Source organism: Giraffa tippelskirchi, chromosome 8, assembly GCF_054371585.1.
Source record: "Giraffa tippelskirchi isolate mGirTip1 chromosome 8, T2T-mGirTip1v1.2.pri, whole genome shotgun sequence".
Classification (NCBI taxonomy): Eukaryota; Metazoa; Chordata; class Mammalia; order Artiodactyla; family Giraffidae; genus Giraffa; species Giraffa tippelskirchi.
Genome location: NC_137282.1, coordinates 89,501,688 through 89,566,520, shown reverse-complemented (window position 1 = coordinate 89,566,520; position 64,833 = coordinate 89,501,688). Strand labels below are relative to the sequence as shown.

The following is a 64,833-nucleotide window of genomic DNA, read 5'->3' as shown; positions in this document are numbered from 1 at the left end:
TACAGGGTAAATTATATACATATATATGTATGAATATATATACTTAGGTTAAGAAGAAAATTGACTCACATTCCTGTAACATAAAAGTTCATTACTAGTTGAGAAGTGACCACTTTTCTCTGTACATAGTTAAGCCCATAAGTATGGAGTTTTAAACTGTACAGAAAGAAATGTATTACTGAAAGGATTGATCTTTCTGCTGCTGGGAAAATAGTAGAATAGCTGATTCTTACAACAACTGTATGATCAGGGATGAATTAGAGAATTTCTTTTGTCTTTGCTCAAAGCCATACATATATAAATATATATATAAAGATTATTAATAAATTCAACAAAAAATAAACTAAAATCATGAATATTTTATTTTATCAATATACACTAGTCAAACATTTTATTTTAGAGTATAGATTTGCCTCTGTCTTTCTGTCTTTATATCACAAGATGTCCAAGAGGGCTTTTACTTGATAATCGTCATAAAATGAATTATAGGTATTCTCTAACTATCGAAAGAAAATAACTTAAATAGAACATGGATTTTCCAGCTATCCCTGTGTTTTTTTCCTCTTCTATAATGTACAAGTTGAGTTTTTTTCTTCTTCACGCTGTACTTTCTTAGCATGTGGTTTTATGCAATTTCAAAACACAAATATATCTGTGCTTTATTGGATATGCGGATGAGAAATAATTGCCCATAATTTACATATACAAACCTATTTTACCAAAGCCATCAGTCTTCTAAAGCTTTTGGATAGTGACAGAACCTCCATATGCTAATGAATTTTGAATCAGACCTAAAAGCTTGAGACAGAGTATATTACAGTGAGTGAAGGATTCTCAAAAGTGTTAAGCAAAAATAGCAGGAGTGGAAATAGATTATAGTCATCAAATAAATAGCCTGTCTCCCCATCTCTGTTACCTCTCCTTAAGTGAATGTTGCCTCACTTTCTGTAGGTGACTGTTTTTCCATTTACAAAAAAAGAACGTAACATCTGCAAGACACTACAAAGTACTCAGTCAAATTGCTAGAATAAACTAATGGACTTGGGTGATTTAAACAATGTGATGTGTTTTGAATTTTAGATGTATTATTTCAAATCCTGAATTATTTACACTTCAAAATGCAAACCATCTGTACTATCTTTCAAGCCTATTTTTAAGGACTCCACACCTCCTTTTTCGCCTTGTGTGTTTATATGTGTTAATTTCACTATGCTCCTTTGCCGCTGTGTATCTCACTATCATCATTTACAACATTAAGCTCTTTGAACAAGGTTTCTCTCCCTTCTACCTCTGTCCTTCTAGAATGCCATACATGCCAAGTCTCTTCAGTCGTGCCTGACTCTGTGCGACCCCATGGACAGCAGCCCACCAGGCTCCTCCATCCACAGGAGTCTCCAGGCAAGAATACTGGAGTGGGTTGCCATTTCCTTCCCCTCCTTCTAGAATATGTGCCATGAAACCCAGGTGTGGTTATTTTGTTTGTAACTACATGCTCTATTTGAAAAATTACTTATATTATACAAAATGAACGAAATGAGTGCTTACAGGATAATTGGATGCTGAGCATCAATAGCTGAAAAGAATGGTCAGAAATTTTTTAAAGTGTGACTGGCTGCAGGCACTGCATTGTTACTTCTATAACTTTGTTCACTCTGTCCTTTTTCCAGGAAAACAGGATGAAACAAAGATTTGCTGTATTCAGGGTTAGGTATACCTGCTACTGGCACTTGAAAGCAGTGACTTTCTTACATAATTTTGATTCCTTCCTTTTTATAAAAATAACATCTATGATCTATATACTGGCCAACAGTGAAGTTAATCATGATAAGAATCTCTGCTTTTAAAAGAGAACAAAGAAAGTATGAAGTACCTTGCCCAAATTCATGAAGGATTTAGAAGCAGACCGGCCCTATTGCTCCTCCTCCCATTTTGGAGTTTTTCACCAGAGGCCACATTCCTTCCTTCGCTGGGAACAATTTACATTTCCATTAATATGTTATTTTGTTCTTCATCATTTCCTTCATAGCTTTAGGGTATGAGAAGCATGATCTTTTCTCTACAGGAAAAATTTTATGGCATATTCACAAATCTGCCCCCAGAAAAAGATAATTTTATTACAGTTGTTTAGAAGAAAATCTTAGTGATTTTGTAATACTTGATTGCCTTTCAGACTTGATTACCCCCTCAATTGTATTGAGAAGGTACATATAGTTCTGAGTTGCTCAAAGTGTGATATTCAGGTATTTAACATAATGAAGTATTTCATTTGAGAAATATTAAATAGTATTAAATGGATGAAAAACGTACATACACTATATAGCATATAGTCTGCATATAACTCCATGCCAAAAATCAAGTCTTTATTAAAAATATTGGCTTGTAAACAAGCATATGGAAAGATTCAAGTGATTGTCCTCTTCACAGTAATTACCTTAAAACACTAAACATGTATCACAAAGCCAGTAGAATGAATCAAAATATGTTTGACCCCCAGTTCAGAACAATCTAAGGACTGGTGGCAAGTTGATGTGAATATCCCCAGCTGTGGTTTACCTCTACTTGGTATCATTAAATTCCATTTTGGAAAGCAGTCAAAACTCATTTGAAGTTCAATTTTCTTAATACAATAAATCACCGAGTTGGCATCACTTTTGCGATCAGAAACAACTGTGATTACTTTTATGTGTGTGGCTCATAAATGATCTTTAAAGGCCTCCTAGGCATGTTCCATGACCCTTTAAATATGTATAGCTTCCCAAATTCAGACTGTCTAGATTCTAAACGTTTGCTTCCCTGGTGGCTCAGTGATAAAGAATCCGCCTGCCAATGAAAAAGACATAAGAGACAAAGGTTCGATCCCTGGGTTGGAAAGATCCCCTGGAGAAGGAAATGAAAACCCACTTCAGTATTCTTGCCTGGAAAATCTCATGGACAGAGGAGCCTGGTCAGCTACAAGTCTGGGGTCTCAAAGCATTGGAATGACTTAACAACTAAACAACAACTATAGCTTTAAATCCAGCGTAAGCATCTGTTTTTACACTAATAGAAAAACAATGATCAAACCTATTGATTTGGGCTTGTTTTGCATGGTTCTTTTTGAAGGCATGATTATTTACCGTACATATGACATCATATATTTCTGTGAATAAACGGCATTGAATTTTAATTTCTCCATATTTGAAACTCTCAGATAATAGCTTCTTAAACTGAAACCTATAATGAAAGCTTAGTCTTTCCCAAGTTAGTTCATTATTCAGTTCAGTTCAGTCACTCAGTCGTGTCCGACTCTTTGCAACCCCATGAATCGCAGCATGCCAGGCCTCCCTGTCCATCACCAACTCCCGGAGTCTACCCAAACCCATGTCCATCGAGTGGGTGATGCCATCCAGCCATCTCATCCTCTGTCGTCCCCTTCTCCTCCTGCCTTCAATCTTTCCCAGCATCAGGGTCTTTTCCAATGAGTCAGCTCTTCGCATCAGGTAGCCAAAGTATTGGAGTTTCAGCTTCAACATCAGTCCTTCCAATGAACATCCAGGACTGATCTTCTTTAGTTCATTATTAGCCTTTACATAAACAACATAAACAGAAATCTACTATATGATTTTGCTAATTAATCCAAGATATGAATGTTGACAAGCTCTGAGACTTTATATTTTTATTAAAATAATTTGTCATATAAATGAATAACAAATATATGTCAAAAATTTAGCTCAAACTTGACAAGAGAGTTCTGAGTAAGCCTGTTCAAAGATTCCATCTAGATAGAGCTATTTTGTAAGTAAAAATTAAAATACCATTTCAACAATAATTGTTTTAGAAAATTATCTGGTTAAATAAAGAGTGTGTGTGTGTGTGTGTGTGTGTGTGTGTATGTGCACGCTAAGTCACTTCAGTCGTGTCTGACTCTTTGTGACCCTATGGACTGCAACACACCAGGCTCCCCTGTCCATGGGATTCTCCAAGCAAGAATTCTGGAATAGGTTGCCATGCTCTCCTCCAGGGGATCTTCCTGACCCAGGGATCAAACGTGAGTCTCATATGTCTCCTGCATTGGCAAGCAGATTCTTTACCACTGGCACCACCTAGGAAGCCCCTGGTTAAAGGTTATTAACCCCTCTATAAGTCTGAGTCTAGTGGGTGAGGGCATATTCCCAGTAAAAATCTTAATTTCTTGAAAGTCTGTCAGAAAATTTCTCATTTTACCATGAATATTAACTGCTTTCCAGAAGGACAGTGAAATACATCCCAGAAAAAGTTCTGGTCTTAAATGTTAGTCACTCAGTTCTGTCCAACTCTTTGTGACCTCATGGAGCCCACCAGGCTCCTCTGTCCATGGAATTCTCCAGGCAAAAATACTGGAGTGGGTTGCCATTTCCTTCTCCAGGGGGTCTTCCTGACCAGGGATTGAACCTGTGTCTCCTACATTGCAGGCAGGCTTTACCTAGTAGGTTTGAGAAATATCTTTTTCATTTAAGTTGTAAAATATATTGTATGACAATAAATGATAAACTTTTCTGCATACACTTTAAAGTGACTTCAGTCTATAATATCTACCTAAGGAATTAGTTTATAGCTGCAAAATATTAAGTATCTTCAATAATCCATAAGTAATTCCTATCTATTATCTCAGCTTATTTCTCAAAACATGTGTTTCTCTGATGACAAAAATAGCAAAATTTCTTACAAAAAAAAAAAGTTGTGACATTTCTAAAGATGCTTTATCTCTCCAGATTATGAAGTATTTGCCAGATTCAAAGGCTTATGTTATATAAGGAGATCATGACTGGGAATTTTGAATACTGACTATTCATTTATTTTAGATCTGGGAGCAAGGAAAATTAGAATTGATAATCAGCCAAAAACTAAGACATCTCAGTTCTCAAGCTATCTATCCTAATATAATCTTCTGTACATAAACACAAGTCAAGACTTCTACATCCCCACTTTATATTGTTTTAAGATTCAAAGGGGCTACAGGGCCTTGGATCCACAAGGAAACAAACTTTGCCATCAATATACATTGGAGAAGCAATTCAAATACAGAGCATGAAAAGAGGAAAAATGACACTGAAGGAGATCAAAAATATACATGAAAAGAGTTTTAAATATTCATTTTGATAGTGAAGAGTGTCACCTTATTCTAAATAACAAAAAGAATGTGACATTGAAGAACTTATGAAGATCTACTTTAGACTATGCGGCATAGAATTTGGGTCATTATGAGATTGTTGTCTTCATTTACTACCACATTTTTTCCTACTTTCCTTCCGTTATATTTTCATAGATTGCTCAGTCTCTTTAAAGATATTTTCTATGGACATTTTTAACAAAATACCTAGTAATCTTATTTTTTTTATGACAAGTTATCTCAAATAATCATGTGCTCTTGTTTATAATGTAGCTAAAAATGTATGCCTTAAATGAAGATATGCATTTCAAAGAAAGTCACAAAGCTTTTATAAGTAACAAATACAACTATGAAGCAGAACTAGTTAGCTTGTAATGGTGAAAGTGGAGGGAGGAGTCATAGATCATAGGAATTCTGTTTCAACATATTAAAAATCTAGGATACATTAGGAAAGAGGAAAGTTTTGGAAAACATTGAGTTATTTTTATGCCTATGTTTCAGAACTAATCTTACTTCTTATCTATGAGATATTAAGAATAGCATAAATATAAATACTGGGTACTTCAAAGAAAAAAGTCACTATTGGAAAGGAGAGAGTGTGGATTGAGCTATGAGGATGAAAAGGTCTGAAAATGCAGCCTATTCAGAAATAGTAAAGAACCAAAATGCAGCTTTCAACTAAAAGAGTAGCAAACCCACTGGCAGACAAAGAATGGCTCAGCAGAAAGGGAAATCTCTAGATTAGAGCAGGATGCACAGAAGGTTTCTGCTACTATTGGAGCACACTCAAGAGTGAAAGGTTGTCAGGAGATTACAGAATTTAAACCCAAGTAACCCACTAATCCTAGGTACACTCACACAAAACTGCAGATGTGTATCACCTGTACTTACAACAGCAGAATTCTTTTTGTAAAGAGTTCCAATCTAATGGGTATCAATCCTTAGAGTGTATGGGTTTATATAGGGAGAAAGAGAAATAAAATCTGCTCTATGTATTAGTATTTATACATTAATTTTAAAATTATTTTACTACAAACATCTTTTTATTAGGTCTGATTCACATTACACACAAAAAATAACGTGTGCATTTAATTTTTTTATTCTAGCAATAACACTCAGAAGAGTAATGGGGTTATTACAAAATATTAGTTATAAAAAGAAAGTATAGATAGGGTTAAGAATCATTGTCCTAAATACTGATGTGTATAGGGATTTGTGGAGCAGAGCATGGCAACTCACTCCAGTATTTTTGTCTGGAGAATCTTATGGACAGAGGAGCCTGGTGGGCTGCAGTCCATGGAGTCGCAGAGGGTTGGACACAACTGAAGTGATTAAGCAAGCACGCATGCATGCACAGGGATTTGTATTGCATTCTCTGTAATAGCCTCACTGCTAAATGGACTTCTAATTTTTATATAATTGTGCATTTCATAATAGAAAGTATTAATAAATATTTGGAATTAGGAAGAATAAATGTGAATAAACATAGGCAGCAGTAAAGGAAAAGTTGTCAGATTAATTTGAAAATATGACTTGGACTCTATCTCCTACAGGTTTCCTATTTTCAGCTTTATAAAATTTAAAATGCAGAATATAGTTATTAAAAATAACCAAAAATAGAAGGAACGACTGGATCAAGTAAACATGTTTACATTAAAAAAAGGAACATGGGTCTTATTTTTGCAATAATTAATGAAACAATTAACCACTCAACCTTGCAGACTGCCCTGTAGCAGCTGATTCTTTGAAGAGCCAGAGGACTTACCTGGATGGTGACACCTAAGGAAGGTCTGTTAGTCCTTTTATCCATAATATTTCCCCTGTGTTGCTCAGAATCCTTGCTGTTTAATCACTCCATTTGCTTGCATTTTTTGTATACATGTTGCCTTAGTGGTTCAATCACACTAAGCCGTAAGTTCTATGTATAATTTAGATGGTCTATGAGTTCACCAAAATCATTCCCTGAGCACCTATCCTGTGGTGAGAAGTATTCTGGATAATGTGGTATGGCTGTGAACAAGAAGGAGATAAATCTGTTGCTTTGTGAAGCTTATATCCTTCTGGAAGGAATACATCATAAATAAATAAGAAAATACATAATAATTCAGATGGTGAAAGAGCTTTAGTGAAAAACAGTGCAGGCAAGAGAGAAGGGAACATCAGGATGGAGCTTTGGGGAGGGTTTACAATTTTAAGCAGCATGATCAGCAAGATCATCATTGAGTTGAATATTAAACAGTGGCCAAAAGGGATTTATCAGTCAATATAATTAAGCATCCTCCTGTGCCTTGCTACTTAAAGTAGGTTCATTCATCTGTATCATGTGGGAGATTGAAAGACATACAGAATCCTAAGCCTACCCCGTATCTACAAGCAAGATTTAGGATTTTAACAAGATCCTCAGGTGGTCCATATGTGGATTAATATTTGGCAAGTACAGGGCAAATAAAGTTTTAGACGAGGTAAATAAATTATAAGGGCATTTTAGAGAACTGCCAAATAAGTCAGATTTCATTCAGACAAATAGAGTAGGAGAGAGAGACTCAGTGTAAACAGCTCACTCAAACTCCACCAGGGGGTAAAGGAAGAGGTGGGAGGCTTTTTAAATGCCAAGTGTGCTTCTAGGTGGCTCAGTGGTAAAGAGTTGGCCCACCAATGCAGAAGATGTAACAGACATGGACAGATTCGATCCCTGGGCTGGGAAGGTCACCTGGAGGAGGACATGACAACCCACTCTGGTTTTCTGGCTGGGATAATCCTGTGGACAGAGGACTACAGATCATGGTGGACTATAGATCTTGGTTTCCCAAAAAGTCAGACAAGATTAAGCAGCTGAGCCACAAACATATACACATACTTGCTAAAGAAAAACAGTAAGGATGTTAAGAGGGGTGGAGGTAGTCAATGTAGTTTGCTGATTGGTACTTATTTGATAGAGAAACAACTTTTATATCTTCAGGAGAGAAGTTAACTTTGCAATTGAAGCCAGGTGCACTGTAATTAAATTCTTACTCTCTCACAGGAACTGGGAGACAGGAGAGTGATGTCTCTAGATGCCTACATTTCAAAGAGATGACTTATAAGTCTTTGAGGAAATATTTCTGGTTTGGTAGAGCATTAATGTCTCGAAGGGGAGAGAAAGGATTTATAGTTGCAAGTTTTTTGAAATAGCTACTCTAAGAAAAGGGAAGAGAGAGGCCCATAGTCATGTTTTGGCTGGAACAAATAGTAAATTCCTTTGGCAATGCTGAATTTTCTCAGGCAGATATTTTGAAAGGACCTGGAATCCTTCTAGGGAGATGAACTTGGGCCAACAGAAGTCACGCTAGAGTGTAGTCGAATCTCAGTGTGAAGGGTTATGAGGTTGATGGACAGAGTCATCCATGCCAAGAATTTTGAACTTTTTAGGAAGATATTGAAACTGATGACAAACTCCCTATTTAACAATTTTACCCATGACTATCCCTGACCTGCCTCTTGAGAAATCTGTATGCAGGTCAGGAAGCAACAGTTAGAACTGGACATGGAACAACAGACTGGTTCCAAATCGGGAAAGGAGTACATCAAGGCTGTATATTGTCACCCTGCTTATTTAACTTATATGCAGAGCACATCATGAGAAATGCTGGACTGGAGGAAGCACAAGCTGGAATCAAGATTGCTGGGAGAAATATCAATAACCTCAGATATGCGGATGACACCACCCTTATGGCAGAAAGCAAAGAAGAACTAAAGAGCCTCTTGATGAAAGTGAAAGAGGAGAGTGAAAAAGTTGGCTTAAAACTCAACATTCAGAAAACTAAAATCATGGCATCCGGTTCCATCACTTCATGGCAAATAGATGGGAAACAGTGGCTGACTTTATTTTGGGAGCCTCCAAAATCACTGCAGATGGTGACTGCAGCCATGAAATTAAAAGACGCTCACTCCTTGGAAGGAAGTTATGACTAACCTAGATAGCATATTAAAAAGCAGAGACATTACTTTGCCAACAAAGGTCTGTCTAGTCAAGGCTATGGTTTTTCCAGTGGTCGTGTATGGATGTGAGAGTTGGACTGTGAAGAAAACTGAGCGCTGAAGAATTGATGCTTTTGAACTGTGGTGTTGGAGAAGACTCTTGAGAGTCCCTTAGACTGCACGGAGATCCAACCAGTCAATCCTAAAGGAGATAAGTCCTGGGTGTTCATCGGAAGGACTGAAGTTGGAGCTGAACTCCAATACTTTGGCCACCTGAAGCAAAGAGCTGTCTCATTTGAAAAGACCTGATGCTGGGAAAGATTGAAGGCAGGAGGAGAAGGGGACGACAGAGGATGAGATGGTTAGATGGCATCACCAACTCAATGGACATGAGTTTGGGTAAACTCTGGGAGCTGGTGATGGACAGGGAGTCCTGGTGTGCTGTGGTCCATGGGGTCACAAAGAATCAGACACAACTAAGCGACTGAACTGGACTGAACTGAACTTAACTGATCCATGGACTTACTGCTGGTCACGCTGACTTTCCTAACCTGCCTCCTGGCACTTCTAAATTAGAAATAGGAAGCAATTCATGCATGTTAGATATTACCATTTCCTTTTTTGGGATGAATTTTGGTGCCATAGCCAGCCATGTTTCTTAATCTCACATTAATCCAACATGTTTATTGCTTTTTGTAATATTTTTAATGCTAACAATACCATGTTAACACTGTGAAAATAAATGAATTTGGACAATGCTTTATAAATGAGGTTCTATTCATCCCATATCTGTATATCTTCAGTGCTTTTTCAGTTTTCAGGTACAAAAGCTGGCTCTCCGCACTGTGGAGCCATGGTAGATTTATATAAACTGTTATATTTCAGTTTCCATAATTGGACAAGTAAGAATTGAAATAGTTTCTGCTTCCCAGGATGATTAGGAGTATTAGATGAGATAAACTTTTCAAAAAGTTTATCCTAACTCTTGACTCACATCAAACATTCTAGTTGCAAAGAACAGAATTTTCTAAGTCACTCTGGGCTACTTGGAATATGAACTAGATGAATCTGATATCTCATGCCCAGCTTTCCCAGAGGAAGGAACTATGTATGCATGCAATCTTAATTTTCTATGGGAAGTCATGCTTCTAATTACTACACCATTCCTCATGACCAAGACTTACAGGCATTGTGTGTGTGTTCTTGGTTGCTTAGTTTTGTCCAACTCTCTGCGACCCCATGGACTGTAACCCACCAGTCTCCTCTGCCCATGGGGATTCTCCAGGCAAGAATACTGGAGTGGGTTTCTATGCCCTCCTCCAGGGGATCTTACAACCCAGGGATTGAACCCAGATCTCCCACATTGCAGGTGGATTTTTTACTGTCTGAGCCACCAGGGAAACACAGGTGTTAGGCAGCTGGTATTTTCAGATGCCCTCTGTAAACAGCTGACAACCATATTTCCAGTGTTTCCAACGTCAATCAATCCTACTACTGATTAGGTTTCTTTCTTATATCTGCCCTGCAATAGGTAATATAGCAGAAGGGCAGTGAACCTCCACTGTCACACTGGTCCCAGAGAGATCCTCCATGAGATATGAAACAGAGATGGTAGCATGAACCTGATCCTAACATAAACCTTGTGGCAGTAGAATTCATCCTACTGCCGGTAGGCATGGTGCCTGAGAGGAGAAGCTCCAGATGGGACAGCATGCATGATACATGGGATGTTTTCTACATTATTATAATCTTACCTCTTTACAGTAAGAACCTGTAATATGAAGCCACTAGTCACCATGTTGTTGTTAAAGTTGATGATGATTAGAATGTGAGAGTACATACACACACACACACACACACACACACACACACATACACACACAGGAGTTTGGTTACACATATAAAGCCTTGTCTTTTATGACGTATTTAGGAAGAGGAAGGTTTCTGAAAGACATCACACCCCAAGTACTCTCCTCTTTGAAATACAGATCCAATTAAAGCGTCTAGTGCCTATTTCTATTTGATGTTCTGAGAGAGATTACAACTGTACAACTGGAGCTCTGTAGGTGTCTAAGTGTAGTTCAATTCGTCTAGCATAAGGCAAGCATCCTGCCCCTAAGAATCTGACCTTTTGTCCCGCCCTTTCCTTTAAATTCAGGCTCTTGGCTGGGCAGCAAGATCATCAGGGTTAGTTATAAAACCATTTTTTAGAACTGATACTTTAAAATCTCCTACTGTAGTTACAAAACCATAACATCTTTTGAGCGAGTAAACTCGGCAGGAAATTATCTGGACTCAGTCCTTAAAACTTTGCTCCCAGCAGGAGCTGAGATCTAAACTTCTTACTATTATTTTGTGATATATATATACATACATATATATATATGTATGTATATATATATATATATATGAAAGTATCCATCTCATGTCAGAATGCTTTAGTGTTACTGGGTGAACATTGTGTTAGAGATCTGTAGATAGGTGATAAAAGTATAGAACTAAAATTATCAAAGAATTATGAAATTTGAAAATTGAAACTTTCAGGAATTTCAAGTTAGCTCCATTTATTGAGTCAAATACTTGACCTATTGGTAGAAGACCAGACCTGTTCACTTCATGGACTGTTTATTGCTAAAATACACATTACGGTTTAATAGATTAGGGTGGGGAAAATGAACCTTTGTTAGGACAAGAAGAGATTAGGGTGGGGAAAATGAACCTCTGTTAGGGCAAGAAGAAAGTAAATTTACCTTTACTTCTAAACATTGAATTTAGTTACTATGTAACTATGAACTATGAAAGAGACATGCTATTTCTAAGGGAGATAATTTACTACACACAGCAATCGCAGTATTGTGTGACTTTTTCCCCCCTTTTTTGTCTTAAAATAAGGTGCTTTGTACAGGCTAGCAGTTTAGCTTAACCTAAAACCTATAGGTGTGAATTTTTGACATTAAGCATGACATGAAAAGCTTAAATGTTTCCTGTGCTCTTAACATGTCTGATTCTTCTCGGCACTAGCCAATTATTACCACTTGAGTCATTTTTTTTAGCACATTTCTTACCTCAGTGATAAGTTCCTTCCTGTCAAAACCTACAATTTATGTTTAGTGTAGAAATGATAAAAGTGAATTCATCTCTGAATCATCAAACTACCCTGTTCTGTCGCGTTCTGCTGTTCTGCAGTCTTTCAGTACCTTTACCAGCATTAAAATAGATCTGCTATCACTAAAAACTTAACTGAGTTAATTAGCTCTTAATTCTTCCAGGTGTACTTGACTAGAGGGAAGAAATTTTATAGGGAAGAGGTATTAGACTAATAAGGAAAGACTTCATTATAACCCTGAAAACTTTCAATCTTGGTAGGCAAATGCCACTGATGGCCGTTGAGTAGAAAACCAAAACCTTTTAGAAGCAATGTCATTCCACAGTCAGCCCTCTATATCCATGGTTTCCAAATCTGTGGACTCCATAAATTCGAATTAAAATATTTTAAAAAATCCAGAAAGTTCTAAAAAGCAAAATGAATTTGCTACATGCTGGCAACTATGCACATAGCATTTACATTATATTAGGTGTTATGTTGAATTAAAGGTAATCTAGAAATGATTTAAAGTATACAGAAGGAAACTGTATAGGTTATATGCAAATACAACACTTTTATATCAGAGACTTGAGCATCTTCCAGTTTTGGTTTCTGCTGGGGATCCCTGGAACAAATCTCCCACAGATACTAATGGGTGACTGTAAAGGATGAATTAGGGGGCAGAGGCCTGAATATTATGGAAAAGTTAACAGATTTGTTCAGAGCTCCTGAATGTGCAGAGCTCCTGACATGATGTTCAATTTGTGATTTGAACTACAATGAAGTTGGTGATTTATACAAATGATATTGTGATTTGTATAACTCACAAATTTTAAAAACAGAAGTCTGTGTCAACTACATAGTAACCACTCTTTAAATAATGATTGATTGAATGAATGAAGGGTAACTATTCTAAATATCATATTAGAAGAAATGAAAAAATATTTGGTATCTGTATTAAAAATTTTTGCTTCGTTCTCTTAAAGAATAACTGGAAGAATATTGACATGTAAGATATTATCTATAAAACCAAAATTCTTTGAGATAGTTCACAATCCTTTATTGTTCAGCATTTTTGGCAACACAAGTTAGCTCCAAAAATTGTGTCTTGAATTTGAAATAATGGGTAAATCTGAAATTAAGTGCTTCAAAAAAAGCTATGTATAAAATAATAATAACTTTCTGTAACTTGAGAACTTCTACAATAATAACTGTTGAATCATCTCATGGAAGTATAGCTTATAAGTTTTTGTGCTGGAGAAAATTATCATTAATCAGACATCATCATGCAAAGTTAACTATAGAGTTATATTTTTCATCTTAAATAAAGCAAATCTACCTGTGGCTCCTAATTGACTAAGATATCCTCAATGTCCCTCTTAAGCTTAACTAAACTTTAATTAGCCTTCTTCCTAATGGTGGGCCCCTGACTTTCTTTTCTAAGAGCATCGTTTTGTTTTAGAAATCTTGCTTTGTAAATTGTTTGTCTCTTTTTTTGAGATGTAAATCTACAAACCTGGAATGTCTTTCTCAAGAAACTAGAGGTCATCTCTTTTGAAATATAATCATCAAGAAAATTAGAGCTCCTGCCTCCTAGTCTCTGAGGAAGGGTAGGAACCTAATTTCAATAAATGCCAGCTAACAAACACGGATGGCCTAATCACATTGACTAAACTTTCTGAAATATTACTTTTCCAGTAGGTTACCCTAGCATTTAAAAATGCTCCCACCTATTCTTTCAGCAAAGTTGTGTTCATTCTCTCCTCTACTACAATAGTATCAAAGTTTAACTTGACCAGTTCACTGGTAGGTGAAATTTTTCTTTTATACATTGTAGCTGCAATCCAGTCCTGTTCCTTTCTCTCTCATTTCATTTCAGACTTGTTTCCTTTGCATTTTCATCATCTTTCTTGCCTCATTTTCTAAAATTCTACTGCTACTGTGTTACAAAAGTTTCTTTGTTGCCTCATTTAGTTTTTTTCACAGTTTGCATTTTTATCAATCTCTCTCTTCTTTTGAAGCTATCTTCTATTCCACCAATAAAACAATGCACTTCTTTCTTGAAATTTCTCCCTTGACTTCCATGATTCAATTTTCTATACATTAGTTATAGCACCTATTCTGTTGTTGTTGTCTTTTATCTCCTTCTGTTTTAAAGTATTAAAGGTTGAATTATTTCACTCTCCTAAACCGCAAGAGTTTCCTATTCAATATTCCTACATTTTTTAGTGGTATGAGATTTTTACTGATACTCAAGCTAGAAACTAGGTCTACAATTACTCTTTTACTCTTCCTGGTTTTATGCCTCAATACAATTTGTCACATTTCCTTTTTTTACTCTTATCCTCCAGATTGTTTTATATTTAGTCAGCCAACTCCATTTTCACTATTGTTTTCCCAAATCAAAGCCCTTGTCTACAATGGAGAAAAGACAATCTCTTTAACAAGTGGTGCTGGGAAAACTGGTCAACCACTTGTAAAAGAATGAAACTAGAACACTTTCTAACACCATGCACAAAAATAAACTCAAAATGGATTAAAGATCTAAATGTAAGACCAGAAACTATAAAACTCCTAGAGAAAAACATAGACAAAACACTCTCCGACATAAATCACAGCAGGATCCTCCATGACCCACCTCCCAGAATATTGGAAATAAAAGCAAAAATAAACAAATGGGACCTAATTAAAATTAAAAGCTTTTGCACAACAAAGGAAACTATAAGCAAGGTGAAAAGACAGCCCTCGGAATGGGAGAAAATAATAGCAAATGAAGCAACAGACAAACAATTTAATCTCAAAAATATACAAGCAACTCCTGCAGCTGAATTCCAGAAAAATAAACGACCCAATCAAAAAATGGGCCAAAGAACTAAACAGACAGTTCTCCAAAGAAGACACACAGATGGCTAACAAACACATGAAAAGATGCTCAACATCACTCATTATTAGAGAAATGCAAATCAAAACCACAATGAGGTACCATTTCACGCCAGTCAGAATGGCTGCTATCCGAAAGTCGACAAGCAATAAATGCTGGAGAGGGTGTGGAGAAAAGGGAACCCTCTTACACTGTTGGTGGGAATGCAAACTAGTACAGCCACTATGGAGAACAGTGTGGAGATTCCTTAAAAAACTGTAAATAGAACTGCCATATGACCCAGCAATCCCACTGCTGGGCATACACACCGAGGAAACCAGAATTGAAAGAGACACGTGTACCCCATTGTTCACTGCAGCACTGTTTGCAATAGCCAGGACATGGAAGCAACCTAGATGTCCATCAACAGACAAATGGATAAGGAAGCTGTGGTACATATACACAATGGAATATTACTCAGCTATTAAAAAGAATACATTTGAATCAGTTCTATTGAGATGGATGAAACTGGAGCCCATTATACAGAGTGAAGTAAGCCAGAAAGAAAAACACCAATACAGTATACTAATGCATATATATGGAATTTGAAGGATGGTAACGATAACCCTATATGCGAGACAGAATAAGAGACACAGTTGCATAGAACAGTCTTATGGACTCTGAGGGAGAAGGTGAGGGTGGGATGTTCTGAGAGAATAGCATTGAAACATGTATATTATCATATGTGAAACAGAACACCATTCCAGGTTCGATGCATGAGACAAATGCTCAGGGCCGGGGCAATGGGATGACCCAGAGGGATGGGATGGGGAGGGAGGTGGGACGGTGGTCCAGGAAGGGCAACACATGTAAACCCATGGCCGATTCATGTAAATGTATGGCAAAAACCACTACAATATTGTAAAGTAGTTAACCCCCAACTAAAATAAATAAATTTATTAAAAAAAAATAAAAAAAATAAAGATCTAAAAATTACACCTTGAAAAAAAAAAAAAGCCCTTGTCTCTAACTCTGGTTTTTCATCTTCAGTTTCTGTAAAACTTTTCCTCCACCTACACCATCCTACCTCTTTACATTCCTCATAATCTTTCTCATATACTACTTGTGTCACTTTGATGCCCAGGTTGGAGGGGATCTCCAACTTCAACAATTTCCATCCCCATTGCCATGTCCTACCTCAATAATTTACAGCAAGTTACTCAACCTCTCGGAGCCTAAATTTGGTCATCTTTGAAATGGAGATGATGATAACAGTGATGCACCTTCTTCACAAGATTCCTGTACTGAAATGACAGGATCTCTGATGTGAATGTTACTACAGTACCTAAAACACAGCACACACTATTCAAGTGTTAGTTGTTACGATACTGAAGACTCCCAAGTCTCCAGCTCCAGTTAATCTTCTTTCTGACTTCAGACTCACCCATCCAACTGCTTTCTCCATATGCTTATTCTGCAATTATCCAAACACATCCAAAACTAAACTCTATATTTTATGCTCAAACCTACTGTTCTTCCTACATATTTCATTTTAATACTACTATACCGTGATAGCTTCCCAGGTAGCAATAGTGGTAAAGAACACGCTTGCCAATGTAGGAGACGTAAGAGACATGGGTTTGATCCCTGGGTTGAGAAGATCCTCTGGAGAAGGAAATGTCAATCCATTCCAGTATTCTTGCCCAGGAAATTGCATGGACAGAAGAGCCTGGCGGGCTACAGTCCATAGTGTTGCAAAGAGTCGGACACGCCTGAAGCAACTTAGCACACATACACACATACCGTAGGTGCCCAAACCATGAATCTGAAAATCATACCTACACTTCCTTTCCTTTGGCCTCATACAGTCAACAATTCCATTAGTATAGTAGTAGCAGTTCTACTCTATTACTGTTTTTTGGATTCCCTTTCTCTACTTCAAGACAACCTCTCTGAGCGAAAGCTCTTTCCAAATTGAAATCTGCTAATCTTTTGTATTTTCCTCCATCACCCACTAACTTGATTCTGTATTACAAAAACCTGAGTGATCAAGTACTAGCAGAAACTCTCTTCTATGAGAGAGGAAGGGGAGGGGATTATAAAAACTCATAATCTATATATTTATTTTCTCCCTCTCACAAAATAAGGAAAAACAGGGTTTTTTATAAAGCATTTAATTTTCCTGATATGTCTCCCACTAGTCTTCCCAAATCTACTCTTTCCATATTGATCACTAATTAGTTCAAAATACTGGGAAAGTCAAATGATATCAGCAAACAGCAAGTTAAATAGTTGTAAAGGTAACTGTGTCACTTTGCCTATCTCTTTCTGAGTCTAGGTGGGTGAGTCTAGGTAGAAGATCTTTTTCATTCTTGGTTATGAAATCTGAAAGTCTTGAGTCAAGTTTGACACATTTAAAGCTACTGCTTATATTTCATGCCCTTTGTGAGTAAGGACAATTTTTTCTTTTCGAGGACATCAGTCCTTCTCTGCCCTTTTGTTAGATATACCTAACTTGGTCTTTGTTGCTGCTTTTTACTTTTTTACTTTGAGGGAAGTTGAAACAGTACAATGTTTACTGAGTGATGAATTAATGTCTTTTTAAAGTGTAGGTCAAATATGTGTAAACACATACTCCACCTACAGACACTCCTATGTAAAGAAATCTTCTATTTGCCCTTCCGCTTTATTCTCTTATCCACCATTATACTCCAGCTACAGAAGACACGAGTACTCAGTGTAATAGGAGCAAGGTCTCTTTTCTTTAAGCAAATATATTCCAAAGAAATAAAGACAATTTTTCTTGTTCTCATTCCTCTGAGGGAGTTTAGATTGTATATATGTATGTAAATTTACTTTGACTGTATAGTGATTTCTTTTTCTTCCATGTATGTGGGAGGAATAGAAGAATATTCAGTGAGAACAATTTTGAAATATTTTACCCTGCTATCATTGTGTGAAATGACTTAGTAATTCAAGTCAATCATTTCTTCATCTACTTCTCCTGTTAAGGAACATTTGTATTTTAGAATTGATTTCCTGCTTAGCTGAATATTGTTTTCTAATGTCTGGAGGCAAGAATAACTCACATTTTTCTAGCCATCCATGCTGCCATTGCAACAATCAATGCTTAATTTTATGGAAGTCTTACATATACAGAAATTATTTGTAATCTAGTCATTAAAAATGATTTTTAAAATATACCAATAAATATATCAATCACTTAACACTATGCTGGGCCACAAAGGGGAATCATTGCAAAGAAATGTAAAATAAAGACTTCCTTTAATGTAATAGTAGTTGGGAAGACAAAATCAAGTATATCTATGTGAAAAAAAAAGATTTGCAAGCTAATATATTAAAAATACACATCAGTTTCTTAATGTTAAAAATTTGGTTGACTTTACAAATATTTCTGAGAAATTAATTTATCTACTGACTTTATAAAATAAGAATATGTTATGATTTTTGAAAAGATGCTTCATTTAAAATTTATATGACCATTTTAAATTTTATTATAAAAATGGATCTTAATTCTAGCTCACTTTATCAACAATCCCATACTGAGTGCCAGCTAGGTACAAGGAAACAAGCAAGATGCCTGCCCTAAAGAGCTTGCAGTATAAAAGGAAATAAACCACTGTAATCCTGCATTGGTAATTAACAAATCAGTAACTTTATCAGAAATTATTGTAGAAAAGTGGCTCTCAACCTTTGTTGTACATTAGAATCACCAGGGGAGCTGATGATAGGATCCCTTCTCCCAGAGATCCTGGTTAATTGGTCTAAGGTGTCACCTAGGGGCTTCCTAGGTGGCTCAGTCATAAAGAATCTGCTTGCCAATGCAGGAGACACAGGAAACGCGGTTTCAATCCCTGGGTCAGAAAGATCCCTAGAGAAGGAAACGGCAACCCACTCTAGCATCCTTGCCTGGAGAATCCCATGGACAGAGGAGCCTGGTGAGCTACAGTCCATAGAGTCATAAAGAGCTGGACATGACTTAGCAAATAAACAGCAGGAGCAGCAATAACCTAGGCATTAATTTTTTTCCCGCAAAATTCTATTGTGCTGCTAAAACTGAGAGCCACTGCTACAGGTCCCAGGGAGAAAAAGTTACCTTCACCGGGAGTAATCATATGAAGTTTCCCAGAGGTGGTGGGTTTTCCATAGACCACCACTCAAAGTGAGTTTAAAGGCCAGAGGGCTAACAGATATGCAGCGAGGTGTCAGGATCATCAGAAACATGGGCAGTTAGTCAAAGAACAGTACTAAGGCAGGAAAGCACTAGTAATATTTGTTGAGCAATGCATGTTCCTGTTGTTGTTTTTCAGTTGCCCAGTTGTGTCTGACTCTTTGCGACCCCATGGACTGCAACACGCCAGGCCTACCTGTCCCTCACCATCTCCTGGAGTTTGCCCAAGTTCCTGTTCATTGCATTGGTGATGCCATCCAGCCATCTCATCCTCTGATGCCCTCTTCTCCTTCTGCCCTCAATCTTTTCCAACATCAGGGACTTTTCCAGTGAGTCATCATAGAAGAGATAGGTGACAGAAACAGAAATAAAAGTGAAGCTGAAGGGATTATCTCACTAGCTGTGTGCGTGCTATGCTATTTCTTCTCAACACTCTACTCTGTGAGTGACTGCATAGATGGTGACATCCTCTGCTTTTACCTGTACCTTCACTAGTTGCAAGTTTGCCATTAACCTGCCACTAAACCTACCTCTTTTCCCCTCCTCAATCTGACCTGGCCTTATGATATTTTTGACTAATAGGACACAGTACAATTTGCTAAAGTCCAGATCCAAGCAGAGGCCTCAAGAATCCTTGCACACTTCTACTCTCTCTTTTGGAGCCCTGTCCAGTTACAACATGTGAAGCCCAAAATAACCTGCTAAAATATGAGAAACCACATTCAGCAGAGATATCACATGTTAGTTGAGGCCAGTGTAGGCCAGCAAGTTTCCAGTGATCAGCAGCTGACCCCAACTATATACATAAGCCCAGCCAAGACCAGAAAAACTACCCAGTAAACCCAATTCAAAATGACTGTGCTACAGAATTATATTATAAGTTAATGAGTGCAATTTTATCCACTAACTTTTGGAGTTGACTGTTTTACATCAAGAGTTAATAGATTAAGTCTCACTTCCCGAGCTACTGTGACTGATTCATGGGTTAGACCAAGCCGATCAGCACAAGTTCTTGCTTGGAACATATTCAACTGGAACTGGGAGAAAGGTACTGTCTTTGTCTTGGATTGTCAAACTGGTAGCATACGAGTACACGTAAACCCAGGTGTCTCACTGTGCAGAGAAAAACATTTGCAGGTAAAACAGAATAAAGCTTAAATACAAGGAGATGACCCTGGAGAAGGGACTGGCAACACATTCCAGTATTCCTGCCTGGAAAATTCCATGGACAGAAGAGCCTGGTGGGCTATAGTCCATAGGGTCACAAAGAGTCAGGCACAACTGAGCTACTGAGCGCGCACGCGTGCTCGCACACACACACACACACACACACCAAATCTTTACCCAATCATCTGCTGATTGACACTTATGTTGCTTCTGTATCTTGGTGAGTGTAGATAATTAGACAATGTTACTATGAACTTTGGGGTTCACGTATCTTTCCGATTAAGTATTTTTGTCTTTGTTTTGGGTATATATACCCAGGAATGGAACTGCTTGGTCATACGGTAATTCTATTTTTAGCTTTAAAAAAAAAAAAAAACTTCATACTGTTTTCCACACCTATTTACATTTCCACCAACAGTATAAGAGGATTCCCTTCTGTCCATATCCTCCCCCAAATTTGGTATTTGTATTAATTTGATGGTAGGCATTGTGATAGGCATGAGGTGATATCTCATGTGTTTTTGAGTTGCATTTCCCTGATGATTAGTGATGTTGAGCATCTTTTCATTTGCTTGTTGACCATCTGCATTTTCTCTTTGAAAAAATGTCTATTCAATTATTCTGTCCATTTTTTAAAATGTGAGTTTTATTTTGTTTTTTAATATTGACTTGTATGAGCTGTTTTATTTGTTGAGCTGATTACATATTTTGTGTACTAACTCCTTACTAGTCATATCATTCACAAATATCTTTCCTGTTTATTAGGTTGTCTTTTTGTTTTGCCAATGGTTTCTTTTGCTGTGCAAAAGCTTTTAAGTTTATTTAGGTCCGATTTGTTTATTTTTTGGTTTTATTTCCTTTACTTTAGGAGATGGATTAAAAAAAATTATTGCTGCAGTTGATGTCAAAGGGTGTTCTGCCTCTATTTTCCTCTAGGAGTTTTATAGTATCTGGTCCTACATTTAGGTCTTTAATCCATTTTGAGTTTATTTTTGTATATGGTGTTAGACATATTAAAATGCTTATCTGAACCATAAATCTCTGTAGTTTCCCAAACATTCTGGGTCAGAGAGCCTAAGAAGAATTTGTATTATCTCACATTTTCACAGCAATTGAGTGTAGCTGAAGGAAAAAAAGTATCTTAAAAAATGAAAGGAGATGGAGACATAAGTGATAGTAGAATTGATAGGTGGCATTTTCCATTGTAACAAATGAAAATAAAATGATACAGGCACAATTGCTGATTATTGCTGATGCCATTGCTAGCATTATAATTGATGAAAACGATGATGATGATGTTAATAGTGATGTCCAGGGTGGCCTGGAGATGCAGATGATTTCTGTTTCCATAATGAACTTTGAGACCAGCCTGTCATTCCTAAGTGAGGGTGAAGAGGGAAAGAGGATCGTTTATGGGGAGAGAATATATGAAATCTTGGAATGCAGAAAGAGGAGCCTTGTAGAAGATCCATTACTACACTGGTCACATTCAAGTGTCTTTTGACTTTTCTGATGACATATTTCATCAGAAATATTTGGCACAGTTGTATCATTTTCCTCAGCAAATATCAACTACTACCTGTAGGTATGGAGAAGTCAGGATAATAAGGCTTATCTAGTGTTGGTATTTTGCCAAATATGGTTGATGCATGGAATGTTTACACCTTGTCACTATGATCATCCTGGATTAGATGATCCAGGGGTAAACACTTGATTGTAAACTGGACCAATTCTTCACCTGAGACTGGCTATATAATTTCTGTTGGGTATTTGATAGGATAAGTACATCATGATTCCATTTTTATTGAGTTTCTCAAATAATCAGATACATAGGGACAGAAAATAGAGTTGGTGATTACCAGGGGCTGAGAAGAGGAGATTTGGAATTATTGTTTAATGAGTATAAAGTTGCAGCTTTGCAAGATGAATAAGCTCTAGAAATCTGCTGTACAACATAGTTAACAGAATGTTTGTGCACTTCAAAATATGTTAAGAAGATAGATCTCATATTATGTATTTTTATGCCACCCACCCACCTACACACACACACCAAACAAAGAGCACAAGAAAATTGTGAAGGTATTGGCTATGTTTAGTACCTTGATTTTAGTGATGGTATCAAGAATATATGCGTATATCCAAACTCATCTAGAGGTGTACATTAAATGTATGCAACTTCTTGTGTATCAGTGATATCTTAATAAAGCTTTAAAAAGGCAAGATGAAGCTGGAGATGGAGTAATCCTTTATTTAATACAGCAAAGACTGTGCATGAGCAGAAAGAATAAATGCATCTGCCATATGAACAAAGCATAAACGAGAGACCTTGATCTCTTAACATCTGGACCCAATATGAGTTCTGTTACTTGAGAATAAAATGACTCATGACTAAGACACTTTGGAAACTATTCTATCCAAAGTAGACTGCATTCTTTTTCAGTATGTACACAATCAATCTCCTCAATATTTTTATTGCCCTCTTTGGGAAGAATCTAATTCCCAGACTACATTAGCTGCTTTATCAGTGATCCTCTGATTTTTGAAGTCGGACCACCAGAATTTTCAGCTGACCATAAGATTAACAGAACAAGGCTGGTATGGTTGCCAATGATGCTAGCAACCTAATATATGTGTTTGTCCAGAACAGAAAAAGTGCTATCATTAGCATATTATTTTCTGATGACTATGAGAAGGGAGTAACCAGGAATGACATGCCTTCCATTCAATTCAAGTTTTACTAAATCATTAAGAATTTTTTCTCTTGTTCACCAGTTTCCCCAATGCCTAGAGAACAAGTACCAAAAAATTTTTGGTGAACTGAAAATCACATGGTATTAAAAAGGCTAGTCATAACTGGAACCATCTCACTCATAGATCTGGACAAAAAGTACAAGTATCTAAGAAGTAAGTTTACTTCCACTGGCTCAAGAGAGCAGAATTATAAGACTAAATATTCATTTTATTAAACTATATATAATCCTCCCACATTCAGAGTATCAATGTTCTTTGTCTTATTAGGGACTTGACTTTTTACACTAAGCTTTTTACCTACGTCTGAGCATAGGTTTCTAACTTATGACCATGAAGTGTCATCTTAAAATATAACTATTGAGACAAGCAGATCTTCCCCTAACAAGTACTCTCTAACTGAACACTGTTTTCTATGATGCCCCCTCCCCAACCCTGTGATCATGATAGGAAGGCTGGCAGTTTTACCTTAATAATTTTCATACAGCCTGTATGAAGCCAAGATGTATATTCAGTCAAGCTGATTACCTGATGCACACCTGCTAGCATAATTATGGCTAGAATATGATGTTTTGCTCATTTACTAAACTAAAAATAGCTTAAACCAAGTGTATCATCAGTATTTCAACAGTCAGATGTCTTTGGTACTTTGAGTATTAGACTCATAGCACTACTACCTTAATTGAGGAATCTTTTTTTGTTGTTTGTTTTTATGTTTTAGGTCAGTGATTCTGTGAGACTTAGGTAGAGCTTAGAAATCCACATCTTTAACAAACATCCAGGGTGTAGCAGGTAGGTGGTAGACAACACTCTGAGAAGCAACGCCGTAAGGAGAAATAAAATGGAGTTGGTGTCCGGATATTGATTCTCTTGAATTGTGCATTTTCATTTGAGTTAAAACTTTCTGGATTTAATTATGCTCTATGGGAAAGCCACTAAAAAGTTCTATTGACATTTCCAGGCTAATCTTTTAATGTGGTGATGGCAGAAAGTCCACATTACTTAAGATCTCCTTCTGTGCAATCACAGAAATTACTTAAAATGGCTACCCTTCAACCTTAGATATAGAACCTGGAGTTATAGCTTCTATAGGGCTTCCCTGATAGTTCAGTTGGTAAAGAATCTACCTGCAATGCAAAAGACCCCGGTTCAATTCCTGGGTCGGGAAGATCCACTGGATACCCACTCCTATATTCTATAGGTATCCTATAGGCTATAATTCTATAGGTATCCTATAGGCTACCCACTCCTATATTCTTGGGCTTCCCTTGTGGACCAGTTAGTAAAGAATCTGCCTGCAATGCAGGAGACCTGGGTTCAATCCCTGGGTTGGGAAGATCCCCAAGAGAAAGGAAAGGATACCCCTTTCCAGTATTCTGGCCTGGAGAATTCCATTGACTGTATGTGGCTACTACACGTAATTTCAATATTTAAACACAAATTTCATCTTTGTTCATTTCTACCAAAAAAGAACTAGAGTCAGGATTACAAAGTCATGGGGCATGAAAGAGAAACTACAACTTTGAAACAGTATAAACTGTGTAATCTAAGATTCATTCATTTATTCAAAATTACTTAAGCACCATTAAACATTTCATGAATGCTATAGGTTTGGGGGAACTAGGAATGGACAGATAATTTTAAAAAAACCAAAAAACTGACAACAAACCCTCTGTCTCCGATTTGTTTATCTGTATTTGGTTCTATTTTCATTTGCTTTCACTCAAGGGCTTCCAGGGTGGCACAGTGGCAAAGAATCTGCCTGCCAACGCAGGTGCATTCCTGCATCAAGAAGATTCCCTGGAGTAGGAAATGGCAACTCACTCCAGTATTCTTGCCTGGAAAATACCATGGACAGAGGACCCTGGATAGGTGCAGTCCATTGGGTTGCAAAGAGTCTGATATGACTGAGTGAGCACAGCACACACACAGTAAAGTAACAGAAGTGAAATGCACCCTGCCTGAGGAAGAGAATATAAATGAAAATAGTAAGGCTTGGAAATATAACAAAGGTCAAACTTCCCCTTTGTGTGGGTTAATAGCAACAAAAGTAACTTGACCGCAAGGAGACTTGGGATATCAAGGAAGGAATTTTCACTTCACTGCACTGTTACTCCAGGATCAAGAAAGACTCTTAAGAAGCTATCAACACTAAATGATGGAGTTGTAGAAATTTGCAAGAGCCCACCCACTCTAAATACTTTGAACTAGTAAACAGAAAGTACATAGAACAAAAATCTATCCAAGGAGCTGAAATGGAGGAAAATGGACAATGAGAGCTTCTGACAGTATTTAGTTTTACTGATTTTTCTCTTTTGTTGCTTTATTTTGAATTAAGTCTCTCTGATTGTCTTTCATCTCCTCTTTTGGCTTACTAACTTTATCTTTTTGTTGCTCTACTTAAGTGGTTGCTTTATGGTTTGTATGATACATATTTATCTAATCATTTACACTTTCAAGTTTTATTACACTATTTCACATATAGTGAAAAATGAAAAACGTGAAAGTGTTAGTCACTCAGTTGTGTCTGACTCTTGCAACCCCATGGACTGCAGCCCACCAGGATCCTCTGTCCATGAAATTCTCTAAGCAACAATACTGGAGTGGGTTGCCATTCCCTTCTCCAGGGGATCTTCCCAACTCAGAGATCCAACCTGAGTCTCCTGCATTGCAGGCAGATTCTTTACCATCTGAGCCACCAAGGAAGCCCCTCACATATAGTAGGGGACTCACATAATTGTTTCATAATACTCTCATAATACTGAGTATTCAAAACTCTCATAATACTCTCATTTCTTTTCTCCAAGACTTTGTGTTCTTATTATTTATACTTTTAACTTCTATATATGCAATAAACTTCCCATACATTGTTACTGTTTTTTTTCTCTGAGCAGTTGATTATCTATGGAAGGGATAAAATAAGAAAAAAAATGTTATTAAGCATGTATTAACTATTTCTGATTCTCTTTATACTTTTATGTAGATCTAGGTTTTCATCTTTTATCAATTTCCTTCTATGAGAGCTAGCACTCCTCCCTCTACCCTTTTCAGCAGTGTATCCCCAGCTCGGAATAGTTTCTCACCTGCAAGCTCTGATCTTTATCTGAGTGCTTGAGGGTGACGCTTCAATTGTCTGCGGTTGTCTTTGGGTGCATCTTCTCTCCAATACTCTGACCTGTCAGTTCTAGCCACCTTGTCATCCCCAGATTCACAGCGCTATCTCCTAAACTGAAGAGCCCCAACTGGTTCTGTCTGGGATCTCCTTCTAGAGCTCTTACTGGGAAACTTTCCTCAGGCAATAATAGTGGGCAATTACGGTCTCACGTCCTTTGCTTCCCATTTCTCAGGGATTGCTGTCCTTGCTTGCTTGATGTTCAGTGACTTGAATGGGATTTCTCTCATATAATTTTCCCGATATTTTAATCATTTCAGGTGAGCAGATGTATTTGGTACTTGTTACTCTATCTTGACCTGGAGCAGAAGTCCAAAGCTATATTATTTTATTTAACAACACTCTTATACTTCTTACTATATGTCAGTCATTTTTATGTGTTTTGCAAATATTAATATTAATTTATATAATTCTCATGACACCCCTGTGAGGTAGCCACTACTACCCACCCACTTGTAGATGAGCAAACTAAAGCACAAATAGGATAAGAAACTCATTTAAGATCACAACAATAAATGAGACAACTTGTTTTAACTACAAAGGAGTGCTGGTGTTTAGAGAACAGGCACTAAAATGTATTTCACAGATGGTAGACTCCATCTGTGGAGTCTGATTAAGGTATTTCTCATGGTCATGATTGGGAGATGGAGAGAAGAGCAATGCAGGATAACTCTGCCTTAGCATCAAAATTTTTAAATCTGTGTTTCCATAATATAACAAAAACATTCTGACATTTCAAATTCTTTTAGAGTAGGTCACTACTGGATCCAGGTTTTGATCAATCAATCAAGATGCAAATTAGAGATATTTTTAAACTGCTTAGCAAAGTTCATTTGACCTAAAATCTCAGGTAATATTTCAATAAGCAAAATTCACTTGACAATTGCATTCTCCTTTACCAAGATTAACACTTTCTGAAATGAATTAAAAGACACTTGCTTCTTGGAAGAAAACCTATGACAAACTAAGTGTATTAAAAAAAAGAGAAAGAGATATTACTTATAGCCAAAGCTGTGGTTTTTCTAGTAGTCATGGACAGATGTGAGAGCTGGACAATAAAGAAGGCTGAGCACCGAAGAATTGATGCTTTCAAACTGTGGTGTTGAGAAGACTCTTGAGAGTCCCTTGGACTGCAAGGAGATCAAACCAGTCATTCCTAAAGGAAGTCAGTCCTGAATATTCATTGGAAAGACTGATGCTGAAGCTGAAGCTCCAATATTTGGCCATCTCATATGAAGAGCCAACTCATTGGAAAAATCCCTGATGCTGCAAAAGATTGAAGTCAGGAGGAGAAGGGGACAACAGAGGCCAAGATAGTTGGATGGCATCAACAACTCAATGGACATGAGTTTGAGCAAACTCCAGGAGATGTTAAAGGACAGGGAAACCTGGCGTGCTGCAGTCCATGAGGTCACAAAGAGCTGGACAGGACTGAGCAACTGAACAGTAATACTTTCTGAAGCAAGTTACATATGTATTTTCCTGATTTTTACTAAAGGAAACAGCAACCTACTCAAGTACTCTTGCCTGGAAAATTCCATGGATGGAGGAACCTCGCAGGCTACAGTCCATGGGGTTGCAAAGAGTCGGACACAACTAAGCGACTTCGTTTTCACTTTCTTTAACAATGTCTTAGATTCTTTTTGATGTGAATACTTCTTCATCTGATTTGGGCTTTACTGAACATACACACACACAAACACACTCACACACAAACACACACACACCACAAGGAGATCTAATAGTATTTAGTATTTAAAGCTTGAGATATTGCTGGATGATGCAGTTTAGTCATATAGGAAATAACTTTATCTTGCAAAATAATTATCTCCATCAAGATCTGAAGGTAAGAGAATGATTTTAGTTGACAATGAATTGAAGATTTGGGGTAGTTAGATTTGTTCTCATTCTTTGTATATATTTTCCACTCCAATTTTCAAGGACTTCTTATTTCCTAATCATTGCTTTAAATTAAACAAAACCAAACAAACCAAGGAAAACGGTAAATTCAATTGACATTGTTATGAGGTAGCATAACATTCAAATTTTGTACTTGGATTTGAGCTACCTCATTCCTCTAGTTTTAAATGAAAAAAATTATTTTATACACTTATGGACATTTATTCAACACTTACCTTTGACTTGAACCAAAAATAAGGAAAATTTCTGGATTATTATCTTTTGTCAAGCTTTACAAAACAATTAGAAGATGTCAGCCAATCCAAGAGACTGAATTTTTGTCATTTTTTCTTGTAGGTTTGCATTGATTGGTCACCTTAAAAGCTTGTGCTTGATGGCATTACATTCCAGAAGACCATGGGTAATAATATAATTAGTTCAGTTCCATCACTCAGTTGTGACAGACTCTTTACGACCCCATGGACAGCAGCCTGCCAGGCTTCCCTGTCCATCACCAACTCCTGGAGCGTACTTAAACTCATGTCCATCAAGATGGTAATGCCATCCTACCATCTCATCCTCTGTCATCCCCTTCTCCTTCTGCCTTCAATATTTCCCAGCATCAGGGTCTTTCCCAATGAGTCAGTTCTTCACATCAGGTGGCCAAAATATTGGAGTTTCAGCTGCAGCATCAGTCCTCCCAATGAATATTCAGGATTGATTTCCTTTAGGATTAACTGGTTTGATCTCCTTGCAGTCCAAAGGAATTCAAGAGTCTTCTCCAACACCACAGTTCAAAAGCATCAGTTCTTCAGTGCTCAGCTCTCTTTGTACTCCAACTTTCACATTCGTACATGACTACTGGAAAAAACATAGCTTTGACTAGATGGACCTTTGTTGGCAAAGTAATGCCTCTGCTTTTTAATATGCTGTCTAGGTAGGTCATAGCTTATCTTCCAAGGAGCAAGCGTCTTTTAAATTCATGACTGCAGTCACCATCTGCAGTGATTTTGGAGCTCAAAAAAATAAAATCTCTCAGTGTTTCCAATGTTTCCCCATCTATTTGACATGAAGTGATGGGACCCGATGCCATGATCTTAGTTTTCTGAATGTTGAGTCTTAAAACAACTTTTTCACTTGCCTCTTTAATTTTTATCAAGAGGCTCTTTAGTTCTTCTTTGCTTTCTGTCATAAGAATGGTGTCATCTGCATGTCTGAGGTTGTTGATATGTCTCCCAGTAACCATGATTCCAGGTTGTGATTCATCCTGCACATCCGTCATTTCTCCTGATGTACTCTACATATAAGTTAAATAAGCAGGGTGACAATATACAGCCTTGACATACTCCTTTCCCGATTTGGAACCAGCCTGTTGTGCCATGTCCAGTTCTAACTGTTGCTTCTTGACCTGCATACAGATTTCTCAGGAGGCAGGTAAGGTGGTCTGGTATTCCCTTCTCTTTCAGAATTTCCCACAGTTTGTGGTGATCCACACAGTCAAAAGCTTTGACATAGTCAATAAAGCAGAAATAGATGTTTTTCTGAAACTCTCTTGCTTTTTCAATGATCTAACGGATGTTGGCAATTTGATCTCTGGTTCTTCTGCCTTTTTTAAATCCAGCTTGAACATCTGGAAGTTCACGGTTCATGTACTGCTGAAGCCTGGCTTGTAGAATTTTGAGCATTACTTTGCTAACGTGTGAGATGAGTACAAATGTATGGTAGTTTGAACATTCTTTGGCATTGTCTTTCTTTGGGATTGGAATGAAAACTGATCTTTTCCAATCCTGTGGCCACTGGTGAGCTTTCCAAATTTGCTGGCATATTGAGTGTAGCACTTTCACAGCATCATCTTTGAGGATTTGAAATAGCTCAACTATAATGCCATCACCTCCACTAGCTTTGATCATAGTGTTGCTTCCTAAGGCCCACTTGACTTCACATTCCAGGATGTCTGGCTCTAGGTGAGTGATCACACCATCGTGGTTATATAGGTCATTAAGATTGTTTTTGTATCCTCCTCTGTGTATTCTTGCCACCTCATCTTAATATCTTCTGCTTCTGTTAGGTCCATGCCATTTCTCGCCTTTATTGAGCCCATCTTTGCATGAAATGTTCCCTTGGTATCTCTGATTTTCTTGAAGGGATCTCTAGTCTTTCCCATTCTGTTGTTTTCCTCTATTTCATTGCATTGATCACTGAGGAAGGCTTTCTTATCTCTCCTTGCTATTCTTTGGAACTCTGCATTCAAATGGGTATATGTTTCTTTTTCTCCTTTGCCTTTCACTTCTCTTCTTTTCACAGCTATTTGTAAGACCTCCTCAGACAACCATTTTGCCTTTTTGCATTTCCTTTTCTTGTGGGTGGTCTTGATCCCTGTCTCCTCTACAATGTCATGAACCTCCATCCATAGTTCATCAGGCACTCTGTCTATCATATCTAATCCCTTGAATCTATTTGTCACTTCCACTGCATAATCGCAAGGGATTTGATTTAGGTCATACCTGAATGGTCTAGTGGTTTTCCCTACTTTCTTCAATTTCAGTCTGAATTTGGCAATAAGGAATTCATGATCTGAGCCATAGTCAGCTCCCGGTCTTGTTTTTGCTGATTGTATAGAGCTTCTCCATCTTCAGCTGCAAAGAATATAATCAATCTAATTTCAGTATTGACCATCTGGTGATGTCCATGTGTAGAGTCTTCTCTTATGTTGTTGGAAGAGGGTGTTTGCTTGACCAGTGCTTTCTCTTGGCAAAACTCTGTTGGCCTTTGCCCTGCTTCATTCTGTACTCCAAGGCCTAGTTTGCCTGTTACTCCAAATATCTCTTGACCTTCCTACTTTTGCATTCCATTCCCCTATAATGAAAAGGACCTCTTTTGTGGGTGTTAGTTCTAGATGGTCTTGTAGGTCTTCATAGATCCATTCAACTTCAGCTTCTTCAGCATTGCTGGATGGGACATACACTTGGATTACTGTGATATTGAATGGTTTGCTTTGGAAACAAACAGAGATCATTCTGTTGTTTTTGAGATTGCATCCAAGTACTGCATTTCAGACTCTTTTGTTGACTTTGACATTTCTTCTAAGGGATTCTTTCCAAAGCGAAGAATACTATAATTCCCAAATTATAGTAGGTATAATGGTCAGCTGAGTTAAATTCACCCATTCCAGTCCATTTTAGTTCTCTGATTGCTAAAATATCAATGTTCACTCTTGTCATCTCCTGTTTGACCACTTCTAATTTACCTTGATTCATTGACATAACATTCCAGGTTCCTGTGTCATATTGTTTTTTACAGCATTCGACTTTACTTCCATCACCAGTCACATCCACAACTGAGTGTTGTTCTTGCTTTGGCTCTGTCTCTTCGTTTTTCTGAAGGTATTTCTCTACTCTTCTCCAGTAGCATATTGGGCACCAACTGACCTGGGGATTTCATTTTCAGTGTCCTATCTTTTTGCCTTTTTATACTGTAATAAATTAATAATGTTAATAATGTAATATAAGTTAATAATGTAATTTACTTAACCCCTAAAGATGAAGGGTCTCCAGAACCCTTTCCTTTGTACTATCTCCAGCCCTAACTGAAACAGCTAACAAATCTTGAAACTACACTATGGTAGGCAGAAGGGCCCCCAAGATGTCCACAACCTAATTCTGGCATCCTGTGTATACTTCCTGTCATGTGGCAAATGGGAGTTTGCAGATATAAGTAAGGGTATAGACATTAAAATACAGAAATTAACCTAGATCATCCAGCGGCAGTTGGCAGACATGAACTCTTAAAAATAGAGAACTTTCTCCAGCTGGAGTAAGAGAGATTCAGCAGAAGAAGTTAGAAAGATCTGAAGCATGGGAGTTATGTATGTGACCCATTGTTGCTGAGTAGGGACCACAAGCATAGCAAAAGAAGGAATGCAGGCAGCCCTCAAGGGCTAAGACCAGTCCCTAGTGGAAAACCTGCAAAGAGACAGACATCTCAGTCCTTCAACCTCAAGGAACTGATTTCAGTCAAAATCTAGATGAGCTTGGGAGCAGCTTTATTCCCAGAACCTCTAGAAAGGAATGCATCCCTGACAACACCTTGATTTCTGTTTGATGAAACTCAAAGGAGAAGCCCTAGCTGAGCTGTACTGTATTCTGACTTGTGACCTTCAAAATGTGACATAATAAATTTGAGTATTGTAAGCAGCTAAATTTATGACAATTTGTTATGATGAGGGCAGAAAATGAATACCATCATTTTCCTGAAAAAGTGTGTATGAAACTAGTACTTATTCCAATTCCTATATCAGTCTGAATTCTTAATCTGATAAACAGAAACTTATTCAGCCTTATTTAAGTAGATTATTAATTTAGATTTATTAAATGGATAATAGTATCAAACAATATCAAAAAAGGAAAAGAAACAGGTTCAGAAAATGACAAAGAATGAAAGTTAAATGTCAGTTCCTTAGCCAAAAACATGCCTGAGAACCAACATGATAGCAACATCATTGCTATCCATCTGCAGGACAATATGGCTTGCTCCACTAATTCTGCAAGCTCTGGACACTGGACGACACAGTCTTAACCTTTAACCCCACTGCTCCTAGCAACTGCTTGTAAGTGCCACCACCACCTTCACTAGAAATTAGTCTTCATTGTCACTTTTTTATGTCATTATCTTTTCAAGTGTTAGTGGCTACGTCATGTTTGATTCTTTGCAACCCCATGGTCTGTAGCCTGCCAAGCTCCTCCATCCATGGGATTTTCCAGGCAAGAATACTGGAGTGGGTTGCCATTTCCTTCTCCAGGGGATCTTCCTGACCATGGGATCAAACCTGGGTCTCTCACACTGCAGGCAGACTCTTTACCATCTAAGCCACTAAGAAAGCTCTTTATGTCATTGTGTACTGTGTGCTTAGTCACTCAGTTGTGTCCGAATCTTTGTGATCTCATGGACTGTAGCCCATCAGGCTCCTCTGTCCATGGGGATTCTCCAGGCAAGAACACTGGAGTGGGTTGCCATGCTCTCCTCTAAGGGATCTTCCCAACCCAGGGATCAAACCCAGGTCTCCTGCATTGTTGACGGATTCTTTACCTTCTGAGCACCAGGGAAGCCCATGAATAATGGAGTGATAGCCTATCCTTTCTCCAGGGTATCTTCCCAACCTAGAAATTGATCAGGGGTCTTCTGCATTACAGGTGATTCTTTACCAGCTGAGCTACCAGGGAAACCATTATTATGTCATTATTGTCTTTTAATTCAACATCTGGAAATGGATTCCCTTGAATGGTTGTACCTAACTTATGCATATACTTACATACCCTGGTGACTGAAAAAGTGACATCTGCTCTTTTCAGGCTTTATCAAAATAGGGGAGCTCTGCCAACTACCATGTAACTGGGAGTACTCCTAGAGCAGAGAGGAAGAATTTTCAAAGGATGGGCAAACAAATCCCCTGGATTATTTAGTTCACTTGCCTAAACCTTTTGGAAGTCCTATCTTAGATTCCTTCAGATCCCTGATAACAAGTTTTAAAATCTTTCCTCAACTTCTGAAATTGTCTGAGACCTCAAACAGTAACACAGAGAATGCTTAGTTAAAAATCTGAATTTTGCCTTTTCCCCAGTAAGACAGTTGTGTCATTGGAACAGAGTTTCTAGAAGCACAGTGAGTGTGAGCTAAGTCCCTTCAGCTGTGTCTGACTCTGTGAGACCCTATGGACTGTAGCCCACCAGAATCATCTGTCCATGGCATTCTCCAGGCAAGAATACTTGAGTGAGTTGCCATACCCTCCTCCAGGGGATCTTCCTGACCCAGGGATTGGACCTTCCTCTCCTACATCTCCTGCAATGGCAGATGGGTTCTATACCACTAGTGCCACCTGGGAAGCCCCAGAAGCACAGCAGTGGAACAAATACAAAATGTTCTCTTTTAATCTCAAGTGTGGTGACCTTGGCTATGTCTCTAGTTAGCCATTTTACATTTGTTTCATCAAGTGTAGAAAAAGTAATGAGCCTACGTCAAATGGGTATTGATTAGTTAATGTGATACTATAAAGCTTTAGAGAAACCTCTGAAGAGCTAAATATAGATGTAAGACAAATTGTGAGAGGGTAGTGGACAGGAAGTGTATTAATTGTGACTATAAACCTAGGTTTTATAACCCAGGCAATGCCTTTTGAAGTATGCCTGTTGAAGAACATGACTTTTGAAGAAATGCCCTGGACAGAATGTTTTTGCCTCCCACAAATTCATACTTTGAAATCCTAATCACCACTGTGATATATTAGAAGGTGGGCCTTTCCAGGTAATTATGAATGGTGAATGGGACAAATGCCTCATTAGAGAACCCAGAGAGCTCTCTTTCTCTGTCCACCATGTGAGGTTATAATACATCTGCAATCTGCAACCCAGTAGACGGCCCTCCCCAGATCCAGACCATTCTGCCATCCTGATCTCAGAATGCACAGCCTCCAGAACTATGAGCAATTATTTCTGTTGTTGATAAGCTACCTAGTGTATGGTACTTTGTTATAACTGCACAAATTGGCTAAAACAGTATGTTAAAAAACAAAAGTAATGTAGAAGAACAATGTACAAGTCCGTTGTATATTTTCTCTTCTGCTTTTCCCTCTGATGACTAGTGATGTTTCCAAGTCTTTCTATTTTACCCAATATTTAATTTTAAAATAGAAAAAAATGATTTATTTAATAAAGGTAAAAACATGATAGAGTCAACCATGATATACCTACCATCCAGATTCTTTAGTTAATAGTTTAAGATTCTATTAACTAAAGAATTAGTTCACATATGATGCTTTTACCTTTCAGTTCAGTTGCTCAGTTGTGTCCGACTCTTTGTGACCCCAGAACTGCAGCATGCCAGGCCTCCCTGTCCATCACCAACTCCCAGAGTGTACTCAAACTCACGTCCATTGAATTGGTGAACCCTGCCAACCATCTTATCCTCTGTCATCCCCTTCTCCTCCTGCCCTCAATCTTTCCCAGCATCAGGGTCTTTTCAAGTGAGTCAGCTCTTTGCATCAGGTGGCCAAAGTATTAGAGCTTCAGCTTCAACATCAGTCTTTCCAATGAACACCCAGGACTGATCTCCTTTAGAATGGATTGGTTGGATCTGCTTGCAGTCCATGGGACTCTCAGGAATCTTCTCCAACACCACAGTTCAAAAGCATCAATTCTTCAGTGCTCAGCTTTCTTTATAATCCAATTCTCACATCCATACATGACTACTGGAAAAATCATACCCTTGATTAGATGGACCTTTGTTGGCAAAGTATTGTCCCTGCTTTTTAATATGCTGTCTAGGTTGGTCATAGCTTTTCTTCCAAGGAGCAAGCATCTTTTAATTTCATGGCTCCAGTCACCATCTGCAGTGATTTTGAAGCCCAAAACAATAAAGTCTCTCACTGTTTCCATTGCTTCCCTATCTATTTGCCATGAAGTGATAGGGATGCCATGGTCTTAGTTTGCTGAATGTTGAGTTTTAAATGAACTTTTTCACTCTCCTCTTTCACTTTCATCAAGAGGCTCTTTAGTTCTTCTTCACTTTCTGCCATAAGGGTGGTGTCATCTGCATATCTGAGGTTATTGATATTTCTCCCAGCAATCTTGATTCCAGCTTGTGCTTCATCCAGCCCGGCGTTTCTCATGATGTACCAAGCATATAAGTTAAATAAGCAGGGTGACAATACACAGCCTTCATGTACTCCTTTCCCAATTTGGAACCAGTCTGTTGTTTCATGTTCAGTTCTAACTGTTGCTTCTTGACCTGCATACAGATTTCTCAAGAGACAGGTCAGGTGATCTGGTATTCCCATCTCTTTCAGAATTTTTCACAGTTTATTGTGATCCACACAGTCAAAGGCTTTTACCTTTATAAAATAGATTAATTTTTATATTTTAAAATTAAATACTGGGTAAAATAGAAAGAATGTAGGAGCTAGAAAAACTGTTGAATTTTATAAGGGAAACTGATAAATCACATAGTGTTGCAGAAATACAACTTAATTCAGGTTTCTTGAGTACTAGACAGGCGATCTTTTTATTGGTCTTTGTTTACATTTGGATAACTAGTCCTAGTCTCAATTAATATGAAGCAATTCCAGCTTGAGACAGACACAAGTTCTTAGGATATGGTGTGTTATTTGGCATAAATAAGTAATTACTCTTTTCTTATCAAGAAACATCATTCATGGAAATTTAGTGGACTTTGAAATTTGATCTCTAATTGGTAATCACTTCTAACATATCCTCTTTCTAAGTGCTAACTTTACCATTTATTCATTAGGATTTCCCTTTGTGGTGTATGCATGTGTGTTTGTAGGTGTATATGTTGGGTGGGGTGAGGGGAAAGGATTGATTGTGAGGAAGAGATGAAGTGATATCTTCTCCCCTTAAAAAGAAGATATAGTTATCTGCCCTCTTCCCTTTCTTACATTAACAAGCCATTTGCTGATATTCAAAACTTTGGGACTGGATGTTTCAGGATTCAGAATATTTCAGATTTTAAAACAGTGTCCTATGTATATGTGCATTAAATATATAAGCAAAGTGGCATGGATGGTGCCCCATAATCAAATATCTTAATGTATCTGAAGTGAAATATGTGGACATTACAACAAATGGGATAAATAAAGAGTATAATTAACTTCCCATTAATTCCTGTCGGGTCAAGTTTTTCTCTTAAGTGAAAGTGAAAGTCGCTTAGTCGTGTCTGACTCTTTGAGACCCCATGAACTATACGGTCCATGGAATTCTCCAGGCCAGAATACTGGAGTGGTTAGCCTTTCCCTTGTCCAGGGGATCTTCCCAGCCCAGGGATCAAACTCAAAAACAGGTCTCCCGCAATGCAGGCAGATTCTTTACCAGCTGAGCCACAAGGGAAGTCCTTTCTCTTAAATGAGAAACCAAAATATTTCAGAGCTTTTTAAAATTTCACACATGCAGATGAGACTCTGTGGGCCTGAATCTTCTATTTAGGAGTGTTAAAGCTCTGATACTTAGGAAAATGAGCAGTGTTTCCCAAGCAAGCTGCATTCTCTTCAGGCCTGACGAAGTCCCTGTTCTTACCAAGAAGAAAATGAGAGGAGACTGACATAGATTACAGGCGAATTGAAATTAATAGAATGCACTTTGTTTCTTTCTAAACTGCTCTCACTAGAGTAGCAATTCTGTAGTGTTAAGCAATATACTTGGCCTATAGTACATGTGAAAAGTTGGTGTTAAAAAATGGTATGAATAATTTACCAAAGAAACATCCCTTCTTCACGAGTTGTTACCAAATCCAAGCTCCCTCTGCCCACCAACTGATTTGTAGATGAGGTGTTGAGACCAGGAAGGAATACAACTATTTGGAAAGCCAGCTGACCAGAAGATGGCCGGCTAATGTCTCAAAATAACCATCTTATGGGGTCTGGATGCCAGGTTCTTTTATAGAATAAAGACCAGGAGTTGAGGAAACAAAGTAAAAAGTCCATTAACCTTGCAATTACCTCCTAGAATGTCAACCCTCAGGCAGGGAATGTGTTAATTTTTTTCCTTACTGCCATCTACAGGTGGACAGAATCCTGAACAATGACACTTTTCATTCAACAGTCTGGCAGAGGAACAGGATTTTATGAAGGAGGCCATTATGTATGATTGTAATAACAAAAGCAACAAAAAGCCAGTCAAAAACAGTTCCAACATGGTCAGAAGTGCTTTTTCCCTGCACCTATGTGACCACTCTGCATCATTTTAGGACCAGTTCAGATGTCATCTCCTCCAGAAATGCTTCCATCACTCTTCAGAGAAGGTTAAATGACCATTCTATGTATTTCCATACCAGTCCATGTCAACTTTCAACATACTACCCTTTCCCACTATATTTCTTTGTTTCCTTATCTGTCTTCTACATTTTGATGACAAACACTGACACTTTTGACCTGTATGTGTTCTCAGCATTGAGATTTTAATTGAATAAGTAAGCAAATAGCTGTTCATTAAATAAGCACACTGACTAATGTCACAGCACTCCTGACCCAATGAAAAAGTTTTATTGTTTGATGAAATTAAATTTTGGTCTGTGATAGTCTTGTTACCTGAATCAAGTTTCTATGACTGACTCACAGTGAAGTGAAATAGTGAAAGTGTTTGTTGCTCAGCTGTGTCCAACTATTGGAGAATCCATGGAGTGTAGCACTCCAGGCACCTCTGTCCATGGAATTATCCATGCAAGAATACTGGAGTGGGTTGCCATTTCCTTATCTGCAGGGGTTCTTTCCGACAAAGGGATTGAACCCAGGTCTTCTGCATTGCAGGTAGATTCTTTACTGTCTGAGCCACCAGGGAAGCCTATAGTGAAGTGAAACAAACTAAAACATCAGAGTTTGAAGCAGATAAAGTTTCACTGCAATGCCATGCAAGGAGATGGGCGCTGAGTGTCCTCAAACACTGCAAGGGCTTCAGCAAAGCACTTTCAACAGCAAGGTGAGAGAGGGGCAGGGTTAGTTGTTGCAAATTTCTTGGTGTCAGAATCCTTTGTTCTTGCAGCGGCCCATGTTCCTATAAACCTCCAACAAGAAGATTGTTCTCTGTTCTGCAACTTTTTATCTCTATATGAGTGGACCCTTAAAGGTCAGAGCACTGAGAATGGAGTATCATATATATTTCAGGCTGTAGGCAACATTCTTTTATAAAAGGTGCAAAGCCAGCATGACAAATCACAGGTAATAGAACACATTTAATATGGAGTCAGATTTGTTCTTCCCTATTACAGTCTCTTTCAGGTAACAGGGAGAAGAAGATCAGAACACCTTTATTTAGTTGATATGAATATTTTTGTGAGTAAAGATATTGTAAAACTGGCCTCTTTTTCAGATTTTCCAAGGATGTAAGTCATACATCAGAATACTCTACCGGTCTTGACTCCAACGCTCTGCCTCCATGGACAACTCAGTCACTCTTATCTCTGTCTACTGTTTATATTGCTCTCATTACCTCTAAATAACTTGTCTCACTTTCTCTCGGCTTTATATTTCTATTTCCTTAAGTCTTGCAAAGCTTCATGATTCTTTGGTTCCTCTAGAGAATTTTTACCTTGGTCTCACTGTTTTAAACCACAGGAAAAAAAGATTAAGTTAAATTTAATTAAATTTCTTATCTTGTACATAGCTACCAATTAACACCGAGAATTTCCACTTAGAAAATTTATTCTAACAAGTCATTAGCGCTATGTTTGGAGAAGGAAGCAGTACCTAACCACTTGAGTTATGGTGAGGGAAGTAGAGATGAGCGGTAAAAAGCAAACATAAAAGGTAATTCTGGTGACTTTGATCAGATTGTCGAATCACCATTGTATCTTTAGAGTATAGACCCACATGATATGACTCATTCTAACTAATATCAGTACATTCCATTATTTTTTCAGTATTTTTGCCCTACTATTGAGTAATAGGTCTCATTTGCTTGGCATCCCATTAACACATATCAGAGTTCAAAATATGGCCAATAATTCTTTAGCTAACCCTTTTAAAGAGTACCATATTACCATTTCAAGAGCTCTAATCAGGGTTGCTGTTTTTGTTGTTTAGTCACTAAATTGTGTCCAACTCTTTCTACGACCCCATGGACTGTAGCCCACCAGGCTCCTCTGTCCATGGGATTCTCCAGGCAAGAATATTGGAGTGGGATGCCATTTCTTCCTCAAGGGGATCATCACAACCTAGGGATTGAATCCATGTCTCCTGAATTGCAGGCAGATTCTTTACCGCTGAGCCACCAATGGTAAAATTATGAAACAATTATTTTTGTAAGATCAAAATCACTAGTCAAAACCATCACTCCACTGAGTAGGAGTGATAAAACATTATGGGAGGTTTAGATTCAAACTGGAGACCTAAAGATCTGAGGAAGTTAAGGACCTCTTACAACCAACTCACCTTTAAATAGGAGAAGAAAGAGGAATTAACTAAGAAAATTTCTCTCTCAAACTAACCATGAAACAAAATTCTCAAACACTTGAAGAAGTGTAATGCTAAGAAATTCAAATTGATACAGAATTATGTACTCGGTATTCCTGATAAAATGTATGTTATGGAGTAGCCTGACAGGGATTTTAAAATAAATATGTTTAAGACATAAATGAGGGGCAACCATAAATTGAAAGTGATCAATACAGTAAGCAACAGTATGGATTCATCTCACAGACACAATGGTGAACAAAAAAAAAAAACACACATAAAAGAGTATATAATGTATGATTGCAATTATAAAAATGCAAAAGCATGTAAAATACAAAACATCAATTATAATACTAATAATCATAGTTAAATTCCAAATGATTATTAAAATAATAAAAGCTCTAGAAACTGAGTAAGCAAAGCTGACTTGTTCTCTGCTTCCATTATACTTAAGCACATCAATACCGAAGTAAAACAGCTTAGTAATAGAAACATAGTACTCTTTATTTTTTAAATAAATACAAGCAAACCAGCAAACAGGAACAGGGCCATCCTATCTAGAACTAGCCCCTAAATTACTAAAGGTTTGAGCCTTTTTTTTCCCTTGAATGGTACTAAAGCCCTTGTAAAAACAAATCTGTTCCTTAATTCTGCAATGTATTTTTGAAGATATATAGCTCTTCAGAGTATATACAGCATAATCACATGAAGAGACTGATATATTTGTCTGTAATTTTTTTTAAATTACTAACAGCACCCTGGTATATTTATGGTTTTATTTCTTCTAATGATTGCTGTGTTTTTTGTTGTTGTTGTTGTTGTTGTTTGTTTTTTGAGGGAATGGAAGGATGATGATTAGTTCTTTTAATAGCTGGACATTATTTTTTATTTATTTTTATTTTTTTGTCTCTAGAGACAGGTTGCCGAGAGCTGGGAAGCTAGGGCAGGGTTTATAAACTTTGTGAAACATTTGAGGAATTGGTAGGAACAGAATTAGAATGTGGGAGTAGATGTGAACCATCTATGGAGGAAATAGCAGGAAATAAATCATGAAAGTGACAGGCTCAAATATGTCAGTCTAGGTTGCCTGGACCACAGGTTTCACGTGGTAGCAGAAAGGCAATAATGTAGGAAAGATAATATTATCACCTCAGATATCATGCTACCACTAGTGCTGTTCAGTAAAAAGAGCATTAATATACACTATTACTAATATTCAGCTATACACATTTATGTAAGTAACCTTAGAGGTCTTTTGTGATGAATATTTTCCAGGTTGAAAGCTTCCTTAGAGGGCAGTCTGAGACATGCAAGGGGCTTCAATGCACAATACATAGTTTATACATCTTTTTCTCCTGTTATACTTCTTAATGAAATAAAAAGGCATACCATACTTAGTTTTGTTTTCTTTTTTCTCATGGTTTCTCAGAAACCATGCAAACTGCAATGGACGTATGAGGAGTAAAGATTGTTTTCATTCACAGTGTTTCAGTATGCCTTGTTTCCACAATGTGCTCTGAGATGAATAACTTCTATAAATTTCAAAGTTAAAATAGTAAAAATGGACATTTCTCTGTCACATATATGAATTAAATATAAAAAATCAGCACAACCACCTGAGATAATAAATGCATTTCAGTATTGTACAGAAATTGTCTACCCACCACCTGCCTCTCTTATGGGAATGGGTTCCCCTTGCTCTTATTCCCCATAGAGTTAAATTAAAATTGGTTATGTTTCCTGATGTGGATAAGTATCCATCTGTGGGCTTGATTACCACCATTATTATGTGTTATTAACCAATGTGAAAATTATCAAGTTACATAATGAGAGCAGTCAGTTAGTATCACTTGCCTTCATATCCTTACTTGAAAGTGTTTCCTGCAAATGAAGAGTTTAAAATTTAAACTGGTCTTCTAAGCAAAATAGAGAAGATTTTTTGGTGTGTGTTTCAAATATTACTAATATTATTAATATTATATGTAACATATATAATACTATTATTAAATTATTTATTTTTCTAAAGCCTCCATCAAATGTGAATAATGAGCATTGACTTACTATGGAAAGAAATACAATTGTCTAGGATGATAATGGTTCTAGAAACCAGATTTGGCTAGCCTTGAAGGTAATTAAAAGAGTGATCCTTTCAGGATTTCAATTTCAGGCTTTCTCACTGAGTAAATTATAAAGATATACCCCAGGAACCTGTAAGGAAGTAATGAGGCTTTCATTTCCATATGTCAGATTACTTTTTTTCTAGTGTACTTATTATCAGCCAAGAGCTAATTTTTTGGCTCACTCAAAGAAGAGAAGAAGACCCTGAACAACATTTTCCAAAAAAAGCCACAAGGAAAAAGTCAGTGCTGATGGGAATTTGCTGCCAGAGTATTTTTCATGCTTGCCATGTTTCTATAGGACCATCTGTGGGCAATCGTGCAAATGGAAAATAGGCATGTGCTGAAGAGAAGCCATCTTCAAAAGTGATATGACATTGTCTATCTACACTATGTATAACTCTACCAGTGTCAAGGCTTTTTGATATATCAAAGATTAGAAAACACATTTTGAATTATCTTATTTCATAGTATCTTCAAATTGCTCATTTAAACTGACGTTCACCAGATCTCTCCAGCTGGATGTATTGAAATTCTTATTTTTAGAACAGGATTCTAAAATAAGAAGTTCTAGTTTTGAAATACTTTGGCCTGCAAATGCTGTAGATCCAGATGGTAGAGCTAATTGCTAGTAGGGGCATCTTATAGATTTGAATGGTGTCAAAGGCTGGAACTACATCACACTCACTATGTCATCTTTCTTTTTGTCAGTATGTGATTGATTACATGCTCCTGGGATCCCTTTCACTCTAATACTGGTGATGTTTTATAAACTAACCTGCATCTTCATTTTATTTTCAGGAGCTGGAACTACTTCATATGTATTGGAATTTTGTTTCTTAGGAAGACAAGTTTTACTAGTAGACCATCCAAATATAACAAGGAGTCTCTGCCATTTCATATAAGGAGCAAATTCTGATTAATAGATCTCTGGTGGCACCAGGCCACAGAGTTAATATCAGCACCTCTGATTATGTCTACAAAGTGTGCAAGTTAGTAAAAGTTGATACAAAAATTTAAGGCTTCATGAAATAGACTTTTGAGCACTCTGTGATGAGTGGAAAATTATTTCTACCATCACATTATCTAAAAGAGTCAGATTATACAGAAAATGATGAAACTAAATATATATAGAGCTATTTCAGCTGAACGTCTAGGACGGGCATGATAACCAAATTAGGATCACCAATATAGAGAGTGTATTTTCTTTATTTGAAAGGGAGAATAAACATAGAACTCTCAGAAAAAAATGTTCTCTATTTTTATTCCCAAGTTTATTCTGGTTTTGATCAAGTTTGGAATAAATGAACTTAAACAAATAAACCTTCCACTCCTAAACTCACTCTGTACCCAAGAAAATCCATTATTTGAGCTTATAAGTGGATTAAATGGGTAGCAAGGCATCTTTCAAAGTCTAAAAGATTTCAGATAGTGTATATATTATTCTTATTGTTCAGTCTCTAAGTTGTGGTCTCTTTGTGACCCCATAGACCGTAGCCCACCAGGCTCCTCTGTCCATGGGATTTCCCAGGAAGAATACTGGAGTGGGTTGCCATTTCCTTCTCCAGGGCATCTTCCCGACCCAGGGATACAACCCACATCTCCTGCACTGGCAGGCAGATTCTTTACTGCTAAGCCACCAGAGAATTATATAAAGTACATATTCTATTACTCAAGTCATGAACCTGTCAAAAACAGTGCAAAACTTGATTTGATAAACCAGGATAGACTTCACCTTAAGAAATATTTATAAAATCAGACTTCCCCGGTGGTTCAGTGTTGAGAATATATCTGCCAATGTTGGAGACATGGATTCTATCCCTGGCCCAGGAAGATCCCATATGCCAAGGGGCAACTAAGCCCCTGCATCACAGTTACTGAGCCCCATTGCCCTAGAGCCCCTGCTCTGCAGCAAGAGAAGCCACCACAATGAGAAGCCTGCGCACCTCAAGGTGTGGACCCCCTCGCTGCAACTAGAAAAAAGCCCACACAGAGCAATGAAGAATCAGCACATTCAAAAATAAGTTTAAAAAAGAAATATTTATAAAATAAATATATTTAAGCATAAAGTATATATTTCCCCTTTAGAATAATTTGTCATTGTACATTCTTTTAATATTGAGAAAATGTTTTACCTTTGAGAGAAGTTAAATTTAGAAAATAAGAATACTATTTTATCACTTTATTTGGTATCTTTTTCTAATCTTAAATACTTTAGTCACTGTAATCAGTCATTGTCAAGCGAAGCAATGCCTCATTTGATCCAAAGAAGCCAATGATAAAAGCTGTAAAAGTTGCAGTGGAGTAAATTGTAGCAGATATTGAGAAAGCTTATACATGGAAAACCAACTGGTAGCAAAACTGATCAATAAACGTAATTTATGGAATGGAAAAGAAAAAAATCTCTTGATCATTATTTATCACTAACATGCAAATGTAATCCCAACTTCAAGGCTTTCATACAATTACATTTCAATCAAGTTATTTGGGAATAGAATGACCCGTTGCTTATTAAGGCATTATTCATGTTAATCACCATTAACAAAGGAAAGAACAAAATTTGATTCTATGTACTACACTAACAGGCTTCCCAGGTGGCACAACAGTAAAAAATTCACCTGCCGATGCAGGAACCACAGATTTGATCACTGGAAGTAGGGGATCTACATGAGCTACAGCCCATGGGGTCACAAAGAGTCGGACACAACTGAGCACAGACACATACTACACTAAACATTTCACATCTGCTAACTTATTTAATTTTCTCAACACTATCATAAAATGTCACCTCAGTTTTTCAGATGAAAAAAGAGCTAACAAATTTAGAAACCAAAGTGTGTACTGGAAACAAGTGGCACTAAAACAAATTCAGATCATTTTTGTCTAGTATTAAAATACAACCTAAGCTTTCTACACTAAAAGTTGGGAAGGTTGTGCACACTCAGTTGTGCAACCCCATGGACTGTAGCCAGCCAGGCTCCTCTGTCCATGGGATTTTCCAGGGAGCAATATTGGAGTGTGTTGCTATTTCCTACTCCAGTGGATCTTCCTGACCCAGGGAAGGAATGCATACCTCTTGCTTCTCTTGCATTGACAAGCAGATTCTCTACTACTCTACCACCTGGAAAGCCCTAGACTAAAAATTTGTTGTCTACAAAAAGCAGAAGACATAGCCTTTGACCTTGAGACAATATTCTAGCAAGTGAAAAACTACCAACAAATATCCACAACCGAACTTAATGAATAATATAAGCACGCATGCTCAGTCGCTTCAGTAGTGTCCAACACTTTTTGACCATATGCGCTGGAGCCCAGTAGGCTCCTCAGTCTATGGGATTCTCTAGGCAAGAATACTGGAGTGGTAGCCAGTCCCTTCTCTGGGGGATCAGTAGTGTCCAACACTTTTTGACCATATGCACTGGAGTCCAGTAGGCTCCTCAGTCTATGGGATTCTCTAGGCAAGAATACTGGAGTGGTAGCCAGTCCCTTCTCTGGGGGATCTTCCCGACCCAGGGATTGAACCCATGTCTCCTGCATTGCAGGCAGATTATTTACTGACTGAGCCACCAGGGAAACCTGAATGATATAAGACTTTATATAAAATAACCATCATATATTCCTCATATCAGGGCATCCCAAGTGGCACTAGTGGTAAAGAACCCACCTGCCAATGCAGGAGACACAAGAGATGTGGGTTTGATCCCTGGGTTGAGAAGATCCCCTGGAGTAGGAAATGGCAACCCACTCCAGTATTCTTGCCCGGAGATCCCATGGACAGAGGAACCTGGCAGGCTACAGTCCATGGGGCCACAAAGAGTTGGACACAACTGAAGCGAATTAGCAACCATGCACATTCATCATATCATGGAAGGGTCCACAATATTCTATGGCATCAGAGAAAAATGAAACAAAAATCTACAAAAGGTGTTTAAAAAGTCGTGATGGCATAAATCAACATAGGCGGTTAAATACCAAACATCAGAAGAAATGACAAGTTTGTAAGCAGGCCACAAATAAAAGGAATTTGAATAGGGTAATAATGTATTTAAATGTACTATGTGCCATACAGTGGAGTTTAATTTTTCTTGTAAGCGTTGCAGCATTATTGAAATATGTTAGAGAGTAGTAACATAATATTGCTGTTTTATAATAAGAGTCTGGCAATGATATCAAACTTGCATTTGAGGGACTTAAAATGAAGACCAAGCTATCGGAAGATTCTACATAAAAAAGAATGAGAACATCTTCTATAGCAGTGAAGATGAAATGACGATTTGAAAGATTTAGGAAAATCAAATCAATAAGATTTGACTATACAGGATGACAGAAAAAAATCTGCATTTATTAGAAAGTTTTTGTTTTAAAAATGGGTAGAAATATTTCAAATAGACTGAAAAACACCAAAGTTTAATTTTGTGCTTTCTGCTACAGATCTTCTAAGAGCTTTGATGTATGCAATCCATGAAGGCATTTTAAAATAAATTAGAATCAGAGCATGATTTTTGTCATAAAATCAGATATCAATTCTAAGATAGGTTAATTGGTAATGAGGAAGGAATAATAGGGAGCTTGGAAACCAAGTCCTCACTGTCACTAACATATGTGAAAAAGTAAATTACCTTCTTTGGACCTCAATTTCAGTGATCACATATGGGAAGATTAAGGAAAATGACATTAAATTCTCTTTCAGTTCTTAATCACATGTACTCTATTTTTTAAGTATTGTTCTGCATTTAAATTTTTTAAATGCTATTAATTTATTTATTGGCTATGCTGGGTCTTCATTGTTGCATGCAAGCTTTCTCTAGTTGTGATGGGATGGGCTATTCTCTAGTTGCAGTGTGCAGGCTTCTCCTTGCCGTGGCTTCTCTTGTTGCAGAGCACAGACTCTCAGGCAGGGACTAAGTAGTCATGGCACATGTAATCTTCCTTGACTAGGGATCGAACTCATGTTCCTTTCGAGTTCTTGGTAGGTGGATTCTTAACCACTAGATCACCAGGGAAGTTCCACTGGTACTATTCTAAAAATAACAGTCTCCAGTTGTGAAGGCATGTGAGTGATGGCAATTATTCTTTCCTGCATCATTAAATTAGCAGTAACCATCCCACAGTAAAAGAAATGCAAGAAGGCAAAGTGGTTGTCTGAGGAGGCCTTACAAGTAGCTGAGCAAAGAAGAGAAGCAAAAGGCAAAGAAGAATGGGAAAGATATACCCAACTGAATGCAGAGTTCCAAAAAAAGAGCAAGGAGAGATAAGAAAGCCTTTTTAAGTGAACCATGCAAAGAAATAGAGGAAAACAACAGAATGGGAAAGAAGAGAGATCTATTAAAGAATATTGGAGATACCAAGGGAACATTTCATGCAAAGATGGGCACAATAAAGGAGAGAAACAGTGAGGACCTAACAGAAGCAGAAGAGAATAAGAATGGTTGACAAGAATACACAGAAGAACTGTACAACAAAGGTCTTAATGACTCTGATAACCATGATGGTGTGGTCACTCACGTAGACCCAGACGTCCTGTAGGGTGAAGTCAAGTAACCTTAGGAAGAACTGCTATGAACAAAGTTAGTGGAGGTGATGGAATTCCACCTGAGCTATTTCAAATCCTAAAAGATGATGCTGTTAAAGTGTTGCACTCAACTTTAGAAAACTCAGTTGCGGCTGCAGGAATGGAAGAGGTCCGTTTTCATCCCAATCCCAAAGAAGGACAATGGCAGAAAATGTTCAAACTACCATGCTATTGTACTCATCTCACATGCTAGTAAATTAATGCTCAAAATCCTTCAATCTAGGGTTCAGCAGTATGTGAACCAAGAACTTCCAGATGTATGAGCTGAATTTAGAAAAGGCAGAGGAACCAGAGATCAAAATGCCAACCTCTGCTGGATCATAGAAAAAGCAAGGGAATTCCAGAAAAACCCCTACTTCTGCTTCATTGACTTTGCTAAAGGCTTTGATTGTCTGGATCACAATAAACTGAAAAATTCTTAATAAATGGGAATATCAGACTACCTTACCTGTCTCCTGAGAAACCTATATGCAGGTCAAGAAGCAACGATTAGAAATGGGCATGTAACAACAGACTGGTTCACAATCGGGAAAGGAGTGTGTCAAGGCTGTATATTGTCACCCTGCTTATTTAACTTATATGCAGAGTACATCATGGGAAATGCTGGGCTGGATGAAGCACAAGCTGGGATCAAGATAACTGGGAGAAATATCAATAACCTCAGAGACGCAGAGTGCGTAACCTACAGTGCACAGATATGCACTGTAATGGCAGAAAGTGAAGGGGAACTTAAGAGCCTCTTGATGAGGGCAAAAGAGGAGAGTGAAAAAGCTGGCATAAAACTCAACATTCAAAAAAACAGGATCATAGCATCTGGTCCCATCACTTCATGGCAAATAGATGGGGAAAAATTGGAAGCAGTGAGGGATTTTATTCTCTTGTGCTCCAAAATCACTGCAAATGGTGACTGCAGCCTTGAAATTAAAAGACATTTGCTCCTTGGATGAGGAGCTGTGACAAACCTAAAAAGGTTATTAAAAAGCAGAGACATCACTTTGCCAACAAAGGTACATATGCAAAGCCATGTTTTTTTCAGTAGTCATGTATGGATTTGAGAACTGGACCATAAAGAAGGCTGAGCACTGAAGAATTGATGCTTTTGAATTGTGGTGCTAGAGAAGACTCTAGTGAGTCTCCTGGACAGCAAGGAGATCAAACCAGTCAATCATAAAGGAAATCGACATTGAGTATTCATTGGAAGGACTGATGCTGAAGCTCAAACTCCAATACTTTGGCCAGTTGATGTGAAGAGCTAACTCATTGGAAAAGACCCTGAATCTGGGAAAGATTGAGGGCAGGATGACAAAGGGGCAATAGAATGAGATGGTTGATTGGAAATGAGTTTGAACAAACTCCAGGAGATAATTAAGGACAGGGAAGCCTGATGTGCCGCAGTTCATGAAATTGCAAAGAGTTGGACATGACTTTGTGACTGAACAATAACAAATAATAAACATTTGAGTTTGTTTAAGATGGTAGAATATATAAATTAAAAATTAAGACTTCATGCATTAATTCATTTTCATTATCTCCAAAGGCCAAAACAGTTCAATAGTTTGATTATTTGTTTCAAAGGGTTTTCATAATCAAATAAGTTAATACATGTAAAAGCGCTTTGAAAAGAAGAAACATATTAACATCAGACAGTTTCTTTTTAGATACAACTGTTGTGTAAAAGACTCTCATTGTACAAAAGACTAGACTTACATTCAGTATTTATTCAACAATATTTATTAAATATCTGTTATGTTTCAGGCATTGTCTTAGGAATTGACTGAAAATTTTAAAAAAATACCAGATTCTCATTTCCAGATGTTTTAATTCCAATTGGGATAGTCAGACAGTAATCAAAATATCAACTAGTGATAAGTTCTGTAATTAAAATGTAATAGTGTTTTGTCTTAGGGACTGAGAAACAGCTCTACAGATGTAGCCAAGAAAGACCTTTGATGTTGGAGCCAAAACTTGTATAAAAAGGAAAGTATCATATAATGAAGACAAAGAAGTAAGCAGGAGCTGGACAATGTAAAGCCAGAGAAAATTAGGAACTGAGACTTCATTCTCGGCAGTTTTGAGTAGGAGAGCAAATAATTTAGCTTCCATTTTAAGTGATTTTATTACTGTTTCATTATGAAGAATATAGAAGGATAGTATTGAAAGCAGAAAAGAGTTGATTTATAGATATTAAATAATGGTGATTGGGTCTAGGTTAGTGGAACTTAAAATAGAGGGAAGAGAGCAGATTTAGGATGGGTTTTAGAGGTATTTAAAATTCACAATTACAGGACTGGCTGACAGTTTAGATGTTGAAGTAGGGCATAGATAGAAAGAAACAAAGATTATCTGATATGTAGCTTCTTAATAAATAACTTTTGAATGAATGAATGCTAGATCTGAGTATTGGGAGTATCAAAGAATTTGCTAGGTTGACAGAGAAACAGGCATTTAAAAGCAGCATACAAGGAGGTGGAAGGGAGGCTCAAGAGGGAGGGATATATGTATACCTACAGCTGACTCATGTTGATGTATGGCAGAAACCAACACAATATTGTAAAGCAATTATCCTCCAATTAAAAATAAATAAATAAATAAGTAGCGTACACTAAGTTTTGCCCCTCTTCTTCATATATGTCCCATTAATCCCTTAACTCTCTAGCTAGCTGAAGATTTACCCTGGAGTTGGATTATTGTATTTTCTCAAATAGCAAGTGAGCATTATCTCTCTGAATGGGTAATGGGCAAGCCAGAAGTGCAGACTCCATTTTCACTGTAATCTTCAGGTCTCTGTGACTTTCAGCCTTCATATTAGCTAAGCACTTATAAAGAATGACTCTGTTTTTACTTCTAATATACAGAAATATATAACATATATTAGAATATGTTAGGGTCTGAATTGTAAAATATCCTAAATTAGCATTGGAAGGTGAGCAATTAGGGTTTCAAAATAATGCCTTCTCTAAGTAGAACCAAACAGATTGAATTTTCCTATTGAAATTTAGAATATCAGTGAAATAGATATAAAAAATAAACTTTTTCATTAAAGAAAACATAGTATGAAGGCATTTAATGTTCTTCTAACAAAAGAATTGACTGACTACATTTATAAAAAGATTTACAAATGTCTCTCTTTGAGATATGAAGTTGAAAGATTTGAGAAATTGAATTGACCCAAAATTTCTCACTTTAGGAATGGGCTGTGATTTCATAGTTTTCTAATTTCTTGAAATTTTAGAATAAAAATTTGAGATATGAATGATTGTAAAAAGCATTTACATTATCCATCTGTATTTATCTGGCTTGTTTAGAAAATATGCAATTCATACCTCAAGTTGAAATGGAATCAGGCTGTTTTAGTATATTAGAGATAGCCTGAGATTCTCTAAACCGGTCCTGTCCAATAGAAATTTGAGATGAGCCACACATGTAATTTTAAATTATCTGGTATCCATATTAATATAAGTAAAAAAGTTAAATTAATATTAAAATATATTTATTTAGCTAATATAGCCAAAATATTATTACTTCAATATGAAACAACTATTGAAAATTGTTGAGATATTTTATAGTCTTTTTTTGAAGGAGTAACTTAAATGTTCAAAATCAGGCATGAATTTTATATTTACAGTGCATCTCTGTTGGAACTAGTCACATTTCAAGTGCTCAGTAGCCATAAATGGCTAGTGACCATTACACTGGAATCCATATTTAAGAAATGAAGGACATAAGATTTTAGCTGCATTAATAAATTGGCACAGATCTTTACAATCTAACTTGCATATCTCACTCATGTAATGTTGGGTTTATGAGTAATAACTGTTGACTACTTCTGAGCATTTATCACATGCCAAACACTATAGCAAGCCCTTCACAGTTATTAATTCATTTAATCATTATAACAATAAAGTATTCTTTTCCCTATTACACTGATGAGGAAACCAAAGCATGAAAAGGTTAAAACTTGACCAAAGATACCAGTGAAAAAGGAAAGATTTAAACTCGGAGTCTGCGTCCAGTTTTTTTTCTTGACCATGACAGTTTTCTGGCAGAGGGTAAAATAAATTACTATATTTTGCAGTTGAAAGCAAAGTACAGAACAATACTGTCAGTCAAAGGCAGTTATGTGCCTAATGTTTTCATCAATAATAATGTTTGTTGTACTCAAATGAACACTTGAATAATGTTGCTCTAGAGAGCTGAAAGCATCTTTTACAGCAAATCGACTGCATTTCTGGCAAAATATGTTATTATGGACCGATATCTGGCACCCCTTCCAGACAAGCTTCAGGATATTTCACTTTCACTTTCCAACATTTCAAGTTGGTGTATTTCTTTTTACCTATTGCTTTTGTTTTGATTTTGTTTGCTTGCTTTGATATTTTCATAGGAAAATGGTGGATTTGTATTTCTCTATAGTTCAGGACATTTATTAAGCATCTCAGTTAATAAAATGTCTTTGCATATTTACTTCAATTATCTTGTCCTTGTTACAGAATGCTGATATGAATGGGGCTATTTTTGAAATACAAAGAATATCTACCAAAATTAGCATTGCCAAACTATTTATAAGCATTTTAAGAGAAATTTGATAGATCAGAGATATATCTTACAAATTGATGAATACCTAATCAATGTCTTTATAAAAGAAGCTGATCACACTTAGACAAAATTAAAATTGATATATCATGAGTTACACCTATTTATTTTGGATACTACCAAGGTCAAAGTATTGGTGCCAAATATAAGAATGTCCTTTCTTGTGTATTCCATTCACTTAAATCATTTAGAAATTGAAGTCAAGATTCTCTTTGTCAGATAAATGCCGTTAAGATATTGCTTATGAAAAGTGAAAGTGTTAGTCTGTCCGTCATGTCCAACTCTTTGGGACCCCATGAACCATACATAACCCACCAGGCTTCTCTATCCATGGAATTCTCCAGGCAAGAATACTGGAATGGGTAACCATTCCCTTCTCCAGGGGATCTTCTGGCCCAGGGATTGAACCTGGGTCTCCTCATTTCAGGTAGATTCTTTACCTTCTGAGCCACTTATGTGGATTCTAAAAACTACAACAAACTATTGAATGTAACATAAAATAAGCAGAATCACAGACACAGAGAACAAACTGGTGGGGAGGAGAAGGGACTATATAGGGGTTGGGGAGTAGGATGTTCAAAATCTACTGGGTGTAAGATAGGTTACAAGGAGGTATTGTACAACATGGGAAATCTTAAAAGTTATATAGAAAATTAAAAAAAAATCCTTTCTCTTTCCCTGAGAAAAGACAAGATGCATTCCCATTAAAAGCTACATCATACAAAGTCTGTTGAACTTAGCCTGTCAATTTTCCTTTCCCAAATTAGATTAAAGGTCATGCAGGTGGGACAAGTTATGATTATCTATATTTTGCTATGATCCCTCACCTACTCACTGCTGACCATTTATCAGGCATTTCCCTTACTTCCTGTAATGACGGCTCTGATGACCCTCTGCTCCTCATCACACAACCTTCTACCCTAAGGCCACAGATTGAAAGAAACCAAAGGCATATGCTGAAGAGATGACAGCTATTGTGGATCATGCTCACTGTAACGCAATGATGCCCCCTGATCATCAAAGTCAAAGGATGTTTAATATAATTCCTTTATTTTAGAGAGAATCTGGAACTGTCCTCTCTACCACATTGCTTCAAATATGCCTCAGGTCACCACTTAACTAAAAGCATTTTTTCCTCTAGTTTTAACTTGAAAAATAAAATGATAATAATTATTTGCCTTGTTTTCATGTTAAGAGTCAAGCAAATATTGATTTCTTTAAAAAGTGGCTGCACAGATGCAAGTAATTTTCCTGATTATTTCACAGCATACCAGCTTTGGATGCACAAACACAACCCTTATGTCAGCAGACTCATGATATGCATTCTGAAGACGCTTCTCTAGGAAGTATCGTGACTTTACAGCCACGAATGAATTTCATTTCCCTATTATGGCTTCTGCAATTCTTGTTCTTGCAAGGCTGTATTTTACAAAACAAAAATGGCCTGTATTTGGTTAAAAAAGGCTCATTACCAATGCTGAACGGCAGATCAAACATTGTTACTGAATAATGCTGTAATTACTTTACTTTAGCCTTAAAGTGTTTCATGTTTAACTCCTTCTCTTCCTACTAGTACTGGTGGCTCAGACAGTAAAACATCTGCTTGCAATGAAGGAGACCTGGGTTCAGTCTCTGGGTGGGAAAGATTCCCTGGAGAAGGGAATGGCTACCTACTCCAGTATTCCTGCCTGGAGAATCCCATGGACAGAGGAGCCTGGCAGGCTCCAGTCCACGGGGTTGCAAAGAGCCAGACACAACTGAGTGATTAACACTCCTATTCTATGTCCTGAATAACTTAAGTTCAACTTCTATGAACAAAAAAAACCCTAATTTAAACCTGAACTGAAATGCCAACTTACATAGAAAACGAGTAGCGAGCAAACTCTAGGCTAGTTTTGATTATCTTAGAAATAGAGTTTCTAATAGTTCTCTATAGGCTTAGATCTTAGATATTCTATTTGAAAATTTTAAATCTTCAACACAGCCAGGAAGGCTATATTTAAAAAACTATAATTGAGCTTCTTAAATATTTAATTGTGACAGTTTCTTAAACATTATTGTAAGAGTTACTTAAATAAAACACAGAAAAGATTGTATTGTTATTCTTGTCTTAATAAAATAACGCAAGTAAAGTCTAGCTTCAATTCTATCATTTTCCCTGATCAGAAACATGCAGCCACTCTCCAGTTACCTACAGAATAAAATGTTAATCCTCTCAGCTGTATTTAAGTCTCCCATACTGTGACTAGACCTAGGCTACCTGTCTTATCTCTCTGTTACATTCCCTACTCCCTAGTCAATCTTACTCTCAAAAATATTCAGAAATAAGATTAAAGAGCCTCTCTTGATAACCTATGTCCATGTTAAGCATTCTTATCTTACTCTAATTTCTTTCTGCTATATCACCACATAGCTAAAATGCTCTATACAAAATTCTGCTTTCATTCAAGACAGGGTGAGCTGTCTTGAAGAAAGTAGCCTTTATCAATTTCATTAATATGCCAAAGTTGCCAAAAAGTGCAATATTACCATTCCATAGAGAATTCCCCACACATACATAATGCTTATACCTTCATAATGGACTCCATTTTGAAAATATTATTATTTCTAAGGTAACATCCTCTTTTTCCTCTTCACTCCAGCTCCCAATCAGTGTTACACTTATATTAACGCTTCCATCACATGAAATCCTGTGGAAGATGTTAGACTGACTGAGGAGTTTTTAGTGGTTGACTTTTTACACTGATAGGTTAAGTACCTTGAAGATAATATTCTCAGACTATAGCTGTAACAACTAAAATAAATAAATAAACAAGATTCTTTTCTATGTAGAATGATATATCTTCCTCTAACTACTTTAAAACCTGTTAAGTTATATTATGTACTCTTATCTTGGAATATGTCCTCACCTCATAATTACTGTTTACCACATAACTCACTGGCCAGAATAATCTGTGATCCTTCTCAACTGGTTGGGATTGTGTTAATCTACAACCTTAACATTAGCATCATAAATTCATTTCAAAATGGAATAATCTTGTTTACAACTGATTTGAAACTATATTTCAAGTAGTCTTTAGAGGTGATACAATAACTTATATATGTGTAAGAGTTTGGAAATATCAGTCCTCAACACTTGACATTTCTAAATCTGTAAAGGCAGGAATGATGCTTAAGTGATCTACTATCTCCTTGGGATTCCCCAAATTCATAGCAGAGAAAGCTTGCATGCAAATTTACCCAGGAAATACTAGCGGTACTGGAGCACAAGTGACCCTGTACCTCTAAAGATTTAATAATGTGATTCACTTACAGCCTCTCCTATGAAGCCGTCCTTGAGTTCCATCACTACCACCATAGTTCAGTTAAGTTCAGTTGCTCAGTCGTGTCTGACTCTTTGCAACCCCATGGACTTCAGCACAGCGAAATTCCCTGTCCATCACCAACTCCTAGAGCTTGCTCAAACTCATGTTTCTCGAGTTGGTGATGCCATCCAACTATGTCATCCTCTGTCATCCACTTCTCCTCCTGTCTTTAATCTTTGCCAGCATCAGGGTCTTTTCTAATGAGTCAATTCTTCCCATCAGGTAGCCAAAGTATTGGAGTTTCAGCTTCAGCATCAGTCCTTCCAATGAATATTCAAAACTGATTTCTTTTAGTATTGACTGGTTTGATCTCCTTGCAGTCCAAGGGGCTCTCAAGAGTCTTCTCCAACACCACAGTTCAAAAGCATCAATTCTTTGACTCTCAGCTTTCTTTGTGGTCCAACTCTCTCCTCCATTTATGACTACTGGAAAAACCATAGCTTTGACTAGATGGATATTTGTTGGCAAAGTAATGTCCATGAACAGGATGAAAAGGAACTACCACCACAGGCACAAATAATCTTTCCCTTCTCTAAGTTCCCATAGAATTTTGTTGATATTGTAGCATTATTTATTACTTTAAATGTTCATCTCATATTAGCCTAAGAATTTCTGAAGGTCAGATTTTTGTCTTATTCTTTCCGGGTTCCCCAAGATTCACCAATGGTCGTTGTTGTTTAGTCACTAAGTCGTGTCCCACTCTTTTGTGACTCCATGGACTGTGGCGCACCAAGCTCTTCTGTCCATAAAATTTCCCAGGCTAGAAATCCCATGTACAGAACTGACTAGAGTGGGTTGCCATTTCCTTCTCCAGGGAATCTTCCTGACCAAGGGGTGGAACTCACGTCTCCTACATTGGCAGGCTTCCCATCTGGGAAGCCTTTAGCTTCACCCATAGTAGGTGCTTAACAATGACGTGCTAATGGATGAGAGTGGGCTTCCCTGGTGGCTCAGATAGTAATGAATCTGCCTGAAATGTGGGAGATCTGGGTTCAGTCCCTGGATTGGGAAGATCCCCTGAAAATGCATGGTAACCCACTCCAATATTCTTGCCTGGAGAATCCCATGGACAGAGGTGCAGGGCAAGCAATAGTGTATAGGGTTGCAAAGAGTCAGACATGACTGAGCAACTAAGCAGAATGGATGACTGGGGGCTTCCTTAAACTTTCAATCACTCAAAAAATAGTTATAGCACTGATGAGTAGGTACTGCTTCAATTTCTAGTTAGTCATTTACTGAATAATCACTTTGCCAAGTACTGAGATTATCATGCTGAACATATCTAAGAGAGTATTAGTCCTAAGGTCAGGATTATTTCTTGAAAACATGATTTCAAGCATCATTTAAAATTCACTGAATCAGAAATTTCAGAGAAATAGCTGAGAAATCTATGTCAGGTGATACTGACATCACAGGAATTTGCAAGAGGAAAAAAAGAACGATATTGAAGATAAAGAAGGTACCGGCTGTCCCATCTCAGTCTCCTACCCTTTTTTCATTGCCCGAATCTGGACATATAAAGAACCCTTCACTAGGATCCCCCCAGCAAATAAGAATAAATGTCAAAAACCAGAACTGTCTTTACAAATAGAAAATCAATTACTCATGCAATATACATAGTATATATACACATATGAAGATTTTAGATCATGGACTGGTTTCCTGACAATGAGATACAAAACTGAAGAATATTTAATAGAATATTGTCTGAGGGAGAATAAATTATTCATGATAATACATGTGCAAACTGAATAAGGGAATTTAGGGGAGAAAGCAAAGACAAAAATGATAGAATGGCAGAAATGCCTGTTAATCAGAACAGTGTGGTAGCAGGTAGAGGTATATAACTGTGATTCTATGTGTGGTCCAACATTTCATGTGGTCATAGAAAAGTCAAATGAATTTCGAGTCTCATTCCTGGATTGACAGAAAATTTGATTTTCAAAACATTGGTAAGTGTGTTTGGCTAATCTCTCAAGGCAACCCTGTGAACCCTGTGAACTATTAGAAAGGTAAACTAGGAGAAACCTGTTCTAACCAGGCAAAATAGTTTAGAGGGGTATTATCAATCTTTTATCAGATATAATCTATAATTTTACATCCATGTAGAAACTAGGGGCAAAAAAAAAATCCTTGGGAAAATCAAACCAGTGTGAAATTATACACACAGAACTAATTAACATCTACATTGACATACAAACAATTCTTAAATCATAAAAGACAGATGGGAAATTTTTAATGGCTACATCCTCTCATTTTCCAAATGAAAATATACATCATCTGTGGACCTGATATCCTGATATTTTTAGGCTAAAGAGAAGGCTTTCTAATATTACACTAATTATTGATGGGTTAGTGTCTGAAAATAGTTTAAAGGAATATTTATGCCTGGGCATTCATTAAAGAGCTGCTGAGTGTTCATAAGTTATTCTGAGCAGTTAACTTAATTGATCTGCAAATGGATGACACTAAGAAAGTCTGGCTAGAAGCCTAGCAGATAGTTTGATGAGACTTGAATTTACACATTTGGGTTGAAAATGTTATAATGTTGACATCCTAAACTCAGTAATATGCTTTTATACTCAGTGGCTTAAAGGAATCTTTGAAGTCAGGAATTTTTCACTTCACTGCTTTCCCCTTTGAAAATGAGAGTAATATTTAAACTGATAGGTGTAATATACCTGCAAAACCATAGAAGATATTTCATGACCTTAAAAGACAGCAGGATAACTTGATTTGCTTCCCACCATTATGTTTTTTTCCTTTCTATTCTTATGCTGTTTCAATGCTCTAGAGCCTGACAAGAAACCCACTACATTTCTGTTTTCTTCTGATTTTCCACTGTGAATTCCTGATACAAGTATTTTGCTTCATAAAAGTCAAGTAGTACTTGTAAAGACCTGAAAAGGGAAAACAGAAATTATACCTTTTACTCCATATTGTTCAATCAATTGAATACATGCATTTATTAATTACCTACACTATCTCAGTGCTATTGACAGTATAACCTCCTCTCAATGAGCTTTAGTAGATTCAGAGCAATGATACAATTAACCAAGAATTAATTAGGTAACTATACAATACAGCATAGGCTTAAGTGTTGAACTGTAATTTGCTGAAGCTCAATTCACATCAGGATTTTAGGTAAGTGGAAAAGAAGAAAAGTGAAAAGTTTTGGGGTTTAGTAAAATGATAAGCACCTGCAGGAATAGGTACTTAATGGAAATGATGCTTTAGGTTAGTTATTGAATGTCCTCCATATTGAAGTTATCCACAGATAAGCCTCTCAGATAAGTTCCAGTTCCAGGTGCTTTTATAGCGAGGCAGAAAGCAAGTGAGAAATGGGAAGAGTTGCATAAGAATCAACAAGTTCACTTTGCTCTTCCCCTCTCATTTCATCTTCTATCATTTCAGCATCTGAGTTCTTCAAGGGAAATAACAAGACTATAAATGAGGAGCTCCTAGGAAGATTCCAAGATAATTATTTGTTTCATCTAGATTCCTTCATTTTGAAGAAAGCAGACACAATTTCTATATTAACCTTTAACACCTAAAGAGATGGAGGACATTTTGAAGGAAGACTGAGAAGAAGCCAAGGTCTAAGATGTTTATTTCCAGGAGCAAATGTGTTATATGTTTGCAAAGCTAGTTTGTATGATTTTGCTCCCATACTTTACATGTCATTTTCAGGAAGTGCTTACTCTTTATCAGATCAGATCATACAATCATACAATTAATTCAACTATGTACAGCTGCTGCCTAGTTCATTGCTTTTTAAAGTGGATTGTATGCCCACATGTACTAAAGAAATGGACATGGTAGCTTTACACTCTCAGTGGATTAAAATTCAAAACTCTGCATTTATGTCACTAAATTCTTGATCGTTTCTAGGACAAGTAATTTTTGTCAAAATTCCTTGCAATCAATTTTGTAAACTTCCCAACTAGTCAGACTTATTTTGGGAGTATAGTAGTTGTTTCCATTAACGTGTCCAACTATATGCAGGAAGGATTTGAAAATAACTAGGAAACCAGGTAAATTAAGGTCAAAGCTTGTAACATTTAAATAAGTGCTTTATCTTATCCTGAGCTCTTAAAGGAGCATTTATTATTTTAATCAAAAGTCACAATATAAACGCTAGAGCGTGGTGGCTGATGGAGTGAGGTGGAGGAGAATCAAGCCTGTGACAGGATTTCTAAACTTGGCTCAACATCCATTATCTCAAAGGTGACTGTGTCATAATGACAGATCACAAAGGGGGAGTACAAATGATGAGCTGAGGTTGGGGAGTGGGGTTTATACACAGGCACGGAATGCTCATTAGTTACATTAATCTTGACCTAATGGAAATCTTGGCTTAGGAAGGTGGCATGAATGAGACTGATGTTCTAAATGCAGGATGCTGGCAGAACAGAAAGTAAGTTACCAGAAGGTCATGGGCCATAATCTCAATATTAGTTTATGGATTCTGAGAGATGAGTGATGAAAAATAACCATTGCTTAAATAATATTTGGTAGTGAAAGTTGATTTAAAGTGCTGTAACATGCATACTCACACAGATGCACTATAGCTCTATGATAAAAGTTTAATTTTGGATGAGTGCTAAATTCACTTGCTTGATCTCCTTGGAGATGTCATTGTGTATGGTCAAACATACTCTCCTTATTACCTATGCACAATATTTTTAAAATATGGGGAGTGAAAGAAGAAGTACAAGCTGAAGAATTAAAAGTAAAATTGTATGTGCTAACATTCTCCTATCAGTTAACTATATTTGGACCCCAAAGCACTCCAAAATAAACAATGGTTGAACTGCAGGAATGTCCAAGATTATAATTGACCATTTCCTTCATTTAGAAAGTAAATTAGAGTTGCTGTGGATTATTTTCACTGTTGCTTTTTTTAGAATTGGAATACTGAAGAGACTTGATAATAATAACTCAATGATATTGAGTTATCAATGAGTATCAATAACTCACTGATATCAATGATAACAATGATAACTCAATCACTTGGCTTTGTGTCCACCTTCCCTAACCAGGAATCGAGCCATGGTCTCCTGAATTGCAGGCGGATTCTTTACCAACTGAGCTATCAGGGAAGCCCAGTAAAGAATAAGTAGGTTACTATTACAAGTTATGAGGTATTGCTTGAATGAATTTTTGTAATTAAAATTATATTGAAACTACCTTATATTCTAGGGTGTCAATTTCATATTTTGGTCAGTCTAAGGTATGAACTGTATCATTCTCCAGAAGTTAGTCTAGTTCTTGAATTCTTGCAAGGTTTATTTCAGATAACACTTAACATATTTACTGGCAGGCTGAAGGGAAGGCAGAGGGTGAGAGGAGAGAGGATAAGGAACATTAATCCTTTAAAATCAACTAGAAATTGGGTCTCCTAGATTGTTCACATGATAATGCAAGGGTCCTCTAGCCTATATTAGAAAGACTAAAGAAGTAGACAAAAACAGAGCTCTTGCTAAAGGCATATACTCATATTTTAAGCTCTATTTCTAGAGGCAAGGAAAGCTAAATCTAAGGAAAGACAAGCCCAAGGAAAAGCATACCAACACAAAGGATTTTTTTTTCTCCTTTCAAAGTTTATCTACAGCTTTAAGTTTTCCTGACAATCAGTTTCTTAGATTGTAGGTTGAACTAAGTTCATTTTCACTGTATCGCTACGAGACAAGTGATGGTAAGAATTTCAAGAGAGGAATTATAAAACAGGTTTTCCCCTAAGCATTTGAGTTCAATCAGGATCTTTGAAACTAAACTGCTGATTAAAATTATTCAGCAAAGGGACTTACCTGGTGGTCCAGTGATTAAGAATCCATCTTCCAAAGCAAGACACATGAGTTTGATCCCTGATCAGGGAACTAAGATCTCACATGTCTTGGGCCAGCTATGCCTGCTCACTGCACTGTGAAGGCCACACACCCCAACTAGAGAGAAGTCTGCGACGAAGACCCGGTATGCCACAACCAAGACCTGAAGCAGCCAAACGCAATAAATACATAAACAAATAAATAAATAAAATTTGTCAGCAAAATGTTCTAGGCATTCAGAATACAACATTGAGCAAAACAGAGAAAATGTCTCTTTCCTGAAGCTTACAATCTACTGGTGAAAGGCAAACAATTTTCAAATGTATGTATATATTAGCAAACAAGTAGCATATATTGTGTGTCAGGAGCTATTCTAATATTTTACAAGTATTAATGCATTTGATCCTTGCTACAACTCTGGAGTTGATAGGGGAAGTGTTGTATGGATATTGAAGGTAGACTATCACAATAGGTTAAATGTTTGTCTACCACAAACCCTGAAGCAAACACTGTGAGACTGGTAACACTCTGGTACCAAAACCTGACAGAAATATTACAAGGAAAGAGACTTCAGGCCAATATCTTTCATGAACATACATGAAAGATACTTTTAAAATTTTAGCAAAAGCAATCCAATATAAAATTAAATATTTTATAAAAGTGTATATATACCAATAATAACACATAATGGGGGAGTGGGTTTTATCCCAGGAATGCGAGGTAGTTTCCCCATCCTACTACTCTCTTGCTCTCCAGCTTTAGTACTGTTTGCTAATTGATATTCATTCTACAAATATCGCCTTGTCATAGAAGTTTTTTCTTTTTTCTATTTTTTAATTTCCAAAGCATATTAGATTCCTTTTCCCCATTCTTTAGCAGTCTTTGGTACTTCTCTGCTCATTATGGCATTTATTATATTATGTTATAGTTGCTTTTGTCATTAGATTATGAGTTGTTGGAAGCTGGAACTGGGTTGTATAGATCTCTGAATTTTCTAAACCTGTCATTTTCCTGTTGTTCAATATTTATCTGTTGGATTGAACAGACCTAGAGGATAACCTAGACAGACACTAACTCCGAAATTGTCCTTATTTTCCTTCTTCTTAGATTGCTACATTAAAACTTTTGTCTTTTGGGAAAATGCTCTGTCCTTTATTATCATGCAAATATGTCTGACTGCTTAACACATTTCAGGTTTTGTCAGCTATTTACACCCTGGTGTTAATTGCTTTTTCAGAGCCTTTCTACTGCTATTGTTTGCTGCCAGCAAGGTTTAACAAGGAACATGTATAACTGTGTGTGTGTGTATGTGTGTGTGTGTGTGTGTAAAGAGAAAGGAGAAAGAGCCTAAGTTTAATTAATTCCTGGCGGGGAAGATGACTGATGAAATTTATCACAACAAAGGAGGGGACAAAACAAGTAAAAACTCCAATCAGACTAATACTTTGGTGCCTGGAGCAGCTGAAAACTTGGATTCCTTGAATATTCTTTAAATATTTTTTTCAAATATCCATTAAGAGAATGTTAGAACAATGGAATATCATTCAGCCTTAAAAAATGGAGATCTTGTCATTTGAGACAACGTGGTTATTGATCTCCACTAGACACTCTATCTTCATCTGTGTTTCACATAAAAACTATGTAGAACAAAGCACCAAATCCCAAGAGACATGATACAATTACTATTTAATGCATTTTGAGAAACAAATATGTGCTCTAGACCTTCTCTCAATATATGTACAACTTCAATTTGCAGGCGATTCTGCTGCTTTTTCGGAGGACCATTATTATAGCACACACAGTAAGATGTTGAGATGGAACTTTTTTTCTCAGTTTAGCCAAGGTATGAGAAAGCTAAATCAACAAAAATATGTCAACTTAAAAGACAGTCACAACCTAAAAGTTGAGAGTCCCAGTTTACTCAGTGAGAATTTTTAGGACTTCAAGCCCAAGAGACAACATCTCAAGAGAGTTAAGAGAGAACTGCTCTGAGGCAGTTTGGGGAGAGATCAGGTTATATAGAGGTTTGCAATAAAGGGCAGGTAGTCTGAACATCAAAATATTTTGTGAATTAAATAAAACCAGATATCCCACGCTAAGAGATTTAGCAGTTTTCTATGTATGGGAAGAGTCTGGACTCACTGAAATCATTCCTTTGATGTGCATCTCAGATATCTTGGGCCAGTATCCTGCATTTTTCACAGCCTGAGTTCCTCAGTGCCTGATAGCTGCCTGATTCTGCAGGTATTCTTTTTCTTCCTGAGTACCCTTAGGGCTCAGGAACTCATATTTGGAGGGCTGGAATAGCTGATGACTGTGAAGTAATTGTTTACTGAAATGACAAGAAATACTCTATTTCTCAAATAGATGGCAACTATTCTCACATTTCAGAGAGAGGTGGTAGGAATCGTATGCAGTATTAATAAAAGACAAGACAGAAGATAGTTTATGAGACCACAAACCAAGGACTTTCATTTCATGGAAGAATATGGAGGGACTTTAAACCCTGCCTGATAGTATTCCTAGGAAGTGGGATGTAACATCAGTATACATGTTGAAGTACTAAATTCCAGGGACTGAAAAAAGAAATGTACCTAGTCAGCTAGATGAAAATGTACAGCCCACTTCTTCAGAAGCACACTCAAATGGTCCTGGAGGAAGGTTTCCAGTGAAGCGATAAAAGCATCTGTTCTCTCTTGAACCCACTAAACCCAGAAAGCATGAATGCAGATTACACTGGTAGCAATTTAAAAAGATATTGTTTGTCCCTTATATCATTCCCCTCTCCTGTTTCATCCCTGGTAGAGCCAAAGGCCGTTTCTTAGGTAGAGAATAAACAATGTAGAAATAAAGATGCTGACCATTTCTTATTTTTTAAACCTGAGGCAGACTTTTTAACTTCTAAATACTTCAATGTATATTTCTTAAAAACAAGGACATTCTTGAACATGATACTACAATAATCAAAATAGGAACTTACTTGATACATCATTATTATCTAATCTATTAGCCTTATTTAAAATCTCCACCGATTATCTTACTAGTCACCTTTATAGCAAAAGAATTCTTGGTCCAACTTTCAATCTGAAATCTAAAATCACAAAATGCATTTCTAGGTCACGAATATTTAGATGTCTTTAACCTGGAAAAATCTTCCTTGATCTTACTTGATCTCAACATTTTTTTTTAATTTATTTATT

The 64,833-nt window shown here is 37.0% G+C and overlaps 3 long non-coding RNA genes across 3 annotated transcripts; 2 read left to right on the top strand and 1 right to left on the bottom strand.

The window, feature by feature from the left end:
• Positions 1-4,332: 4,332 nt before the first annotated feature.
• LOC145516594 (uncharacterized) lies at positions 4,333-19,618 on the top strand. The gene is made up of 3 exons (XR_014061530.1): positions 4,333-4,444; positions 6,850-6,916; positions 19,362-19,618. It is a non-coding gene; the product is annotated as an uncharacterized LOC145516594 (long non-coding RNA).
• Positions 19,619-24,672: 5,054 nt separating this feature from the next.
• Positions 24,673-33,431, bottom strand: LOC145516596 (uncharacterized). The gene is made up of 3 exons (XR_014061532.1): positions 33,294-33,431; positions 28,445-31,680; positions 24,673-26,608 (listed from the first exon to the last, which is right to left on the bottom strand). It is a non-coding gene; the product is annotated as an uncharacterized LOC145516596 (long non-coding RNA).
• Positions 33,272-40,446, top strand: LOC145516595 (uncharacterized). Its single transcript, XR_014061531.1, has 3 exons — positions 33,272-33,974; positions 37,774-38,012; positions 38,518-40,446. It is a non-coding gene; the product is annotated as an uncharacterized LOC145516595 (long non-coding RNA).
• Positions 40,447-64,833: the final 24,387 nt, after the last annotated feature.